The sequence below is a fragment of the Rhinoderma darwinii genome, chromosome 3, assembly GCF_050947455.1.
Source record: "Rhinoderma darwinii isolate aRhiDar2 chromosome 3, aRhiDar2.hap1, whole genome shotgun sequence".
In the NCBI taxonomy this organism is placed as follows: Eukaryota; Metazoa; Chordata; class Amphibia; order Anura; family Rhinodermatidae; genus Rhinoderma; species Rhinoderma darwinii.
The window spans coordinates 408,323,116-408,395,204 of NC_134689.1; the positions used below are offsets into that span (position 1 = coordinate 408,323,116).

Below are 72,089 nucleotides of genomic sequence, written 5' to 3' on the forward strand. Positions count from 1 at the left end.
CTGTTATGTACCTTTTGCGCGCACAAAACGACGTGTTTTTTGCGCAAGCAAAAGGCACACGCTGGTGTAATCCGGCCTCAGACAGCGTGCAGGGAGGGAGCTGTCTGCCTGTAATCTGGAATTAGAGCAGGGAAGAACCATGTGACCATAGAGGGGCGTGGCAGTATGCAAATAGCTGAGGTGCTTTGGAGGAAGGGGGAGGATGCAACTGTCTCCTCAGATTCAGCCGGGGATCATGGGTATAGTGGGTTACAAGACAGGAAACAGCCAGTAAAGGATGTAAACAAACAGCAAGGGAAGTAAACAAACAGCAAGGGATGTAAACAAACAGAAAAAGCAGCAGTGACGATGGAAATCAAACAGAAACTGGTTAGAAGTTTAATAGGGGGTATTAGGGAAGGCAAATCAAGGCTGGGGGACAATTTTTAGAAATTTTTTTTTTCCTGGACAACCCCTTTAACCTTTGCAGGACTGATGCATTTTTGCTTTTCCATTTTAGTTTTTCACTCCACGCCTTCCAAACGCCATAACTTTTTTACTTTTCCATCAATTGAGCGGTGTGAGGGCTTATTTTTGTCAGGACGACCTGTAGTTTTTATTGGTACCTTTTTTTGGTACATACAACTTTTTGATCACTTTTTATTACATTTTATTTAAAGCTTTGGTGACCAAAAAATAGTGATTTTGGTGGTTTAAATTCTTTATTTCTTATGTCGTTCATAATGCGCTATAAATGACCATTATATTTTATTCTGCGGGTCGATACGATTACGGCGATACCATATGTATATAGTTTTTTTATGTTTTGCAGCGTTTGCACAATAAAATCACTTCTTTATAAAATAATTTCTTTTCTGTGTCACCGTATTCTGAGAGCCGTAACTTTTTTATTTTTCAGTCAAAAAAGCGGTGTAAGGGCTTGTTTTTTGCGGGACGGGTTATAGTTTTTATTGGTACTATTTTGGGGTACATGCGACTTTTTGATCACTTTTTATTTTATATTTTGGGAGGGGTGGTGACCAAAAATGTTTCATTCTGGCATTGTTTTTAGTTTTTTTTTTTTTGCGGCATTCACCGTGCGGTAAAAATAACATTGTAGTTTTATATATTGGGTCGTTATGAACGCGGTGATACCAAATATGTGTACTGTTTTTTAACGTTTTCATTTTGTTCCTATAATAAGAGACTTATTATAGGAAAAAAAATTATTTTATTTTTACACTTTTGTAAAACATATTTATTTACTTTTTTTTACTTTTTTCTTTACTTTTTACGCTTTCTTTTTTTGACCTGCAGCTCTGATCGCTGCTAGAATACATTACACTACCTAGGTAGTGTAACGTATTCCAACGGTCAGTGTGACGTCACAGTCACTCTGACAGTAAGTCTACGAGGACCAGCCAGAGGCTGATCCTCATAGGCTTCCGTACATGGCAGACCCGGAGACCGTTGTCTGGCCCCCGGGTGCCATCACAAGCATCAGCAGGCCCCCACAATTGCATGGGGGCTGCTGATGTGCTACAAACCCCCTACATGCGGAGATCGCAATCGAGCTCCACATTTAACGGGTTAATTGCCTAAATCAGCGGCAATGAGACGCTGATCGGCAACAGTGGAGTGTCAGCTGTCAGGGACAGCTGACGTCCCGGTTCCCGATACACTCTGTCACAGACACTGTCACCGACAGTGTGCATCGCGAACGGCAGTGACGTACTGCAATTCTGACAGGAAGTCTATCAGGAGGCTGGCCTCCGGTCGTCATGCTAGCCATATGCAAACCTCACGATTTCATTGTGAGGTCTGCCGATGTGCTAATAACCTCTAAAATGCGGCGATTTCAATCGTTCACCGGAAATAAGCCGCTGATCGGCATACGGTGGAGTGTCAGCTGTCGGGGACAGCTGGCCTCACGGTTCCCGGCGCACACTATCGGCGACAGTGTGCACCGGGAACCGCGCAGTAACTGTACATCCCCGTGCGCTAAGACACTGGCCACCCGGACGTACAGTTGGGTTGTGGTGCGCCTAGGGGTTAATGATCCCTCATTATGATAATGAGGCACATGGTTTATATATTGCATGTACTGGTTGTGTCACTATGCTTGAAAAAGGTCCTATAGCAGGACGCAAACGTTGCAGCTGTTACATACATAGTTACATAGTACGGCTGAAAAAAGACACATGTCCATCAAGTCCAACCAAGGGACGGGAAAAGGGAAGGAAAAATTTCTACACATAGGAGCTAATATTTTTTTGTTCTAGGAAATTATCTAAGCCTTTTTTGCAGCATCTCCTGTCCCTGCTGTGACGGCTCCTGCGGTGGCTATTCCATAGATTCACAGTTCTCACTGTAAAGAAGCCTTGTCGCCTCTGCAGCTTGAACCTTTTTTTCTCCAGACGGAGGGAGTGCCCCCTTGTTTTTTGAGGGGGTTTTACAAGGAACAGGATATCACCATATTTTTTGTATGTGCCATTAATATATTTATATAAGTTAATCATGTCCCCCCTTAGTCGTCTTTTCTCAAGGCTAAATAGGTTTAATTCTTTCAATCTTTCCTCATAACTTAGATTCTCCATGCCCCTTATTAGCTTCGTTGCTCTTCTTTGTATTTTTTCCAACTCCAGGGCATCCTTTCTATGAACTGGAGCCCAGAACTGGACTGCATATTCTAGATGAGGCCTCACTAATGCTTTGTAAAGTGGTAATATTACATCCCTGTCCCGCGAGTCCAGGCCTCTATAATACACGACAATATCCTGCTGGCCTTTGAAGCAGCTGACTGACACTGCATGCTGTTATTGAGTTTATGATTTACAAGTACACCCAGATCCTTCTCAACAAGTGACTCTCCCAGTATAGCTCCCCCTAGGACATATGATGCATGCAGGTTGTTGGTACCCAGATGCATAACTTTACATTTATCTACATTAAACTTCATCTGCCAAGTGGACGCCCAAACACTTAGTTTGTTTAAATCTGCCTGTAATTCATGAACATCTTCCATAGTCTGAACTATATTACATAGCTTGGTGTCATCTGCAAAAATAGAAATAGTGCTATTAATCCCATCCTCTATATCATTAACCCCTTAAGGACGCAGCCTAGTTTTGGCCTTAAGGTTCAGAGCCCATTTTTCAAATCTGACATATTTCACTTTATGCGGTAATAACGTTGGAATGCTTAAACCTACCCAAGCGATTCTGAGATTGTTTTCTCGTGACACATTGGGCTTCATGTTCGTGGTAAAACTTGGTCGATATATTCAGTGTTTATTGGTGAAAAATTGCAAAATGTAGAGAAAATTTTGAAAAAATTGCATTTTTCAGAATTTAAATGCATCTGCTTGTAAAACAGACGGTTATACCACCCACAATAGTTACTAGTTCACATTTCCCATATGTCTACTTTAGATTGGCATCGTTTTTTGAACATTCTTTTATTTTTCTTGGACGTTACAAGGCTTAGAACATAAACAGCAATTTCTCATATTTTTAAGAAAATTTCAAATGCCTTTTTTTTAAGGTACCTCTTGAGTTCTGAAGTGGCTTTGAGGGGCCTATGTATTAGAAACCCTGATAAAACACCCCATTTTAAAAACTAGACCCCTCAAAGTATTCAAAACAGCATTTAGAACGTTTTTTAACCCTTTAGGCATTTCACAGGAATTAAAGCAAAGTGGAGGTGAACTTTGCAAATTTAATTTTTCTTGCGGAATTTAAATTTTATTCATTTTTTTTCTGTAACACAGAAGGTTTTACCAGAGAAACACAACTAAATATGTATTGTCCAGATTCTGCAGTATTTAGAAATGTCCCACATGTGGCCCTACTGCGCTCGTGGACTAAAACACAAGCCCTAGAAGCAAAGAAGCACCTAGTGCATTTTGAGTCCTCTTTTTTATTAGAATATATTTTAGGCAGCATGCCGGGTTTGAAGAGGTGTTGAGGTGCCAAAACAGTAGGAATCCCCCAATAGTGACCCCATTTTGGAAACTACACCCCTCAAGGAATTCATTTATGGTTGTTGTTACCATTTTGACCGCACAGTTTTTTCACAGCACGTATTTGAATTGGGCTGTGAAATGAAAAAAATTTCATTTTTTCCAATAAAATGTCATTTGTGATCAAAATTTCTTATTTTCACAGGGAACAAAATACCCCATTTTGTTGCCCAATTTGTCCTGAGTGTGGCAATACCCCATTTGTGGTGATAAACTGCCGTTTGGGCCCATGGGAGGGCTCAGAAGGAAAGGAGCGCTATGTGTTTGTTGGAGTCCAGATTTTGTTGGATTGGTTTTCGGGTGCCATGTCGCATTTGCAGAGCCCCAGAGGTATCAAAGCAATAGAAACCCACCACAAATGACCCCATTTTGGAAACTACACCCCTCAAGGAATTCATTTATGGGTGTTGTGACCATTTTGACACAATAGTTTTTTCACAGAACTTATTTGAATTGGGCTGGGAATGAAAACAAAATTATTTTTTTCAAATAATATGTAGTTTTGGCAGAAAATTTCTTATTTTCACAAGAAACAAAATACCCCATTCCGTTGCGCAATTTGTTCTGAGTGCCGCAATACCCCATTTGTTGTGATAAACTGCCGTTTGGGCCCATGGGAGGGCTCAGAAGGAAAGGACCACCATTTGGCCTACTGGGGATTTTCTAGTGCGAAGTCATGTATGCAGAAGCCCCTGAGGAACCAGTACAGTTGAAACCCGCAAGAAGTGACCCCGTTTTAAAAACTACACCCTTAAGGCATTCATCTAGAGGTGTAGTGAGCATTTTGACCGGAGACCTACACCCCATAAACTGTAATGTGGGTTCTCCCGGGTATGGCAATACCCTACATGTGGCTGTTATCAGCTGCCTGGACACACAGCAGGGCCCAGAGGGGAAAGACGAGGGGGGATAAGCTGTGTGGAGTTCATCAGGGTAAGTAAAATTGGGGTAAATTATAAACCAAGGGATGTATGATAAATTTTAAAACACTTTCATACAGAGCTCTGGTTATTCGGGACACGTGTCACATTGATATATTGTGTCCTTCCTTATCCCCCTCTTATAGCAGACTTTGCACCTCTTTTGACTTTTTCCCTTCTTGCCAGTTTGGGGAACTTCTCCTGGAATGTGCTGCCCTGGTACGATGCGTGTGGCCCCGCTTCCAGAAGTACTGGGTGCCCCCCCTTCTTGGTCCCTAAAGATTAGGTTCTTGATAATCACCTCTTGAAATTCCAGGAAAGTTCCCGTCTGGCCTGCACATCGACGTAGCACATGTACGCATTGTACAATGCCATCTGTATGATGTGCCCGGCCAGCTTCTTATACCACACCGCATGGCGCTGTAGGGCTTCAGGGCTTGATCTTACAAGTCCATCCCTCCCATGTACCTATTGTAGTCCAGGATGCAGTCTGGTTTGGGGGCGGCCTTTCCTTCATATATCCTAAACCTGTAGGTATACCCTGATGCACTCTCGCACAGCTTATACATCTTCACGCCATACCTTGCCCTCTTACCCGGCAGGTACTGGCGGAATTGAACCCTCACTTTAAAATGTACCAGGGACTCATCAATAGAAATACACTTCTCGGGGGTGAATGCTGGGAAAACCGGGCACTGGAACGGTTTAATAGGGGTCTCCGTTTATACAAACGGTCAAAACTGGGGTCATCTCGGGGTGGGCACGGCTCATTATCCGTATAATGTAAGAAGCGAAGTATTGCCTCATTTATTTATATTTTTAGGTTCCAGTTCAGTTCTGAAGTTGCTTTGAGGGGCCTATATATTAGACACCCCCATCAAATACCCCATTTTAGAAACTAGACCCCTCAAAGTATTCACAACAGCATTTAGAAAGTTTATGAACCCTTTAGGTGTTTCACAGGAATTTAGAGCAAAGTAGAGGTGAAATGTACATTTTTTTTTTGTCAGAAAATCCTTTTTATACCATTTTTTTTATAACACAAAAGGATTTATCAGAGAAACGCAACTCAATACTTATTGCCCAGATTCTGCAGTTTTGAGAAATATCCCACATGTGGCGCTAGTGCGGTAATGGACTGAAGCGCCGGCCTCCGAAGCAAAGGGGCACCTAGTGGATTTTGAGGCCTCTTTTTTATTAGGCACCATGTCCGGTTTGAAGAGGTCTTGTGGTGCCAAAACAGTGGAAACCCCCAAAAGTGACCCCAATTTGGAAACTAGACCCCTTGAGGAATCCATTGTAGTTTTCTTGGGGTGCATGCGGCTTTTTGATCAGATTTTATTCTATTTTTAGGTGGCGTGGTGACTAAAAAACAGCAATTCTACTATTGTTTTTTCTTTCTTTTTTTTTACAGCGTTCACCGTGCGCTATAAATGACATATTCACTTTATTCTGCGGGGCGATACGATTACGGCGATACCAGATGTTTATAGTTTTTTTTTTATGTCTTATGGCGTTTGCACAATAAAATACGTTTTGTAAACAATCATTCACTTTTTGTGTTACCTTATTCTAAGAGCCATAACTTTTATATTTTTCAATCAATAAAGCCGTGCGAGGACTTATTTTTTGCGTAACGAACTGTAGTTTCGATCAGTACCATTTTTCGGTACATGCGACTTTTTGATCTCTTTTTATTCCATTTTTTGGGAGGTGAAGTGACCAAAAAATTGTGATTGTGGTTCGGTTTATTAGTATTTTATTTTACGGCGTTCACCGTGCGGGATAAATAATGAAATAATTTTGTAGTTCAGGTCGTTACGGACGCGGCGATACCAATTATGTATAGTTTATTTGTTTGTTTATATATTTTTATTAATAATAAAGGACTGATAAGGGGAAAAGGGGGGATTTTTACTTTTAATACTTTTAAATCTTTTATTTTCTTATTTTTACACATCTTTTTTTAACTTTTTTTTAACTTTATTACTTTGTCCCACTAGGGGACATGAGGGCAGGAGGCCCTGATCGCTATTCTAATACACTGCACTACATGCGTAGTGCAGTGTATTAGAACTGTCAGCTACTCACTGACAGCAAGCATAGTGGGTCCTGACGTTGTCAGGACCCACTAGGCTTCCGTCTATGGCATAGCCAGACGCCATTGTTTGGTGTCCGGTTGCCATAGTCACCATCGCCGGCCGCTATCGCGTAGCAGGCCGGCGATGGCAGCTTAACCCCTAAAAAGCCGCAATCTCTATAGAACGCGGCTTTTAAGGGGTTAATAAGCGGGGACACAGCGATCGGTCCCCGCTGTAGGAGCTGTGACAGCTGCTGAACAAGACAGCAGCGTCACAGCTCCTGTATGTGTCGGGAGGACGGCCGAAACGGCCGTTACTCCCGAGACGTACTATTACGTCATGGAGCGCGAACGATACAGCTGCCATGACGTAATAGTACGTCAAGGAGCGGGAAGGGGTTAATAAATAAGTTGAATAATAGTGGTCCCAGCACTGAACCCTGGGGTACACCACTTATAACCGGGGACCATTCAGAGAAGGAATCATTGACCACAACCCTCTGGATACGGTCCTTGAGCCAATTCTCAATCCAATTACAAACTATATTTTCTAAACCTATAGTCCTTAATTTACCCATTAGGCGTCTATGGGGGACAGTGTCAAATGCCTTTGCAAAGTCCAAAAACACTAAATCCACAGCGGCCCCTCTGTCTAGACTTCTGCTCAACTCTTCATAAAAACAGATTAGGTTGGTTTGACAACTTCTGTCCTTAGTAAAACCGTGCTGGCTGTCACTTATAATGCTATTTATTGTCACATAATCCTGTATAAAGTCCCTCAATAGCCCCTCAAACATTTTCCCCACGATGGATGTTAAGCTTACTGGTCTATAATTACCCGGGGAAGACCTAGAGCCCTTTTTGAAAATAGGCACCACATTTGCGCTGCGCCAGTCCCTTGGCACTATACCAGTCACTAGAGATTCTCTGAATATTATGAAAAGGGGGACAGAAATAACTGAACTAAGCTCTTTAAGAATTCTAGGGTGTAACCCATCTGGTCCCGGGGCCTTGTGCACATTTATTTTATTTAATTTAGCTTTGATCATCTCTACATTCATCCAATTCAGTATATCAACTGATATATTAACAGCACCGGCACCGGCTACATCAGCTGCTCCTTCTTCAGTTGTATATACAGAGCTAAAGAACCCATTTAGTAACTCTGCCTTCTCTTGATCCCCTGTGATCAACTCCCCATTACCATTATCTAGGGGTCCTACATGTTCAGACCTTGGCTTTTTAGCATTTATATACTTGAAGAATTTTTGGGGATTTGTTTTACTATCCTTGGCCACCTGCCTTTCATTTTGTATTTTTGCTAATTTTATTACATTTTTACAGATTTTATTAAGCTCTTTATATTTTACAAAGGCTACAGCTGTACCCTCAGATTTGTATTTTTTAAATGCCCTTTTTTTGTTGTGTATTGCCCCTTTCACAGAAGGTGTAATCCATGTGGGGTTTAATTTGAGTCGTTTATACTTGTTACCTATAGGAATACATTTTGCACTATAATAACTCAAAGTAGATTTGAAAATCTCCCATTTATCATTTGTCCCATTATTTGACATTAGTTCTTCCCAGTCTATATCCTGAATTTCAGCCCTCATCCTGGGGAAATTGGCTTTCTTAAAATTAAATGTTTTTGCCCTCCCAGCCTGCGTTTGTTTTTTACAGTATAGGTAAAATGTAACTATATTATGATCACTGTTACCGAGGTTTTCACGAACATTGACATTCCCAACAAGATCTGCATTATTAGAAATGACCAGATCCAACAGAGCTTCACCTCTAGTCGGGTCTTCCACAAACTGGGCCATTAAATTTTCCTGCAACAGGTTGAGGAAATGTCTCCCCTTTGCAGTTGAAGCCGAACCATGACACCAATTAATATCCCGGAAATTAAAATCTCCCATTATCACTACAGTACCCGCCCGTGCAGCCCGCTCCATCTGTTTATATAGCTGACCTTCCATCTCCTCAGTTATATTGGGGGGTCTATAGATTACACCAAAAGTAATTTTTTCAGTGTTTACCTCCCTTTCTAGTTCCACCCACAAGGTTTCAACCTCCTCACAGTCTTCACCCACTATTGTCTCTTTCAGACTCGCCTTCATATCATTTCTCACATACAGACATACACCACCACATTTCCTATTTGTCCTGTCTTTCCGAAAAAGTGTAAAACCCTGTAGATTTACAGCCCAGTCATGTGAAGAGTCCAGCCATGTTTCAGCAACACCAACTATATCTATATTTTCTTCCAGTATCAAGGCCTCCAGCTCCCCCATTTTGCTTGCTAGACTTCTGGCATTTGTGAACATACACTTTAACTTGCCTGTCAGTTTTTCACTTTTATTATCACATTGACTGAATAACTCACATTCTATTTTGGAACCATCGGAGTACTGTGGGATTTCTTTCACTTATGCCTTACAATCCACAGATCTGGATTACCTGCTTGCACCATCTCCGTGTTGGAATTTGACGCAGATTGCTGCTTATTTATATATATATATATATATATATATAGCTTTTCTTCTGTCTGAGGCAAAAATGTAAAATGGTGCCCCCCCCCAAGCGCCAAAAAATCATAAGAAATCCAAGTAGCCAACCTCTATTGGAAGTTTATAGTACTAACTTTTCTTTTTTTGGTAGGTTCCGCTGGACCGTTTGGGCTAATTCGAAGATTTGTTGGACTTGCATAAAGGAGTTTTTAGTTCAATAAAATATGTTTTTTTTTTACAGATGTAGCCATCTTTAACTTGATTCTGATAACTTGCTGCAGGTTGATATCACACAACAAAAGCCATTGAAAAAATAATTGGAAAAAGTCAAGATAAGGGATCTAGCCACTGTTTATGTAATGCGTTAAAAGTCAAGATACAGACGGCTACATCTGTATGTCTCTGTTTTTTAATACTTTATTAGTGCCTTAGTCATGGCATTCCTTCCAACTTTCAAGTAACGCAAAGAGGGACAACCAATGCGACAAGTTTTTTTCCTTTTAAGCCATAGCTCTATTCCCGCCCAATCCCCACCCATACACACCCGGTTCAGCCCACACAGTATCATGCTGCCATAGTGCCTCCAACACAGTATAATTCCAAATAGCTGCCCCATACAGTATAATGCCCACTCAGATGCCCCCATGCAGTTTAATGCCCGCACAAATGCTCCCATGCAGTATAATACCCGAAAGTTTCCCCATACAGCATAATGCCCACACAGATGGCCCCATACAGTATAATGCCCCATAGATGCCCCATACAGAATAATGCCCCCTTAGCTGCCACCATGCATTATAATGCCCCAACAGCTTCCCATATAGTATAATGCCCCTCCAGCTTCATCCATACAGTATAATGCCCCCATACAGCTTAATGGCCTCATACCGTATAATGCCCCCTTAGCTGCCACCATACACTATAATGGCCCCTCAGCTGCAACCATATGGTATAATGTCCCTATAGCTTCCGCCATACAATATAATGCCTTCATAGCTTCCACCATACAGTATAGTAGCCCCATAGTTGCCCCCATACAGTTTAATGCCGCTTTAGTTGCCACTATACAGTATAATGCCCCCTTAGCTGCCCCTATACATTATAATGCCCCTTTAGCTGCCACCATACAGTATAATGCCCCCTTAGCTGCTCCAATACAGTATAATGCTTCATGTCTGCCCCATACAGTGTAATTTCACCTCAGCTGCCCCCATACAGTATAATGCCCCCTTAGCTGCCCCTAGTGCCACTGCCCACATATAAAGTGCCAGTGCCCACGTGGATAGTGCCACACCCCCTAAAAGATAGGGTCACCCCCATGTAGATATATCGCTACCCCCTGCTGTAGCCATTGGCCCGGGATTCCGCTATGGACAGTGACATCAGGGATTCCCTCTATGAGCTTAATCCCCGGCCACAGCATCGGCAATGCTCTGGCATGGGATTCCACTGTACCGGGGAGTCCTTTGTACTAATGCTGAAGCAGGGATCTGATGGTTCCCTGCTTCATCATTAGGTTCAATTGTATCTGCGTCCTGCGAAAACAAGATACAGTTGACACCGGGTTTCCAGGACATACCAACGGCTGCCCGGATTGGAGGGCCCCCCTCGAAATCTGGGACTGTCCCGTTGAATCCGGAACGTTTGGGAGGTATGTAACGGCCACTGTCTGATTGACAGCATTCCATTACTAGGCTGGGGCTTAGTATTAGTCAGTAAAAAGGCACTAACCCCCATTATTACCCCAGTACCCATCGCCACCAGGGGTACCGGAAAGATCCGGGTATGATCCAGTACCCGAATATCTGAAGTGATGGCCGGGCAACGGGGCGGATGCAGGCTGGTACTATTAGGCTTGGAAGGGCCAAAAACTGTGACCTTCCCACCCTAGTAATGCTAGGCTGCAGGTGCTTTATTGTATCTGGCTGGTTATGCAAAATGGGGGGGACCCCACATAGTTTTTTTTAATTATTTATGCATTTAAAAAAAATAATTTGTGGGTCCCCCCCATATTTCATAACCAGCGGCTGCGCCAGTACCCGACCATCGTTTAAGATGGTCGGGTACTGGATTGCGCCCTGATGTTCATGATACCCCTTCTAGCGGTGGGTACCGGGGTAATATTGGGGGTGTAACATCCACGGCCTGTCGCACTCACTTGCCCCCCGATGGCCACAACCGCAGACTTCCATGTCCGTGTCGGCACCTCCCTCCCAGGAGAAGCCAGCGCTCGTATCCGCCCATTTCTGCACTGGTCTCTAAAGTGCGTGCGCGTGCTTGTTCCCGGCCTTAATGGACCAGTGAGCACATATGTATTTAATTAATTATCCCCACATCACCCTGGACAATAAGTAGGGCCCTGCCCTTTCACTCCTTGCCTGAGCGTTGTTATGTTTACCCATGTTAGTCTTGCAAATGGTCCCTTAGTCATATCCTGTTCCCAGTGTTCACGTGCCCTTCTACCTGTATCCTGTATCCCGTGCTGTGTTTGTTCCTGTGCCCTTTCCAGTGTTGGAGTTGTGTTGTGCCATCTGACACACCTGCTGTCATTCACCACGTCTGGTGTTGTCTGCCACACCTGGTATCATCCGCCACGTTTTGCGTTACCTACCGTCAAGTTCCATCTGTGCTAAACCTCTACTACTGACTGGACTGTTACAGGTACTCCCATACTAGGACTTTGCGTGGACTGTATATACTATTGTTTGACCAGCTGCTACTCCGCTACGGCCTAGAGGGTCCACATACCCATCGTGGATCGTGACAGGCTGAGTGCTAGCCTTTTTACTGATTAACGCTAAGCCCTGCCTTAGTAATGGACGTCATCAAACAGACAACTGCCATTACTAAGGCGGTAATAAAGTATTCGAAAAACACAGAGGCATAAGATTTTTTTTATTGAAATAAAAACTCCCTTACACAATCCTCGCTAACCATTTTATGTTATTTTTAAAAAAAAATAAAACATAAATCATCGAAGTAGTCAAACGAATCTTCGACGTAGTCCAAACGGTCCAGTGGAACCTGCAAACCAAAAATGAGCAATATGAAAAATAAAAAAAAATTATATTCACCCTCAGCAGTCTTCTGTCTTCTTTTTTTTCTCCCCTGTGCCGCAATACCCCATTTGTGGTGATAAACTGTCGTTTGGGCCCATGGGAGGGCTCAGAAAGAAAGGACCACCATTTGGCCTACTGGAGCTTTTCTGGGGCTTAGTCATGTATGCAGAAGCCCCTGAGGTACCAGTACAGTTGAAACCCCCGAGAAGTGACCCCATTTTAAAAACTACACCCCTTAAGACATTCATCTAGAGGTGTAGTGAGCATTTTGACCCAACAGGTATTGTTGAAAAAAGGTAATGCGCAGCAGATGGTGCAGTGTGAGATTTGCAATTTTCTATATACAGTATCTATGCCAATTCAGTGTCCAATATATTGTGCCCAGCATGCGCCACCGGAGATATACACCCTATAAACTGTAATGTGGGTTCTCCCATTTACAGCAATACCTTACATGTGGCTGTTATCAGATGCCTGGGCACACAGCAGGGCTCAGAAGGGAAAGATGAGGGGGATTAGCTGTGCGGAGTGCGTCAGGGTAGATTAAAAATCTAAGGGATGTATGATAAATTTGAAAACACTTTCATACAGAGTCCTGGTTTTTCGGGGCACGTGTCACATTGAGATATTGTGTCCTCCCTTATCCCCCTCTTATAGCAGACATTGGACCTCTTTTGACTTTTTCCCTTCTTGCCAGTTTGGGGAACTTCTCCTGGAATGTGCTGCCCTGGTACGATGCGTGTGGCCTCACTTCCAGAAGTACTGGGTGCCCCCCCCCCTTCTTGGTCCCTAAAGATTAGGTTCTTGATAATGATGTGCATGGCCAGATTCTTATAACACACCACATGGTGCTGTAGGGCTTCAGGACTTGATCTGACAAGTCCACCCCACCCATGTACCTATTGTAGTCCAGGATGCAGTCTAGTTTGGGGGTCTCTGTACTGGTACCTCGTACTGGTACATGGGTGCTGGTGTGGCCATTTATTGTTATCAATACAAGGACATCTCTCTTGTCCTTGTACTTGACACACAATATGTTGCTGCTAGATTGTGCCCTCCTCTCACCTCTTCTTCTTTGCCCAAGCAGTGTCTTAGGGAGGCCTCTCAGATTTCTTCTAGCCGTGCCGCATGCCGCAGGACTTCTGGAAGCGAGGCACTTGAAGAGCGGGACACTGGTATAAGAATTATCCAGGTAGAGGTGGTAACCCTGGTCCAGCAGTGGGTGCACCAAATTCCACAGAATTTTTGCATTAACTCCCAGTAAGGAGGGGGGGGGGGTATTCTGTGGGCTGAGTACTGGTGTCCTTCACTTCATATATCCTAAATTTGTAGGTATACCCTGATGCACTCTCACACAGCTTATACATCTTCACGCCATACCTTGCCCTCTTACTCGGCAGGTACTGGCAGAATTGAAGCCTCCCTTTAAAATCTACCAAGGACTCATCAATAGAAATACACTTCTCGGGGGTGTATGCTTGGGCAAACCGGGCACTGAAACGGTCTAAAAGTGGTCTCCGTTTATACAAACGGTCAAAACTGGGGCCATCTCGGGGTGGGCACTGCTCATTATCAGTATAATGTAAGAAGCAAAGTATTGCCTCATTTATTTTTTTTAGGTTCCAGTTCAGTTCTGAAGTTGCTTTGAGGGGCCTATATATTAGACACCCCTATCAAATACCCCATTTTAGAAACTAGACCCCTCATTGAACTCGGCTTTTAAGGGGTTAATCAGCGGGGACACAGCGATCGGTCCCCGCTATAGGAGCTGCAGCAACTGCTGTACAAGACAGCAGCTGATACAGCACCTGCATGTGTCGGGAGACGGCCGAAATGGACGTTAATCCCGCGACTTAATATTCCGTCGCTGAGCTCGAACGGGGTGGTCAGCGCGACGGAATATTACACCTAATAGAGTAGGGACTCAATTAAAATAGGTCGACGTGAAGTGTTAAGTTGACTAATACATTCTGACAATTATTTTTCTAAGAACCTCCTGTTCATGTTTGTGCAGCAATAGATGAAGGTATAAAAGTGGATGTGCGCTCCATGTCTTGTTCTCCCATGTTGGTAGATAAGTCATGTAATGTGTTTATAAAGATCCATCAGTAATCCGCTTCATGTAGACGACCTTTCTTATTTTTACTTGGTATATTACTCTTACTATTATTTTATAAGAAATGACTCGATACTTTACAGCTTTATGATATTTTATTGAGCTGATAATAAGAAAATAATGTTCGACCTTTCTGTGGACACCGGTGGAAGTGTCCTCCATGATTTTATAGGATGAGCTGGACTTTTCATATGGTCAGTTGTAGGCTTGGTGTTCACTGAGGTGAAGAGTTTTAATGGATGACCCTTCCAAGAAGAGATGGACCTGGCTGTGTGCCATCAAGAGGTCACGACCCTCCGGCTGTGTGCCATCAGGAGGTCGTCACCATCAGGCATTGTGCCATATCCAGATGTAAACTTCAGACTGGGGGCCATCACCTCAGTTCTTCACCACTGACAGCAAATGGTAGAGAATAGACAAACCCAACAGTGTGGCCATAAGGTGGCAAGAAGGTGAGATGCTGATGACTTCAGGAGGCGTTACTCAACCTGTAATCTGGATGAAATAGTGATGGTTCAGGAACAGGTGAGCACTTGTGATGACTGAGGCATTTTTGCTCACCTCAGTCTCCTTCGCCTCTTAAGCATCCCCAGAAAGATCTTCTTCTTACTCTTGTGCGTCTGGGTTCGGATGTACTGGGTTCTGTTGTTCTGGGTTCCGGTGTTCTGGGTTGTTGACGTTGATAGACCAGAATCCTCTCCTCATGACTATTAGAAGAAGGAGCTTTGCGTCCTATGTTGTCAGGAGGTATTGACCGGGCCCAGACGATGTTACTGAATGCCACATTATACTTGTGTTTTGGTGACTCTTTCACATCGTGTAGAGCAGAAGCAATAGGTTCACTTGGAACATTCTGTAATACAGATTTATGATGTATTTCTGATGTTCTTGGTTCTGGTGTTCTGGGCTCTGGTGTTCTGGATGGTTGACGTTGATAAACCAGAATCCTCTCCTTATGACTATTAGTAGAAGGAGCTTTGAGTCCTGTGTTGTCTGAAGGTATTGACCGGGCCCAGACGATGTTACTGAATGCCACATTATACTTGGGTTTTGGTGTCTTTTTCACATCCTGTGGAGCAGAAGCCGTGGATGGTCCAGGACGTTCCTTGTTAGACAGGACTGGTGTTCTCCTGGATTCTTGTGCCCGAAATTCAGGGGTATAAATCGGCTCCTTACAAGCTTCTTGGTCTTTCAGAACATTTTCTTCCTCAGGAATGTGACTTTGTTTGGTTTTGTCCTTGGCTTCAGCTGTACTTGTCAGAGGTGATTCTGTGTTTGGTTCTTCATCAGAATCAGAGGGCTCCTCCTCCTCCTCCTTCTCCCTCTCACTCAGGACAGGCACTATAGCCAAGGACAGTATAAGGACGAGTGGTGACATTATGATGACACAGGCCACGCCATTGATGAGCAGAGCATGAAGTTTGATCTCACATTCAGAGGGGTCTTTTTTGGGAACCACAGGTGGTGGGTTGTCCTGCAATGGAAAGAGGAATAATAAAATCTTGTAGATATTAAGTTATCACACCATTTGTGTTCTTGCTGCGCCATTTTATCATCTCCTTTTCTTGTGTTGAATCTGCAAATTTTTACTTACCCCAAAGACCATTGCATTTATCCAGTTGTAGAACCTCTGTAATATAATCGGCGTCTCACGGGGGGCAATAGATTCATTTGGAACATTCTGTAAAACAGATTTATGATATATTCATGACATGTCACATGACTGTCGCCATCACTATCTTAACCCCTTAAAAACACCGCCTATTTCGGACCAAAGGAGGCAGCGATATTTTTGTTTTGTTTTTCCTTCTTCGTATTCTGAAAGTCATAATTTTTATTTGGTTTTCAGTCTATGGAGTCATATGAGGGCTTATTTTTTTTAGACAAGACGTACATTTTAATGGCAACATTTTGGGGTACATATAATGTATTGTATTCGTTTTATTAACTTTCTTTTGGTGGGAGAGAGGAAAAAATCAGCAATTCTACCATTGTTTTTTGGATTTTGTTTTTACAGAGTTCAACGTGCGCTATAATTGACCTAATAAATGTATTCTATGTGATACCAAATGTATATATTTTTTCATGATTTTCCACTTTTGCTCAATAAAAACCTTTTTTTTTTTTATGTGTTGCTTCATTTAAAGACCCCTATCAATTTTTATTTTTAGTCAAAGGAGCTCTATGTTGTCTTATGTTATGTAGGACGAGTTGTAGTTTTTATTGGTACCATTTTGGGGTACATACTATATTCTTTTCACTTGGATTTCAGTTTCATTCAGAGGCGGGATGATCAAAAAACAGCAATTTTGCTATTGATTTTTTTGTATATTACGAAGGCAGTGATACCAAATATGTATAGGGTTTTTTTTTTCATTTTTTGGAGTTTTTCCAAAATAAATGGCTTTGTACAGGGAAAAAACAACGACTTCCTTTGTATTTTTAAATATTTTTACAAAATGTTTTTAATTTTTATTGTTTGTCCCACATGGGACTTGAACATCTGACTTTCTGATTACTTATATAATACATTATGTAACACTTCTGTATTGCAATGCATTATATGTGTCAGTGTAAAACTGGCAGGCAGCTTATTAGGCTTCCGTTTATGCCAGACCTGCCATAGCAACCCATCGGCACACCACGATCCGTTTTCATGGAGTCCGGTGGAGTTACAGAGGGAGGCCACTAAGGGGTTAAATGTTCAGGATCAGAGTTTTCTCCATTCCCGGCGGTTAGAGTCTCTGCTATCACAGCGTTGTAATACTACAGCAGCTCGCATTAACTTACCGCAAGCCATGACGTATTATTACAGAGCATGGCGGAAGGAGTTAAAATTGCGATGGTCACCATAGTAACACAGCAGAAATACCCGTTCTACCCACAACTTATACAGGAACTTTACGCTATAGGGTCCCTGAATAATAAGCCCCAACAATAGAGAAGCCACTTACCCCAATGCACCACTCTCGTGTCCTTGTATGTCCAGGAGGAACGTACGGGTCCCCAACTGGGTCAGATAGAAATCCCTACAACACAAGTGATAGATGTAATGTAGACTCTATTCTATCCCGTGCAGGTAATGGGATTATCACATCTATATTCCTGTACAGCTGATTATTAGGATCTCCTCATCTACTTTATGTCTATTGTTTCTATGAAGAGCCGACATTTCCTGATAATAAATATTATACTGGTGATACAACCAGATACAAGCAAGTAACTCACCCCAAAGAGCTGGAATACGACCCGTATATGTGGAACCACGTCCTCAGACTGGAAATCCTGAAAGACAAGAAGTGGCTGTAATACCCCGGATAAGAAGAGTAAAGTGGGGGTTTGGTTGGACACCCCCTTATTTTAGATTGTGGGTCCCACAGAGACAGGATAATGGCGGGAGCCCCTACTACTAGTGACCTAAATAATGAACTGCCCCCGAAATCACCGGACGACCACTGTTCTCAATGCCGGCCTGTTATCCTCCAGAGCTCAGAGATATATTACATGAGACTCTCAGCAGCAGCTAGTAGAGGGGGGTCCTGAGTGGGGGTGACCCCTCTATCAGCGTAATAGAGTAATGGACACCAGACAACCCCTCTAATAGGACGTTTTGTTAGAAATCAGTAGAAAGTTGTTGCGTTACCTCAAAGTTCCATGTTTTCTGGGGTTCGGAGGGACCTTCATAGAATGGAAGATATTTAGTCCAGAAGAAAAGGTCCTGTAAGAGACAATATGATCATTATAGTCCTATATCTCCTCCATAGAAGAGCGCAGTATATTTATATATATGGTGAGGAATGTTCTAGAGGCCCAGAATGTAGCCAATCACAGTGCAGAAGCCAGTGACATCACACAACGTCTATTCCCATCCCCCCAAGTTCTACATTAGACATCCGCGTCCCCGTCATCCATGAAAATAATATTCCATATATAATATCAGAAGAAGTTGTGGATTTACCTCCAGAGTCCATGGAATCAGGTTGTTATTTGGACTTTCATATGATGGAAGGTGATGAGTCCAGTATGAAAAGTCCTGCAAGAGACAAAATTATCATTATAGTCACCTCCATCCCATACAGAGCAGCGTATATGTATATATGTGCCCCCTATAGATATATATACTGCACAGACCCCACACTTATATCACTCTGACCATTCACATCCTCTGTATATTCTCTTGTCATATCTCCCCCTTCATAGCAGATAATTCTTACACCCCCCAATCACCTGACCCTGCCGCAGCCGATTCCAAGTGACCGCCATATGTAATAATAGAGACATACTCACCGGCAGCGTACCGCAATGTACGGGGTAGATCAAGTTCAAAGACAGAAAAAATAGGATAATCCTCATTTTCTCCAAAACGTCAAAGGGTCTCTCAGCACCAAGATGCCAATGAGATAAAAGCTGCAGGTGGGCGGAGCCACCTTATATACCCCCAGCTGTGACATCACAATGCCCTCTGTGACATCACAATTCTCTTTGTGACATCATCACCGACCACACAATACCCCATGACATCATCACACACCACTAGACATCATGTGACTCTGACACTATGGGCCTCATGTATCATAATCGTGTAATAGAAAAAAATGTCCTTGTTGTCCATAGCAACCAATCACAGAGCAGCTTTCATTGTAGCACAACAGTTAGGAGATAAGAGCTGCACTGTGATTGGTTGCTATGGGTAACTAGGACAGTTTTCCTCTTATACAGTGTGGATACATGAGGCCGCCATCTTTGAATGATCTTCCTGAACCATTAAAAATGAGAATTATCATCTTCAGTATGGAGGTACACTATGGAGGGGTCACATAGAAACATCAACATGGCCCTTCTCCTTGTGTGGACCCTAAAATAATCAACAACTCATCTACTCTCCAATATATATCTATCATCCTACTACATCTCATTATCCCCTACACAACCGTACATTCATCCAGAGCCCTCGATACCTAACAAGTGTGGCCCCCCCTGTGGAGCTGCAGATGTGGGTTTGGAGGCAGGAGAGGGGCCCAGCGTCTAGACACCCCTCCCCCAGACACTGACTTTGGACTCAGGAATTGTCCCTTGGGTAATGGCGGCTCCGCTCTGGACCTTACTGCACTAACATGGCCCAATACTGAGTTACAGACTATGGACTTGTCACTATAAGAGGGGGTCACATGTACCCCATTTACTTATTGTTGGGCTTTAAAGGGACAGTAGCATGGACCCACAATGAAGTCCAGGACATTGCCATTATCGTTACCCCCTCCCCATCACCTCACCCTGCCGCAGCTGATTCTAGGCACCCGCCATATGTAATAATAGAGATGTACTCACCGACAGCGTACCGCAATGTACGGGGTAGATCAAGTTCAAAAACAGGAGTAATAGGATAATCCTCATTGTCTCCAATACGTTAAGGGGTCTCTCAGCACCAAGATGCCAAAGAGATACAAGCTGCAGGTGCACGGAACACCCTTATATACCCCCCATTGTGACATCACAATACCCTCTGTGACATCATCACCCACCACACGACACCACGTGACATCATCACCCACCACACAATACCACATGACGTCATCACCCACCACACAATACCGCATTACATCATCACCCACCACACAATACCACATGACATCATCACCCACCACACTACCCTCTGTGACATCATCACCCACCACACAATACCACATGACGTCATCACCCACCACACAATACCGCATTACATCATCACCCACCACACAATACCACATGACATCATCACCCACCACACTACCCTCTGTGACATCATCACCCACCACACTACCCTCTGTGACATCATCACCCACCACACAATACCACGTGACATCATCACCCATCACACTACCCTCTGTGACATCATCACCCACCACACAATACCACATACGACTAAATTGATGAAAGCAAGAAAAGATAGCAGGATCAAAATAGCGCACACCCAATACAAATAGTTTGAAAAAAGAAAAAAATTTTATTGATCCAAAACATATATATATATATGACACACAAATAAAAACATTTAAAAACATGTATGAACAGAAGCCCATGTGTAGATAAACAGGGCAAAACTACAGTCACTATACTTGTCTCAATAGGACAATAATATACCAATAGATGGATAGTACTGGGTAAATATAAAGCCTCTACTCAACAACATACAATAATCACAAGAACCAGAAACCTGGGATTACCTGGTGCTCAGCATGCCAAGAATTGCTTTATAATGCAGCTTCCTCAGGGGAAATAGAATGCCACACACAATACCACATGACATCATCAGCCAGCACACTACCCTCTGTGACATCACGCACCACATGTCACCACCATGTGACATCATCACTCAGCACAAGACGTCATTCATGTGACCAGCACAATTTCCAGATTTAGTTATTTCTAAAGTTAAATCTTGAGTTTCTAGAAGAGGCTGGACGCAGCTGCAGGCTTAAGGGAAGCCGACATGACCGTCCTGGTAGGGAAAGGGTTAATGTTACGAGGTCAGGGAAAGTTGAAGGAGCTGAAGGAGGGACGGGGAGGAGTTAAGGGGGGCGGGGGGGGCCGTTGCTGTGCTTCCCGCTGTTTCTCGGCATTGAGCCGGAAGCAGCGGGAGGAGTAACACACAGTAAGCAAAGCTCCCCGTTGCCTGGCTCTTTAGTAATGGCAGAGGCCCTGATTTTAGAGCGGCTGCGTGCCGCTGCTGTGCACCACGGTCCCGGATGGCTGGAGGAGACCGTGGCTGCATTAACGCGGATCCCGGACGCCGTTTCGCCACGCCGGGCACGGCGTTCGGGGTCTGTTGTAAGGGACAGGCTCCCCTCCCCCGGCCCCCTTACGAGCATGGCTATGGCGGCGGGGGGGGAGTCGGCAACAACCGCTCCTGCGCTGGGCAGGCAGAGAGCGGTGCCAGGGGTGACGGCGATGCGGGCTGTGTCGACCCGTCCCTCTCGGCGGTCCCGACCTCCAGAGCGCCTTAGTCCGGAGGTAGTCCCGCGGACACGGCGTCGCAGAGGGAGCCCGATCCCGGACGCTGCAGGCCAGGCAGCTGGGAGGACCGCCCCTTCCCAGGCCCTGCGTCCTGGCAGGAATCCCAGGCCGCGACGGGGTCCGGCGGTAAGCAGGGAGTCGCAGGCTGGGCTCCCTGTCACCCCTCCCCCATCAGATGGAAGATGTCGAGAGCAAGGTACGGCCGCCCCGCATGGTGATGTTCCGGCCAGGGGGCAGGCTTCGTCAGGATCGTCTAGACGGACGACTAGATCTGCAGCGACATCGAGGCAACAGGTCCGGTCGGAAGTCTGGGTCCCGGCGGTCGGGCGGCAGGTTGCCGGCCCATCGGTCAGCGCGTCCTCATCCCCTTTCCGAAGATGTCGTTGGGAGGGACAGTCGTCGGCGAGAGAAGAACTGGAGGAAGGTGAACTGGACGTCTATCGTCGAGGTCAGGATGGTCCGGCTGACGGGAACACAGCGCCTGTGCAGCCCGGTGAGTGTATAACTCCATTATTGTCTTATCCAGCGATTTTTATGTCGGGTGTCGGCGGGGGGGCTGCTAGCATAGCATCGGGGGCCGGTAGTGGCGCGGGCGGACGCGACGGAGCGGGTTTGGCAGATTTAGTGGGTTGCTTACGGGCTGGTGGGGCGCCTTGATAGGGCCGCGGCGCCGGTAGTAACGGAAGTGTCCCCTGCGGTAGTTTGGGAAGGCCCCAGGGACGTGGGATCGTTGCAGGCGCGTCCTGTGGTGGCGGTTAGAGAGGCGGTCGCGGTGTCGGTGCAGACTGAGGCACAGAAGGACGGCGATCGAGTGCGCATGGACGATCGTGCTCGGGGGGAGGTGTATGTTTGTTTTGAGGGTCCGTTGGGGGCGCATTTAAAGCAGGAGGTGCGTGATCGGATCTGGAAAGATGAATACGTTGAAATTTTTTTTCTCTCTTGCCGCTGGCTAAATTCAATTTGGATAAGGGCAAGCGGGATGAGAGTAAAAAGGACGAGGAGGAACGGCGGCGGTATAGGCTTATCCCGCAGACGTTCGTTAATTGGTCGCAGGCGTTCGCCATATTGGCTAGTGTGATAGGGGAAAAGGCGCCGGAAAATTGTTCGGCGTTATTTTGTTATTTTGATGCTATTGGGGAGGCTCATAGGGCGTATGGGGGTCAGGCGTGGCTGCGATATGATGAGCAATTCCGTCAGCGGAAGGCGGTTCGGCCGGCGATTCGGTGGGACCAGAAGGATATTGCTCTCTGGTTACGGGTTACGGCTCCGGTTAGGCAGCCCGTTCCCGGGAGCGGTGGCCAGGGAGGCCAGTCTAGTCAGAGTGGACCAAGCGGCGGGGGAAAGGCGGGGTTTTGCTGGCAATTCAATGAAGGCCAGTGCAAGTTTGGGGCCACGTGCAAGTTCAAGCACGTGTGCTCCGAGTGTAATGGTGCATCACACGGGGCGGCAAAATGTCTGCGAAAAAAGAGGTCCGGGAACCAGCACGGGGCTGGTCAAGGGGGTGTCGCCGGTGAGGGTGGAAAGGATGGCCCTTTATCTAAATGAGTATCCGGATAGGGCGGCAGCTAGGTTGCTTTATGAAGGGTTTAGTGTTGGTTTTGTTATTCCTCCGCCTCCTTATGAGGTTCCGGTTACGGGGAGAAATTTAAAATCGGCTTACTTGCATGTGGAAGTCGTGTCGGAAAAGTTGTTAAAAGAAGTTTCGTTGGGGCGCATGTCGGGGCCATTTGTGGAGTCGCCGGTGAAAGATTTAGTTGTGTCCCCTTTGGGTATTGTCCCTAAACGCGAGCCCGGAAAGTTTCGTTTGATTCAACATTTATCGTATCCCAAAGGTTCGTCGGTAAATGACGGGATTGATCACGAGTTGTGCTCCGTAGTTTATACCTCATTCGATAAGGCGGTGGGGTTAGTGCGGGCTGCGGGTCCTGGGGCGCTGCTAGCAAAAACTGACATCGAGGCGGCGTTCAGGTTGTTGCCGGTCCATACAGAAAGCAACGGCTGTTGGGTTGTTTTTGGAATGGGGCCTTTTACGTGGATCAGTGCCTTCCGATGGGGTGTTCCCTTTCTTGTGCATACTTCGAGGCGTTTAGTAGCTTCGTGGAGTGGGTAAAGAGGGGAGTATCCGGGGTCGACTCGTTGATCCATTACTTAGATGATTTGTTATGCGTTGGCCCGGGGGGTTCGCCGGTTTGCGGTAATTTGCTTCATGCTCTACAGAAGGTGGCGAGGGATTTTGGGATTCCTTTGGCGCCGAAAAAAAAAAAAAAAAAAAAAAAAAAAAAAAAAAAAACGGAGGGCCCGGTAGCGACGATTTGTTTTTTGGGAATCGAAATAGACTCGGTGGCAATGGAGTGTCGTCTCCCGGCGGATAAGTTGGGTGCTTTGAGGCTGGAGGTTCAACGGGCTTGTAGAATGAAGAAAGTGACGCTGAGGGAGCTTCAGTCGCTGCTGGGGAAGTTGAATTTCGCCTGCCGGATTATGCCGATGGGGAGGGTGTTTGGTAGGAGGTTGGCGGCGGCAACGGTGGGAGTGCGTGCGCCGCATCATTTTGTGCGGCTCAAGGAGGAGTACCGTGCTGATCTTCAGGTTTGGAATGACTTCTTGGGCCAGTTCAATGGTCGCTCGCTATGGATGGCCCCAGCGCAGGATACGAGTGTTTTGAATATTTTCACGGATGCGGCTGGGGCGGGTGGTTTTGGAGCTTACGGGGGAGGTCCGTGGTGCGCAGGTCAATAGCCGGCTAGCTGGGTGTCCAGTGGACTCACGCGGAATCTGGCCCTGCTCGAGCTGTTTCCCATCGGGGTGGCGGCTACCATTTGGGGGGACAGGCTCAGGGATAAGAAGGTCCGTTTTTTACTGCGACAACAGGGGGGTGGTGCTTGCCATTAATAACATCACGGCGTCCTTTCCTCCGGTAGTTCAATTGTTGCGACATTTAGTGTTGGTATGTTTGTCGTTGAACGCGTGGGTGGTGGCGGTGCATGTCCCGGGTGTACGGAATTGTATCGCTGATGCTCTTTCTCGCTCGCAGTGGGACCGGTTTCGGCAATTGGCACCGGGAGCGGAACGTCTCGGTTTGGCTTGTCCGCAGCATCTTTGGGATCTGGTCTCGGTCCTGTAGAACAATTGGTACAAAGGTCTTTGGCGCGCACGACGTGGAGTGCTTATGCTGCTTGTTGGAGGCAGTGGGAGGAGTGGGTAAGAGAGTTGGGTGACGTCAATACGGATAGAGACAGGTTGGTGGCACTTTTGTACTGGTTAGGGGACGCCTGGGAGGCGGGGTTTTCAGTGGCGAAGGTGAACCGGTTCATGTCTGCGGTGGCGTTTGGGTTTAAGTTGCGGGGCTTTCAGGATGTATCGAAGGAATTTCTGGTATCGCAGGCTTTGAAGGGGTTGCGCCCCGGGGTCGGTTATGTGCCCAGTAGAGTGCATGCGGGGTTTTACGCCAAACAGGGGGTCTCCAGATTTGCCTTTGTTACGTCAGGTGGACGGGTCGTTTTTGTCCAGGTTTCAGTTTGGAGCTGTATTTAAAAAATGTTTGACGGCGGTTGGTGTCGCGGCAGGCTCATATTCATCTCATTCCTTCAGGATTGGCGCAGCAACAGAAGCGGGGCGCTGGGGGTTGGATGATGAGGGGGTGAGGCGTATTGGTCGTTGGGAGTCCAACAGGTTTAAGTCCTATGTCCGCCCCCATATGTTATGAATTTTGCTGTTAACGCTTTACAAATGTTATATGGTGGTGCCTAATTGTTTTTTCAGTTTCAGAGTCGCCTCCGTGTTTGGTGTGGTTGATGGGTCATTCTTACGTGCACTGGGGGGCTTTGAGGGCGGACGTCCGCCCGAATGGTCGCCAGTTGCGCATTCCGCGACAGGATGCGGTTGTGCATTGGCTGGGTTTTAGAGGTATGTCGTGGAGCAGGGTGTTGGCGGAATTCCAGACATATGCTCGGCTTGATAGGGTTCCGGAGGTCTTAGTGTTGCACGTGGGTGGGAATGACTTAGGAGTCCGCCCCTTTCGTGAGTTGGTGCGGGATACCAAACATGATATGTTGTGTTTGTGGGTATCTTATCCCAAGTTGGTGATAGTGTGGTCGGACATAGTCCCAAGAAAGCATTGGCGGTTAGCTAGATCTGTGGAGAGAGTCAATAAGGCTCGCATTAAAGTTAATCGGGCGGTGTCCCGTTTTGTGGCAAAAAACGGGGGCATTTGCGTGAGGCATAGGGATTTGGAGTCAGGAGTGGGGAATTTCTGGAGGAGTGACGGGGTTCATCTGACCGAGGTTGGCATTGATCTTTGGAACTTGGCGATAGCAGAAGGAATAGAAAGGGCGGTGGTGGTGTGGAGGAACTCACAGGCTTAAGGTGGTCAAGGCCTGTTTCGCTGTGGCGGGGGGAGTCCTTGAGGCCAGTCAGTACAAAATGGTGGGGGGGTCGCATCGGGGGTATGCGTCCCCCAAAAAAGGTACATGGTTGAAGACTTCATCGGGTGGTATCCCGTTGAAGTGGTCTTCTGGTAGAAGGTATATCACTTGAAGGCTTCATCGGGTGTTATCCCTTTGAAGTGGACTTCTAGTGGTCGGTATATCACTTGAGGGCTTCATCGGGTGTTATCCCCTTGAAGTGGACTTCTAGTGGTCGGTATATCACTGGAGGGCTTCATCGGGTGTTATCCCCTTGAAGTGGACTTCTAGTGGTTGGAGCCATCTGCAGAGGTGAACGGTGCTTCCGAGCTGGTTTACGGCTGGAGGTAATTGGTGGTTTGCAGATGGCTAATTCGGTGTGTTCTTTAAAAAGGACTATCTGAGGGGGCTTCAAGGACTTCCTCTGCTCGGGTTAATGTTATGACCCATGTTGGGTCATGTGAATTATTAGGAGGAATTCTCTGGTGGATTCCTAACTAGTTATCCGAATGTTTCGGATTTAAATTGTTTTTATAAAACTGTGAAATTAATAAACGGCTGCTGTGGCCATTTCACATCCAACCTCGGTGTCATGTGTCGTTACTAAATGGGGATGGGGGATAGTATGGTTTAAGGTTAACACACGACTCTACCTAGGCAGGTCAAGAAGAGGCTGGACGCAGCTGCAGGCTTAAGGGAAGCCGACATGACCGTCCTGGTAGGGAAAGGGTTAATGTTACGAGGTCAGGGAAAGTTGAAGGAGCTGAAGGAGGGACGGGGAGGAGTTAAGGGGGGCGGGGGGGGCCGTTGCTGTGCTTCCCGCTGTTTCTCGGCATTGAGCCGGAAGCAGCGGGAGGAGTAACACACAGTAAGCAAAGCTCCCACCCTCCCACCCTTGTTTTGTTACTCTTTAGGTCTTATGTACGTCTGGCTATGAGCGTTGTGTTTTTATTTTGTGTGCTTATTTAACATGTTTTTCTTTTTTCCGGAGTAGGTTCTGTTGTCATGGCAGCTGGCGGGGGGAGTCCTTGAGGCCAGTCAGTACAAAATGGTGGGGGGGTCGCATCGGGGGTATGCGTCCCCCAAAAAAGGTACATGGTTGAAGACTTCATCGGGTGGTATCCCGTTGAAGTGGTCTTCTGGTAGAAGGTATATCACTTGAAGGCTTCATCGGGTGTTATCCCTTTGAAGTGGACTTCTAGTGGTCGGTATATCACTTGAGGGCTTCATCGGGTGTTATCCCCTTGAAGTGGACTTCTAGTGGTCGGTATATCACTGGAGGGCTTCATCGGGTGTTATCCCCTTGAAGTGGACTTCTAGTGGTTGGAGCCATCTGCAGAGGTGAACGGTGCTTCCGAGCTGGTTTACGGCTGGAGGTAATTGGTGGTTTGCAGATGGCTAATTCGGTGTGTTCTTTAAAAAGGACTATCTGAGGGGGCTTCAAGGACTTCCTCTGCTCGGGTTAATGTTATGACCCATGTTGGGTCATGTGAATTATTAGGAGGAATTCTCTGGTGGATTCCTAACTAGTTATCCGAATGTTTCGGATTTAAATTGTTTTTATAAAACTGTGAAATTAATAAACGGCTGCTGTGGCCATTTCACATCCAACCTCGGTGTCATGTGTCGTTACTAAATGGGGATGGGGGATAGTATGGTTTAAGGTTAACACACGACTCTACCTAGGCAGGTCATGTACTGTCCCTGGACATTGGGGAGTGCTGGTGACGTGTGTGACAGTGCCATAGTGAGACTTCTCTTCTCCTGTATACCAGGATATATGATAAGGCCTCATGCACACGTTACGTATTTTGCTGCGGAAGATACGCACTAAAACCGCAGCAATACTCAGGAAACTTGAGGTAAAAACTGCACCCAATCATGCGTTTTTCTATACGTTTCTTTACGTTTTGATGAGATTTTCAGCGCGTTTTCATGCTGCGGGTTTTGGTGCGATTTTCCACAGCTCTAGGCAGATATAATTTGCGAGGGGAAACACAAAATAAATTGACTTGCTGCGGATTCTAAAAAACACATTGCTGGTCTATTTTCGTCCCGAAAAATACTGCAGCGAGTACATGAGATTTCCTGGAATCTCATTGACTATGCTGGTACTGTATTACGCCATCCGCGCGGCATAGCCACACGTATACGCATCGTGTGCATTGAGCCTTACGCTGCTGTTACAGGGTGTATACATGTAGTATATGTCTCGGGACGCCATGTTGGTTGGGGGGTGCCAGTCTCTGGCTATCAGAAGTTTAGGGGTGTGGCTGGCACCATATTCCTGCTGTGTCGGGTGAGGGGCAGAATGTAGCGGGTGCTGCTCCCATGGAGGGGAGGGATTTCAGTTACTATGGTAACATCAGTAATAAATATGGAGGAGCAGCGCTGACTTTTCAGGACTAATAAATAATCTTATTAATTGTGTAACGTTCCCGCACCCCCGCTCGCCGTTCTCTATATGTGGACGTTACGTTATCAGGTGTAAACAGAGAAGAGGAATGACGCCATAATGCCGTTTTTCTATGTCATGTGACCAGTCCTTATAATATATTATCTGTACAGTTAATGTTCATTATATTTTTTTCTATCAGATCTTTATAGCTGGAGCACTGTTATTACTGATGCAGCGTGTGAGGAGATAAGATATTTTATAATAAACTATTCGTTCCTCCCGACTCGTATCTGACTCGTATGTCGGAAAAGTAGAATAGGTCTGAACACTAAATATTTCACTGTATTTACAGCGGACAACTGACATATATACATTACTAAATCTCCCCCGTACACCTCCAAACATGATAAATCACTGGCTGCCTGCACCACCACTAGGGGGAGCTGCTTTATATGGATTTATACAGGTAGCGCTGAACTCAATGGAAGCTGTAAACATCTCTATGTAGTGAGCTCCCCCAAGTGGTGGCTGCAGGAAATACAATGGCTCTATGTCAGGAAGCAGGGGGATCAGTGACTGCCCCCCCTCACATCGGGCCCCATAGCAGTGACGTGGTTTGCCTCTATGGTGTGTACAGCACTGAGCATATGCAGCTATTATGTATATGTACAGTATATACACTGTGTTCCAAATTATTATGCACATTGGATTTAAGTGTCATAAACATTTAATTATTAGTTTTTCAATGAAACTCATGGATGGTATTGTGTCTTAGGGCTCTTTGGATCATTGTAATCAATCTCAGACACCTGTGATAATTAGTTTTCCAGGTGTGCCCAATCAAAGGAAAACTACTTAAGAAGGACGTTCCACGTTATTAAGCAGGCCACAGGTTTCAAGCAATATGGGAAAGAAAAAGGATCTCTCTGCTGCCGAAAAGCGTGAAATAGTGCAATACCTTGGACAAGGTATCACATTGGATATTTCAAGAAAACTTAGGCGTGATCATCGTACTGTGAAAAGATTTGTGGCTGATTCAGAGCACAGACGGGTTCGTTCAGATAATGGCATAATGAGGATAGTTTCTGCCAGAAAAATTAATAGGATTTGGAGAGCAGCTGCTAAAATGCTATTGCAAAGCAGCAAACAGGTATTTGAAGCCGCTGGTGCCTCTGGAGTCCAGCAAACCTCAAGGTGTAGGATCCTCCAGAGGTTTGCAAGTGTGCATAAAGCTATTATTCGGCCACCCCTAAACAATGCTCACAAGCAGAAACGGTTGCAGTGGGCTCAGAAATACATGAAGACTAATTTTAAAACCGTGTTGTTTACTGATGAGTGCCGTGCAACCCTGGATGGTCCAGATGGATGGAGTAGTGGATGGTTGGTGAATGGCCACCATGTCCCAAGAAGGCTGCGACGTCAGCAAGGAGATGGCGGGGTCATGTTTTGGGCTGGAATCATGGGGAGAGAGCAATGTACGTAGAGTTTATGACTGACCACTTTCTTCCGTGGTACAAAAAGAAGAACCGTGCCTTCCGTAGCAAAATTATCTTCATGCATGACAATGCACCATCTCATGCTGCAACGAATACCTCTGTGTCATTGGCTGCTATGGGCATAAAAGGAGAGAAACTCATGGTGTGGCCCCCATGTTCCCCTGACCTCAACCCTATTGAGAACCTTTGGAGCATCCTCAAGCTAAATATCTATGAGGGTGGGAGGCAGTTCACATAAAAACAGAAGCTCTGGGAGGTAATTCTGACATCCTGCAAAGATATTCAAGCAGAAACTGTCCAAATACTCACAAATTCAATGGATGCAAGAATTGTGAAGGTGATATCAAAGAAGGGGTCCTATGTTAACATGTAACTTGGCCTGTTAAGTTTTTTTTTGATTGAAAGAGCTTTTGATTTCTGTAGATATGACCTCCTCATGCTGCAAATTCAACAAATTACCATTTTAGTTCTCTTTACAGCCTTTAAAATGTTTTGATCTCTGTTGTGCATAATAATTTGAAACAGTGCATTTTGAGTTTTTTACTTCTAAAAAAAAATCTGTTATCATTAGGAGATCTGTTCAATAAAATTTGCATTATACTCTAACGGTTGATGGCTTGAAGCTTATACTGACTGTCATTTGCATCGACTATTTAGGAAAATCAGCGAAAAATAAAATTTGCATAATAATTTGAAACGCAGTGTAGTAGTGATAGTTACATATCCTATATATATGGGTTTGCATCAACAAAATCCCAATTCCAATACAGGTGATTTTTTAGGCCATCCAACATACAGGACCCAGAAGGAGTGCTAGGAGGGCATGTCGCAGGAGGAATAGAACAAAGATAAATGAGCCAACAGAGGACTTTACGACCACAAGTAATGAGGAACACACCCAAAAAGGAGAAATATCCTCAGAAACAGTGGTAAATATATCATCCACTGTTTTGACACCCATTATACAATCATTGGTCTTGTCCAAAGGACTGTCTTTCTGCCCAAGCCAAACGATGGATTGGTTTGGTTTGGAGTTGGATTTGTATAATTTCATTAGGAGTTTAAAATTAAAAGTGTGTGTAAAGGATCTGCCAGGCACAGCTTCGGGGTTAACTCCAATAGGTAATCAGTCGGCACCTGAGTCTATGTCTCTGAGACTGACTCCAGCTTCCACCACTCAGGCTGGCAGGCTTAGGAGTGGGAGAGCCTATCGCAGCCTGGCCAGACTCAGCTAGCTCCCGCCCTCGGTCTATTTATACCTGCCTTTTCCTGTTCCTCCTTTGCTTGTGATTCTTCTCGTGTGGTTTCCTGGCCTTGCTACAGCTTCTGACTATTTGATCCTGCTCCATACTGACCCTGGCTTACTGACTACTCTCCTGCTCTGCGTTTGGTACCTCGTACACTCCTGGTTTGACTCGGCTCGTTCACCTCTCTTGTTGCTCACGGTGTTGCCGTGGGCAACTGCCCCATTTCCCTTAGCTTTGTGTAACCTTGTCTGTTTGTCTCGTGCACTTACTGAGCGTAGGGAACGCCGCCCAGTTGTACCCCGTCGCCTAGGGCGGGTGGTTGCAAGTAGGCAGGGACAGAGTGGCGGGTAGATTAGGGCTCAATTGTCCGTTTCCCTACCCCTATCATTACATAATCACAAGCCCGTTACCTAGTCTACCCTGGTCCCTGTCTCTACTATGGACCCCCTTGAGACCCTGGCCCAGCAAATGCAGGGTCTCTCCCTACAGGTCCAGGCCCTGGCTCAGAGGGTCAACCAGCCTGACGCTACCATGGTAGTGCCCCTCTCCTCACCTCTTGAACCCCACCTCAAGTTGCCTGACCGGTTCTCAGGGGACCGGAGGACTTTTCTCTCCTTTCGGGAGAGTTGTAGGCTCTACTTTCGCTTATAGCCTCACTCCTCAGGTTCTGAGAGCCAGCAGGTGAGTATAATTATGTCCCGGCTCCTGGAAGGGCCCCAAGAGTGGGCCTTCTCCTTGGCTCCTGAAGCCCCTGAACTTTCCTCCGTTGATCGTTTCTTTTCTGCTCTCGGACTCATTTATGACGAGACTGACAGGACTGCCTTTGCCGAGAGTCAGCTGGTGACCTTACGTCAGGGTAAGAGACCTGTTGAGGAGTATTGTTCTGACTTTAGGAAGTGGTGCGTAGCTTCTCGGTGGAATGACCCTGCCTTAAGGTGCCAGTTTAGGTTGGGTCTGTCGAACGCCCTGAAAGACCTGCTAGTTAGCTATCCCTCTTCTGACTCCCTAGACCAGGTTATGGCTTTAGCGGTACGACTTGACCGACGTCTCAGGGAACGACAACTTGAACGTTTTTGTGTTTTCCCCTCTGACTCCCCCATGATGCCTCCCGAGGTCCCGTTGCTTCGCTCTTCCACGGAAGACTCGGAGGTACCTATGCAACTCGGGGCCTCCGTGTCCCCCCGACAACGTAGAGAGTTCTGCAGGAAGAATGGTCTCTGCTTCTATTGTGGGGATGACAAGCATCAAGTGAACACCTGTCCTAGGCGTAAGAATAAGCAGCCGGAAAACTTCCGCGCCTAAGTGATCATCGGGGAGGTCACTTGGGCGCATAGTTATTTCCCGTAAATATGAAACGTAATAAGATCTTACTTCCCTTTCAGGTCTCTTTTGGTGGTAGGTCTGCTACCGGCAGTGCCTTCGTGGATTCAGGGTCTTCTGCTAATATCATGTCTGTGGAATTTGCTATGTCTCTAGCTATGCCTTTGATTGATTTGCCTAAACCTGTCCCGGTAGTGGGTATCGACTCCACTCCTCTTGCTAATGGTTATTTTACACAGCATACCCCTGTTTTTGAACTCTTTGTTGGCTCCATGCATTTGGAGCAGTGCTCTGTACTGTTGATGCAGGGATTATCATCCGATTTGGTTTTAGGCCTTTCCTGGTTGCAGTTGCATAATCCCACGTTTGACTGGAATACTGGGGAGCTTACCAAATGGGGTAATGAATGCTTGATGTCATGTTTTGCTGTTAATTCTATTTCTCCCCCGGAGGAGGTGAACACGCTACCTGAGTTTGTTCAGGACTTCGCTGATGTTTTCTCTAAGGAGGCCTCCGAAGTGTTACCTCCTCATAGAGAATACGACTGCGCTATCGAATTGGTACCAGGAGCTAAGCTCCCTAAGGGTAGGATATTTTATCTTTCTTGTCCCGAACGTGAAGCCATGAGAGAGTATATCCATGAATGCCTGGCCAAGGGTTACATTCGTCCCTCTACTTCTCCGGTTGGTGCTGGCTTCTTCTTCGTAGGGAAGAAGGATGGTGGTCTTAGGCCATGCATTGACTACCGTAACTTGAATAAGGTCACTGTAAGGAACCAGTATCCCCTTCCTGTGATTCCTGATCTCTTTAATCAGGTTCAGGGGGCCCAATGGTTCTCTAAGTTTGATCTACGGGGGGCGTATAACCTTATCCGCATCAAAGAAGGGGATGAGTGGAAGACTGCGTTTAACACGCCCGAAGGTCATTTCGAATACCTCGTCATGCCCTTTGGGTTGTGTAATGCTCCTGCGGTCTTCCAGAATTTCATAAATGAAATTTTAAGGGATTACCTGGGGGTATTTCTTGTAGTGTACCTTGATGACATACTGGTGTTTTCCAAGGACTTGTCCTCCCACATTGAACATGTCAGGAAGGTGCTCCAGGTCCTTCGGGAAAACAAACTGTTTGCGAAAACCGAAAAATGTGTGTTTGGGGTACAGGAGATACCATTTTTGGGTCAAATCCTCACTCCTCATGAATTCCGCATGGTCCCCGCCAAGGTCCAGGCTGTGGCGGAATGGGTCCAACCTGCCTCCCTGAAGGCGTTACAGTGTTTCTTGGGGTTTGCTAATTATTACAGGAGATTTATTGCTAACTTCTCGGTCATCGCTAAGCCTCTTACGGACCTCACTCGCAAAGGTGCTGATCTCCTCCACTGGCCTCCTGAGGCTGTCCAGGCTTTTGAGGTCCTTAAGAAGTGCTTCATCTCGGCTCCGGTGCTGGTTCAGCCCAACCAAATGGAGCCATTTATCGTGGAAGTTGACGCATCCAAGGTGGGAGTGGGGGCTGTCTTGTCCCAGGGTACCAGGTCCCTCACCCATCTCCGTCCCTGTGCCTACTTCTCCAGGAAGTTTTCGCCCACTGAGAGTAACTATGATATTGGCAACCGCGAACCCTTAGCCATTAAATGGGCATTTGAAGAGTGGCGCCACTTCCTGGAGAGGGCTAGGCACCAAGTAACTGTCCTTACCGACCACAAGAATCTGGTTTTCCTAGAATCTGCCCGGAGGCTAAACCCGAGACAAGCTCGATGGGCGCTATTTTTTACCAGATTCAACTTTTTGGTTACCTATAGGGCTGGGTCTAAAAATATTAAGGCCGATGCACTGTCGTGTAGCTTCATGGCCAGCCCCCCTTCGGAGGAAGATCCTGCTTGTATTCTGCCTCCAGGTATAATCATTTCTTCTATTGATTCTGATTTACTCTCAGAAATTGTGGCTGATCAAGGTTCAGATTCCGGGAACCTTCCTGAGGACAAGCTGTTTGTTCCCCTGCAATTCCGGCTAAGGGTACTTAGGGAAAATCATGACTCCGCACTATCTGGTCATCCAGGCGTCCTGGGTACCAAACACCTCACTGCCAGAAACTATTGGTGGCCTGGGTTGCCTAAAGACGTTAAGGCCTACGTCGCCGCTTGTGAGGTTTGTACTAGGTCCAAGACTCCCAGGTCCCGACCAGCGGGCTTACTACGTTCTTTGCCCATTCCCCAGAGACCTTAGACCCATATCTCCATGGATTTTATCACCGATTTGCCTCCATCTCAAGGCAAGTCAGTGGTGTGGGTTGTTACATAGTTACATAGTTACATAGTTAGTACGGCTGAAAAAAGACACATGTCCATCAAGTTCAACCAAGGGAAGGGAAAAGGGAAGGAAAAATGTCTACACATAGGAGCTAATATTTTTTTGTTCTAGGAAATTATCTAACCCTTTTTTAAAGCCATCTACTGTCCCTGCTGTGACCAGCTCCTGCGGTAGGCTATTCCATAGATTCACAGTTCTCACTGTAAAGAAGGCTTGTCGCCCCTGAAGCTTGAACCTTTTTTTCTCCAGACGGAGGGAGTGCCCCCTTGTTTTTTGAGGGGGTTTTACAAGGAACAGGATTTCACCATATTTTTTGTATGTGCCATTAATATATTTATATAAGTTAATCATGTCCCCCCTTAGTCGTCTTTTTTCAAGGCTAAATAGGTTTAATTCTTTCAATCTTTCCTCATAACTTAAATTCTCCATGCCCCTAATTAGCTTCGTTGCTCTTCTTTGTATTTTTTCCAACTCCAGGGCATCCTTTCTATGAACTGGAGCCCAGAGCTGGACTGCATATTCTAGATGAGGCCTCACTAATGCTTTGTAAAGTGGTAATATTACATCCCTGTCCCGCGAGTCCATGCCTCTTTTAATACACGACAATATCCTGATGGCCTTTGAAGCAGCTGATTGACACTGCATGCTGTTATTGAGTTTATGATTTACAAGTACACCCAGATCCTTCTCAACAAGTGAATCCGCCAGTGTAGCTCCCCCTAGGACATATGATGCATGCAGGTTGTTGGTACCCAGATGCATAACTTTACATTTATCTACATTAAACTTCATCTGCCAAGTGGACGCCCAAACACTTAGTTTGTTTAAATCTGCCTGCAATTCATGAACATCTTCCATAGTCTGAACTATATTGCATAGCTTGGTGTCATCTGCAAAAATAGAAATAGTGCTATTAATCCCATCCTCTATATCATTAATAAATAAGTTGAATAATAGTGGTCCCAGCACTGAACCCTGGGGTACACCACTTATAACTGGGGACCATTCAGAGAAGGAATCATTGACCACAACCCTCTGGATACGGTCCTTGAGCCAATTCTCAATCCAATTACAAACTATATTTTCTAAACCTATAGTCCTTAATTTACCCATTAGGCGTCTATGGGGGACAGTGTCAAATGCCTTTGCAAAGTCCAAAAACACTAAATCCACAGCGGCCCCTCTGTCTAGACTTCTGCTCACCTCTTCATAAAAACAGATTAGGTTAGTTTGACAACTTCTGTCCTTAGTAAAACCGTGCTGGCTGTCACTTATAATGCTATTTATTGTCACATAATCCTGTATATAGTCCCTCAATAGCCCCTCAAACATCTTCCCCACGATGGATGTTAAGCTTACTGGTCTATAATTACCCGGGGAAGACCTAGAGCCCTTTTTGAAAATAGGCACCACATTTGCGCTGCGCCAGTCCCTTGGCACTATACCAGTCACTAGAGATTCTCTGAATATTATGAAAAGGGGGACAGAAATAACTGAACTAAGCTCTTTAAGAATTCGAGGGTGTAACCCATCTGGTCCGGGGCCTTGTGCACATTTATTTTATTTAATTTAGCTTGGACCATCTCTACATTCATCCAATTCAGTATATCAACTGATATATTAACAGCACTGGCACCGGCTACATCAGCTGCTCTTTCTTCTGTTGTATATACAGAGCTAAAGAACCCATTTAGTAACTCTGCCTTCTCTTGATCCCCTGTGATCAACTCCCCATTACCATTATCTAGGGGTCCTACATGTTCAGACCTTGGCTTTTTAGCATTTATATGCTTGAAGAATTTTTGGGGATTTGTTTTACTATCCTTGGCCACCTGCCTTTCATTTTGTATTTTTGCTAATTTTATTACATTTTTACAGATTTTATTAAGCTCTTTATATTTTACAAAGGCTACAGCTGTACCCTCAGATTTGTATTTTTTAAATGCCCTTTTTTTGTCATGTATTGCCCCTTTCACAGAAGGTGTAAGCCATGTGGGGTTTAATTTGAGTCGTTTATACTTGTTACCTATAGGAATAAATTTTGCACTATAATAACTCAAAGTAGATTTGAAAATCTCCCATTAATCATTTGTTCCATTATTTGACATTAGTTCTTCCCAGTCTATATCCTAAATTGCAGCCTTCATCCTGGGGAAATTGGCTTTCTTAAAATTAAATGTTTTTGCCCTCCCAGCCTGCGTTGTAGTAGACCGCTTTAGTAAGATGTGCCACTTTATGCCCCTCAAGAAACTACCCAATGCCAAGACGTTAGCTACCTTGTTTGTCAAACACATCCTGCGTCTCCATGGGGTCCCTGTCAATATTGTTTCGGACAGAGGGGTACAATTTGTTTCATTGTTTTGGAGAGCCTTCTGTAAAAAGTTGGAGATTGATCTGTCCTTCTCCTCTGCCTTCCATCCTGAAACTAATGGCCAAACCGAGAGGACTAATCAATCTCTAGAACAATATTTAAGGTGTTTTATCTCTGACTGTCAATTTGATTGGGTCTCATTCATTCCCCTCGCCGAATTTTCCCTTAATAACCGGGTCAGTAACTCGTCAGGGGTCTCCCCATTTTTTTTTAAATTTTGGGTTTAATCCACGGTTCTCCTCCGTTTCACCTGGTACTTCCAACAATCCCGAGGTAGAGGTCCTTCATCGGGAACTGTGCACAGTCTGGGCCCAGGTTCAGAAGAACCTAGAGGCGTCCCAGAGCGTACAAAAAACTCAGGCTGATAGAAGACGTTCTGCTAACCCCTTGTTTATGGTCGGGGATCTGGTGTGGTTATCGTCTAGGAACTTGCGCCTTAAGGTCCCGTCCAAGAAATTTGCTCCCCGGTTTATTGGGCAGTATAAGGTCATTGAAGTCCTCAATCCTGTCTCCTTCCGACTGGAGTTGCCCTCATCTTTTCGAATACACGACGTGTTTCATGCCTCCCTCCTTAAACGCTGCTCCCCGTCCTTGGCTCCCTCGAGGAGACCTCCTGTTCCCGTTCTCACCCCTGAGGGGGTGGAATTCGAGGTGTCCAAGATTGTGGACAGCAAGATGGTCCAAGGCTCCCTCCAGTACCTGGTCCATTGGAGAGGATATGGGCCTGAGGAGAGGACTTGGGTAACCGCCCGGGATGTTCACGCTGGGGTATTGGTCAGGAAGTTCCACCTTCATTTCCCCAATAAACCAGGTCCACTTAGAAAGGGTCCGGTGGCCCCTCATAAAAGGGGGGGTACTGTAAAGGATCTGCCAGGCACAGCTTCGGGGTTAACTCCCATAGGTAATCAGTCGGCACCTGAGTCTATGTCTCTGAGACTGACTCCAGCTTCCACTACTCAGGCTGGCAGGCTTAAGAGTGGGAGAGCCTATCGCAGCCTGGCCAGACTCAGCTAGCTCCCGCCCTCGGTCTATTTATACCTGCCTTTCCTGTTCCTCCTTTGCTTGTGATTCTTCTCGTGTGGTTTCCTGGCCTTGCTACAGCTTCTGACTATTTAATCCTGCTCCATACTGACCCTGGCTTACTGACTACTCTCCTGCACTGCGCTTGGTACCTCGTACACTCCTGGTTTGACTCGGCTTGTTCACCTCTATGGTTGCTCACGGTGTTGCCGTGGGCAACTGCCCCATTTCCCTTAGCTTTGTGTACCCTTGTCTGTTTGTCTCGTGCACTTACTGAGCATAGGGACCGCCGCCCAGTTGTACCCCGTCGCCTAGGGCGGGTCGTTGCAAGTAGGCAGGGACAGAGTGGTGGGTAGATTAGGGCTCACTTGTCCATTTCCCTACCCCTAACATTACAGTGTGGTTTAACATACGTGGGGTAGATACTGATTACAACAATGTTGACAGTGGATTCTGTGTGAACAGTCTTGGACTACATGAGAAAAGTAAATTCAAACCACCAATTTTAGAACATCCCATAGAGACTTATATGGATTTAGTTAAAAAATATATTGATAAATTGCGTATTGAATGCCAAGATATGAATTTGAGACACCCTGATATTACATATATTGAAATGCTGGCTCTTGATGAACTGATCCATAACCACGATCTAACCATAAAACCCGCGGACAAGAGTGGGGCGATCGTGGTCATGGACACTATTATGTATATGAGGGAGGCATATAGACAGTTACAAGATGGGAATGTCTATAGATTACTTATTGGTGATCCTACGTTTGACATAGAGAGAAACATTTTGAATCTAGTCAATAAAGCTTTTGAAGATGGGTTAATTGATCGTGCCCTAAAGAAATATCTCATTATTGAGCATCCTAAGACACCTTGTCTTTATTTGTTGCCTAAAGTGCATAAATACCTTGCTAATCCCCCAGGTCGCCTGATTGTAACAGGTAGGGACTCTATATTGAACAATATTTCTATTTTTATTGATAGAACATTGAGGGATTTTGCTATAGATACTAGGTCCTATATCAGGGGTACCTCCGACTTTATCTGTAAACTACAACAGGTCGCACCACCGCAGGGGGCAATACTTGCTTCCTTCGATGTAGTGTCACTGTACACATCCATTGACCATAGTAATGGGTTGGAAGCTGTCAAACGTAGATTGCTCACATCGGTATATAGTCCATCATGCTGCGAGCTGATTATTTCCCTTCTGGAACTTATACTTTCCTCTAACTACTTTGTATTTGATGATACATTGTATCTACAACTAAGGGGCACGGCAATGGGGTCCTATATGGCCCCTACGTATGCCAACACTTTTGTGGGCATGATGGAGGAGATGTCGATCTATGTATCCCACCACTTCACATATGTTCTGAGGTGGAGGCGATACATAGACGACATCTTCCTCATCTGGATAGACACGACAGAATCCTTTTTGGAATTCCACACCTTTTTGAATCAAATTGATCCAGACATTCAATTTACTTATACTTATTCGACTGAGATTATCCAATTCTTGAATGTCTCAATAAGCATTAAAAATGATGTCTTATATACTAGTCTATATACTAAGCAAACTGACCGTAACACATTATTGAAATTTGAGAGCTGTCATCCAAAAAGATGATACGCTCTCTTCCATTTTGTCAAATGCTCAGAGCGAGACGTATTGTGGATGATGATTCAGAATTGAATCAGACTCTTGATCAGATGTTCCTTAACTTTAAACATAGAGGATATCCAAGACGACTGTTGAATACCTTTAAGGACCAGGTCAAGAACACGCCTACAAATAATCTATTGGTTAATCCTAAACAGCGTATATCTCTTTCCCGTGTTCCGTTTGTGTCCACCTATCACGATCTTAGTGGAGAAGTGGCAAAGATTTTTAATAGACATTGGGGCATTATTAAGAACAGTTATAAACACATTGAATCCTTTAATAATGCACCACTCATGTCAAATAGACGTCCACAAAATTTACGTGACAAATTAGTCAATAGTCTGACACATAGAAAAACAGGACAACAGACACTCCTTAGGCCTCATGCACACAAACTTATTTTTTCCCTACCGTAAATACTGACGTAAATACGGGTCCGGTGTCACATGTATTCGACCCGTTTTGCACCAGTATTTACGGACCCGTGCCCATAAATACGGTTCCGGTGTCACCAGTATTCCACCCATATTTACGGGCACGTTTTCGATGCAAAATTGCACTGCACTAATCGGCAGCCCCTTCTCTCTTTCAGTGCAGGATAGAGAGAAGGGGCAGCCCTTTTCGAGGTAAAAGTAAAAGAAATTCTTACTTACCCGGCCGTTGCCTTGGTGACGCGTCCCTCTCGACATCCAGCCCGACATCCCTGGATGACGCGGCAGTTCATTTGACCGCTGCAGCTTGTGATTGGCCTGTGATTGGCTTCAGCGGTCACATGGGCTGAAACTTCATCCAGGTATGTCGGGCCGGATGTCGAGAGGGACGCGTCACCAAGGCAACGGCCGGGAGGCCGGTCTGGAGGAAGAAGCAGGAAGTTCTCGGTAAGTATGAACGTCTTTTTTTTTTTTTTACAGATTGCTCTGTATTGTGATCGGAATCACTGTCCAGGGTGCTGAAAGAGTTACAGCCGATCAGTTAACTCTTTCAGCACCCTGGACAGTGACTATTTACTAACGTCGCCTAGCAACGCTGCCGTAATGACGGGTGCACACACGTAGCCACCGGTCATTACGGGAGCTCCATAGAATTCTATGGGCTGCCCGTACCGTTATTACGGCCTGAAATAGGACATGTTCTATCTTTTTCAATGGCACGGGCACCTTCTCGTAAGAAAACGGGAAGGTACCCGTGGCCAATAGAAGTCTTTGAGCCCGTTATTATGGGTCGTAATAACGACCCGTAATAACGGGAGTTTTTACGGTCGTGTGCATGAGGCCTTAGACCGAAAAAAAAATGGGTAACTTTCCCTGTCTCTATTGTATTAATTGTCGTCTTATGTATAGGGGGAATGTCTTTATTCATCCGCAAACACAAAGAGAGCACAGGATTAAACAATTTCTTACATGCGATTCGGATTGGGTTATTTACGTTCTCTGGTGCCCGTGTTCACTTCTATATGTCGGTGAAACCTCTTGTGATTTCAAGACACGTCTGAATAATCCCAGATATTCCATACGTAAGAAGAAAAGTGATTTACCGGTAGCGAAACATTTCTCGGAACTTGGACACACAGAAAAAGATCTTAGATTTATGATTTTGGAACAGGTTCCTAGCCCTTATAAGGGGGGTAATAGATCAGCATTATTACACAAGTGTGAATTGAAATGGATCTTTTTACTAGAATCATTGAAACCAAAGGGCCTCAATGTTGAGTTCAATGTTATGAGACTCATTACCTAATATGTCGCGTTCCCGTTTTTTTCCCCTCCCTGTCCTTGCGGTGTCTTTCTCGGTGAATGTATATTTATACACACATGCGATACATGATTTGTATATTTGTAGATTGTTTTTAATTTTTCCTTTTTTCTCTTTCCAGAGGATTATAGAATTTCAGGACCACTCACCATGACTGGAGCGCTGTCTTCATATATGATGTATGATATCTTACACGAGTCTGTCTGTTAACATTAATATGTACTAGTTTAGTATTATTATTATTTCTTCTTTTTTAATCCTTTGAATTCATGAGAGACATGTGTACATTTAAATTTAGGGGCTGTTGAATATTTATTAACCCCTAAAAAACTTCTTCTTGCTGTCATCACATGAGTAATAGGTTTTCTAGTGGCTGTCCCTGTTCATGAATTTGGAACGGGATTACACACGGACCATTTTTCGATCTAACGATACCCATTTCTATTGGTTCGGTTGGCTCGAGTAGTCATTTGTAAAAGAGCAGATAATATGTAACACAATTAAAAATTAACGTCAATTTCTGCATTTATTTGTATGATTACCTTCACAATAAACATATACTTTGATTTATTTTTGACACTGTCTATTGTACATATGTCTCTCATATCCATGACTGGATTGCTAGCCATTATTTCCCTGGACTATTGTCCTGTTTGATGTCGGCGTACAGACTTATCATAATCCATAAATTGCAACCTATGTTGTTGGCCCTCCTTATGCAGTTACACTGTATCTTATTCACGGAGGTTCGTATCCGGACCCCCAGCGCATGCGCAATAAATAAAGCATTGTGTGGTTGCTATGCAACCGGGCGCGTCTGTGATGACGACACGAGCATGCCCAGTTCTGTTTGGAGGACGCCAGACATCCTGACCACACGTGGAAATCAGCACGAACAAGGATTAAACTGTTTACTTCACATATCTAGTCAGCGATTGGTGAGTGGCCTGAAGACCTTGCCCCCTACACATATGATTGCATTTTTGATTAAGGGATAATCAAGCTATATTATGCGTTTTTAAATGTATGTCTATTTTTACACTGGATTTTATCACTGTGCACTGTTTTCATAATTGCAACATATGATATTTATACAAGCATTTATATCCTGTACCACATATTTTTTTGTCTGTGCACTTTATTAACAACTTTAGGACGCTACCTGTTTTAGCCTTGTGACTGTAATGATGGGGTAGGGAGACAGACAGGTGAGCCCTAATCTACCCGCCACTCAGTCCCTGCCTACTTGCAACTACCCGTCATAGGCGACGGGGTACAACTGGGCGACGGTCCCTACGCTCAGTAAGTGCACGACATACAAACAGACAAGGGTACACAGAAGCTAGGGAAACGGGGCAGCTGCCCACGGAGACACCGTGAGCAACGAGAGAAGTGAACGAGCCGAGTCAAACCAGGAGTGCACGAGGTACAAAACGCTGAGCAGGAGAGTAGTCAGTAAACCAATGTCAATAACAAGCAGAGGATCAGTAGTTCAAGCAGCAGAGCCGGGAAACAAGCAGAGCAGAATCACAGGCAAAGGAGGAACAGGAAAGGCAGGTATAAATAGACAGTGGGCGGGAGCTAGCTCCGTCTGGTCAGAATGTGATAGGCTCTCCCACTCCTAAGCCTGCCACCCTGAGTGGTGGAAGATGGAGTCAGTCTCACAGACATAGGAGCAGGTGCAGACTGATTACCCACAGGCGTTGAGACAGAAGCTGTGTCTGGCAGATCCTTTACAGTGGCACAGCCGATTTTGTCAGATCTGACATGTGTAACTTTATGTGGTAATAACTTGGGAATGCTTTTACCTATCCAAGTGATTCTGAGTTTGTTTTCTCGTGACATATTGTACTTTATGATAGTGGAAAAATTTGGTCGATAAATTCAATATTTATTCGTGAAAAACATCAAAATGTAGGGAAAATTTGCAAAAATTAGCATTTTTCTAAATTTAAATGTATCTGCTTGTAAAACAGATAGTAATACCACACAAAATAGTCACTAGTTAACATTTCCCATATGTCTACTTTATGTTTGCATCGTTTTTTGAATGTCCTTTTATTTTTCTAGGACGTTAGAAGGCTTAGAACTTTAGCAGCAATTTCTCACATTTTCAAGAATATTTCAAAAGGCCATTTTTACAGGTACCAGTTTAGTTGTGGGTTTGAGGGCCTTATATATTAGAATCCCCAAATAAATCACCCCATTTAAAAAACTGCACCCCTCAAAGTATTCAAAACAGCATTCAGAAAGTTTCTTTTTTTTTTTTTTTCATAATCTGAATTTTTATTAAGAATTTCAACAAGTACAAAGCAAACAAACTCAAGAAAAACATTTCAGTATACATACATGTTATTTTGCATTATCTATATTTCTCTCAGGTAAGATGTTAACATGTTTCCACATATTACCCACACACCTTACCCCCAAATTCACTTCTCAGAATATAAGCATTATCTCTATTTGATAAAGTTTCTTTATAAAAATATAATTAAAGCTTTGCGTAAGGTGTGTGTTATCCTTCCATTCCCACTAGAGGAGGGAGGAAGGAGAAAGGGAAGAAGAGAGATAGGGAAAACACCCGGAAATAGAAAGAAATAGAAAGAGAAAGTTCCCTTCTCCCAGACAGGAGCCCCCAATTCAGCAGACTGCATCTGACCGACCCCTCTATGGGGGGGTTCCGCCTAGCCATTTAGCAACGTGTGGACCAGATTTGAAGGACGACCATGTACTCCACAGAGAAAGAACCGCACCAATGCGATCACTGTCCTCTGCAACCAGAGATTCCATTCGACATAAAGAGTCCATCTCCACTACCCATTCCACAACCGAGGGCGGCACGGTGGACTTCCAATGTCTAGGAATGACTGTTCGTGCCGCAGTCAGGAAATGCCTCAGCAGCCCCTTTCTAATACTCGGCAGAGGGCCCGGAATTAGAGATAGCAAAGCCATTTGAGGAGTGGGTATCAGCTGTGTACCTTCTACTTCTGTATAGATTTCAAAAATCGCTTTCCAGAAGGTCTGCAAAACGTGACATGACCACCAGATGTGCAACATTGTTCCGGTCTCGGTCCCGCATCTCCAACACAAATCTGACACCTCGGGTACATTCTGTTCAGACTCTGTGGGCAACGGTACCATCTAGTCAGAATTTTGAAGTTATTTTCCTGTGCCTGACTTGCCACCGGCATTTTGTGAGTCAGAAAAAATATTCGATCCCACTCAGCCTGTGACAGGACCACTCCTAGTTCTCGCTCCCATGTGCTGATGTATGCAGGAGGCTGGTTGTCACCGGCCTCTGAAAGTAAGGTGTACAGGTTAGATATCACCCGATCCGGAGGCTCAGTTTGAAGCAACAACGACTCAAACGCAGTGCTAGTGTCGATATGTATCCCACCCGGTAGCGCCGAGCGTAAAAAGGTGGACAATTGGGCATGTTCCATCCAGGAAAGCTTCCTCCCCGGGCAAGTCCCTTGCAACTCAGACCAGGAAGGGAGCTTCCCCCCCTCCGACATTACCTGACATAATCTCGTGTTTTCAGAAGAGGACCAAATCATAAACTCTTTCTTATTGACGGCTGGTAAAAATTCTGGTTTATCAAACAGCGGGCTAAGGATTCCGGGTCTATGTGAAAGGCCCTTTCTAACCATCAGTCTGTCCCATAGAGTGAGGCAGTGCTGGGTCAGCAGGGGCAGGGTCGTAAGTGCCGGCCTATAATCAGGAAGAATCCATGGCAGTGATCTAAGTGAGAGCGCGACTATGGATTGTTCAATCCCTACCCATTGTTTCTTGGGTCCATTATGGAACCAGTCTACCACCCTTGCTAGTACTGCGGCCTGATGGTAAGTGACCAAGTCCGGGAGTCCTGCTCCCCCCTTCAGTTTTGGACGGGATAGTGACTTCATATTAAGGCGTGGACTCAATGTGCCCCACACAAATTTCCGAAAAGCTTTCTCCAATGCCTTAAAAAATGTTCCGGGGATTAATACTGGGAGAGCCTGAAACAGATATAAAAACCGAGGGAGGATGTCCATTTTGATTGCATTGATGCGGCCAAACCATGAGAGCTGCGCTCGATCATATGACAGTAAATTTTTGAGAGTGGCTTGTAGTAACGGCTGATAATTGAGAGTGAATAGATCCACCAGATCCCTGGGAATCTGAACTCCCAAATATTTGATTGACCTCGTCTGCCATTTAAAATTAAAGGATGACTTTAGTAGCTCTAGTGTCTCAGCAGATAAGGAGATGTTGAGTGCTTCAGTTTTCGTATAATTTACTTTAAAGTTGCTGACCTGGCCAAATACTTCAAATTCTCTAATAAGTACTGGTAGGGAGATCACCGGGTTTGTCACGAAGAGCAAGAGATCATCCGCATATAGGGCCAATTTATGACAATCTCTACCTATTCCTATCCCTGTTATGTCTGGGGAATTACGTATAGCCACAGCTAGGTGCTCCATCGTGATGACATAAAGTAATGGTGACAGGGGGCATCCCTGTCTAGTGCCGTTAGCAATCGAGAATGTTGTGGAAAGTATTCAGTTTGCCCTAACCCTTGCAGTAGGTGTCTGGTATAGGGACAGTATCTTATCTAGCATAATGGGGCCGATCCCAACCTGGCTCAACGCCGACTTCAGGAACCCCCAGTGTACCCGATCGAAGGCTTTTTTCCGCATCAACCGATATTAAACATGTGGGTAGCGACTTTTTCTGGACGTAGGAGATTAAAAGAGTAGTTTTATTGGTGTTATCCCTAGCCTCTCTATGTCGAACAAATCCCGCCTGATCTCCGTGAATACAACGTGGTAGAAGTGGGGCTAGTCTATTTGCAATAGCCTTAGAATAATGTTTTACATCTACGTTTATCAGGGAGATTGGACGGTAATTAGAACATGCCGAGGGATCTTTCCCTGGTTTGGGGATCACAGCGATGGTTGCCGCCAACGTTTGCGGAGTGAATGGCACGGAGGTTGTAACTGCATTATAAACCTTAGTCATATAGGGGAGAAATTTATTAACAAAGGTTTTGTAAAAGGATGCCGGGAATCCATCCGGACCCGGACTTTTACCCGCTGGAGCTGACTTTATGATTGCCTGTATTTCAGATTCCGAGAAGGCCTCCCCTAGTGCGGCCGTCTCGGTCTCCTCCAAAGTCGGCAGCGCCGTCTGTTCAATATAGGAATCAATCCTCTGTTGAAGGGTACTTGGAGACATGTCCGCCAAAGGCCCCCTGAGGTTGTATAGGGCCTGATAGTAGTCCTTAAATGTGTTAATAATGTCTTCTGGCTTATGTTTGACCTCACCCTGTGTTGTTTTAATCGCCGGTATAAAGGATTGAGGGGCCCGTGGGTGTAATGAATTAGCTAATGCCTTCCCGCATTTGTTAGAATGTTCATATGCGAAACGCCTCATCCGGTCTCGAAACGACGCATGCGCCTGATCTAATAAATTCCTCAACGAATTTTGCGCTTCTAGTAGCTCTGCCAAAGTCTGGGGGTGCTGGGACTGCTTGTGAGTGGTCTCTAATGTCTGTATCTGGGACAAGAGCTTATCAATTTTGAAAGCCCATTCCCTCTTCAATCTCGAGCCTTGCTGTATAAATATACCTCTTAATACACTTTTCAATGCCTCCCACTGAACCGGCAGAGGGGTGGAGTCTTCCTCATGATGCTCCAGAAACTCCGAGATGGATTTGTTAATTGCCGTTTGGCAAACCGCATCCCGTAAAAGATGGGGGTTCAACCGCCAGTGCCATTCCCGCTGTTTAGTATCTGGGAAGATAAGAGACAAGTAAACCGGCGCATAATCCGCCCAAATCATAGTTCCAATCTGAGACTTCGGGGACCAGGAAAGTAGATGGTGACTAATAAGAAACAAATCTATCCTGCTGTACATGTCATGTACTGGAGAATAGAAAGTGTAATCCCGTGTTTGGGGGTTGAGGTTCCGCCAAATGTCCACCATTTTCATACCAAACAGTTTAGATTTAAGGGAAGCCAACTGAGAAGCGGGAACCGAGGATCTGCCCGAGGAGGAGTCTGCAACCCTGTCCATTGTGAAATTAAAGTCTCCTGCAGTTACCAATAGGCCTTCTGCAAATTTGGAGAGTTCCGTTAAGTAACTCCTGCATACGCGCACCTGGTCATGATTAGGAAGATACAAGTTCGTCACAGTGAACAGTCGCTCACATATTCGAAGCTTCAAAAATATATAACGCCCCTGAGTATCGTATTGGGTAGCAACAACCGAGACCGGAAGAGATTTATGTATAGCTATACTCACTCCTCTGGATTTCGTGTCAGGGTTGGTACTATGGAACCACTGCGTATAGTATCGATGTTTCAGAGTGGGCAGATGGTCGGTCCTGAAATGAGTCTCCTGCAAAAGTAAAATCTGAACACGTTGTTTATGCATGTGATGTAAAATTTGCGTGCGTTTTTGCGGGGTATTGAATCCCCGAACATTTAATGAGCAACATTTTAAAGGCTCCATCTGGGAAAGAGGAGGAAGGGTAAGAGGAGACAGAAAAAGAAAGAGTAAATTAACTAATGGATTCACCACAGACAGTGATCCGGCCCCAAAACTACTCTGTTTAGGGGAAAGAAATTAACCGAACACGCCCTAAGTGTGGGTTTGACTGGACTATGGAAGAAGGAAACTCCCAACCAACTCCGAAATGCCCGACTTCATGTATGGACACACATGTATATTATCACCTTATCACACAACAATGAACCAACAACCCGTAACTGACTCTTAGGCCCTGTTCACACGGAGTTTTTTGCAGGAGGAAAATTCCTCCTGTAAAAACTGACCCTGGAGGTTTTCATGTTTGATGTGGTTTTTGACGTGGTTTTTGACGTGGTTTTTGACGTGGTTTTTGAGGCGGTTTTCCAGGCGGTTTTTGCCGAGGTTTTCACACGCATGAGGCTGGGTTCACACAACCATGTTACGTACATAATGTACGGAACGTATTTCGGCCGGAAGACCCGGACCGAAGACAGTGCAGGGAGCCGGGCTCCTAGCATCATAGTGATGTACGACGCTAGGAGTCCCTGCCTCTGCGTGGAACTACTGTCCCGTACTGTAATCATGATTACAGTACGGGACAGTCGTCCTGCAGCGAGGCAGGGACTCCTAGCGTCGTACATCACTATGATGCTAGGAGCCCGGCTCCCTGCACTGTCTTCGGTCCGGGTCTTCCGGCTGAAATACGTTCCGTACATTACGGACGTAACATGGTCGTGTGAACCCAGCCTGACATCCTTCTGTCAACGGATCTGTCACCATTGAAATGAATGGTGATGCAAACGGAACTTACTTCACACTTGCCTTTCCGTTGAGGGGTTCCCCTGACTGAAAGCACCGACGGAACCCCTCAGCAGAAACCACGCTGATGTGAACAGGCCCACATTAAAAAAAACATTGTTTTCTGTTTGCATCATCATTGACTTCAATGCTGATGGATCCGTTGCTAATGGGATTCCCTACACTGCGGTATTGGTTCAGTCGAAACGACAGAACCCTTTGCACAACGGGGACAAACAGAAACCATTAGCAACGGATCTGTCACCACTTCACACTTGCCTTTCCGTTGAGGGGTTCCCCTGACTGAAAGCACCGACGGAACCCCTCAGCGGAAACCACGCTGATGTGAACAGGCCCACATTAAAAAAAAAAAGTATACTTACTTCTTGAATCAATTTCCCAACATCAATGTCCATTCGGTGGTACACCTCTGCTGTCGTCATTTCTGTTCCTGAAATGTTAAAAAAAAATAAAAAAGAGATGACATACATGAACAACTGCATAACAAAATTAAAAAATGAAAAATAAAAAAATTGAAAAAAAAAATCTAAAAAAAAAATCTAAAAAAAAATTTTTAAAAAAAAATTCTAAAAAAAAAAATGCACAGCTCCATACATGTATAGCATGTATGGAACATAGGAGCAATTGCACTTACTTGTATTCGATTTGGATGCAGGACTTCGGTTTTCTGTATGCCTGAGTTCTGTCCACGATGTTTTTCAGCCTCCACGAGCAGACAGGAAATGACAGCCCCTTGCTGGGCTGGACTAGCAGCAGGAGACGACTCCTGCAAAACACTCGGCAATATACTCGTCAGAAAACACCTCACTAGTTCGAGGTGTTTTTTGACGTGTCCCCATTGCTTTCAATGCGGTTTTGGACGCGGAAACCGCATCAAGAAGGGTCATGTCCCTTCTTTTTACCGCGAGGCGTTTTTTTTACTCGCGGTAAAAAAACGCCTCCGTCTCCCATTGAAATCAATGGGAGTCATTTTGGGTCGTTTTTGGCGCGTTTTCCGACGCGTTTTCCGCGTCAAAAAACGTGTCAAAAAACTCCGTGTGAACAGGGCCTTATAGGCCTAGCGTCATTGATCTTCTTTAAGGGAATCTGCCCCTTAGTTACTATAACCTGTATTGTGTCTAAAAGGTTCTCCTTACCATATAGGTACATATATCCACTGCCATTCCGACTATACCGCCATTTATATAATCCTGACTAGATTCTCAGGTTCTCATCCTGGTGGGGGGGGGGGGGCTTGGTGTGTCACTCCCGACCCTATCACGCTGGATCTATTTATATGCCATTAGCTCCATCATCTCCCCTCCACCACATCTCGGGAGTCTGCGGACATGATGCGATATGATCCCTATAACCCCAATTGACCCCTTGTCAGCGAGGAGGAATGCATCCCTGATCCCTTACTTGTTGCTTGTTCTAATCTGTAATGCACACGTAAATCCCCAATGCAGTCCTCTTCCCCCACCCCTCCAATGCAGCATGTTAGAACATAAAACAGTAAAAAAGTAACCCCAACCACTCCTTGTCAGCGGAGTGTAATGTTCCAGCATCTTATTCCAGCAATCTTGACCTGGTCAGGCCCGACGTCGAGGTAGCCACCATCTGTGCTTCATCTAAACAGTTCTGCCGGGCAGGCCAGTCTTGTAATATGTCTGGCAGGGGGGGCAATTTCTCGGGACCCGTGGAACTGAGTCCAACATATACGACCATGGCTGTCTTAACCACTGTATAACTCAGTAAGACTCCATAAAAGCCACCGGCGACGCATCAACGGCGCAATCTCAAGATTCCTGAGAGTCCTGAGCGGGAACTCCTGGGCCCTGCACTCTTCTGCGTCTCGCAGGGGTCGAGGAGTGGTCCATCCGGTGATTTCGTCTTGGTGTGCGTTGTGGCATAGGAGGAAAATACGGCCACTCTGGGATGGAAATCTGTGGGAGATCTAGTGCCGCGAGGAAATCAGGAATATCTTCCGGTGAATAGACTGTGTACAAGGAAGATCCCCGGCGAACTTGCAGTTGGAAGGGGTATCCCCATGAATACTGGATATCTTTTTCCCTAAGTGCGACAAGTAGGGGTCGTAGGGCTCTCCTTTTTGCTAAAGTGGAACGAGAAAGATCCGCCAGTAATTGCACCGGAGCCCCGTCAAAGTCCAGTGTACCCCTGTTACGGGCTTGCCTCATAATAGATTCCTTAAGTTGGAAATAGTGGATTCTACACACCACATCACGCGGTCTGGCCAAATCCGTGCTTTTTGGGCCCAGGGTGCGGTGCGCTCTATCAATTTCCACCGGAGAATCCGCAGGTCTTTCCAGCAGCATGTTAAATATCCCCTGCAACGTGTGAATGAGGTCCTGGGGCCCCGTAGCTTCTGGGATACCCCTGACTCTAATATTGTTTCTCCTATTTCTGTTCTTTGCATCATCCGTCATATCAAACAGCATTTGTATATGTGCAGAGTGTTGATCCAATAAAATTTGTTGGGAGGCCTGATGCTGCTGCAGCTCCTGTGTTTGCACTTCAATAGCTTCCACTGATTCATTAATATGTGTAATGTCCTCTTTTAGGGAACGGATCTCGTTTTTGCATACCGCTTCAAGGCGGAAAATGTAGCCCTCCATATCTTTTTTAGTGGGTATGGCCGCCATTTGTGTCGTTAATGCCTGCAGCTCAGGGCTCATACTACGGTGTAATATCGGGTTAGAGGCTGACTCACCCCTCTGAGGTTCCAACGCTCTATCCTGCGGCTGGTCTGGAGGAGTTGCCGTTCCCCGAGGCGGCGTCCCTGAGGTGCCAGTGCGGTCCGCCATCTTGGAAAGCCGGGCCGGAGATACAGGAAGGCCTGAGTCCGCAAAATAATGAGGTATGCCGCTCCTCGTTCTTGTCTGATCGCTTCTTGTGGGTGTCGGGGGTTTGGTGCGTGATCCCCTTCGCATTAGTGCGATGTGTGTCGCAAATAGACGCTGTTAATCGGGTTTGGGAGCAGTCAGGGAGCAGGAGCTCTCACACCACGCGTCTCACCAGTTCCATGTCCAGGCCACGCCCCCCAGCATTCAGAAAGTTTCTTAACCCTTTAGGCGTTTCACAGTAAATAAAGCAATGTAGAGGGGAAATTTACAAATTTCTCTTTTGCCGAAATTAATTTGCAATAAAAAAAAATTCTGTACCACAGAAGGTTTTACTAGAGAAAGCAACTCAATATTTATTTCCCAGGTCCTGCAGTTTTTAGGAATATCCTACATGTGGCCCTAGTGCCCTAATGGACCGAAACACCGGCCTCAGAAGCAAAAGAGCACCTACAGGATTTTGGGGCCTCCTTATTTTTAGATTATATTTTAGGCACCATGTCAGGTTTGAAGAGGTCTTGTGGTGTCAAAACAGTGGAAACCCCCCAAAAGTGACACCATTTTGGAAACTAGACCCCTCAAGGAATTTATCTAGGGGTATAGTTAGCATTTTGACCCCACAGGTATTTTGCTATATTTATTGAAATTAGTCTGTGAAAATGAAACTCTACTTTTTTTCTGAAAAAACATAGAAATTTGTAATTTTTAAAAGTAAATGCTCTCCAACATTTGTAAAGCAATGTCTCCCGATTACGGAAATACCCCATATGTGGTAATAAACTGCTGTTTGGACCCACAGCAGTGTTCAGAAGGGAAGGAGCGCCATTTGGATTTTGGAGTGCAGATTTTGCTGGATTGGTTTTTAGTGCCATGTCACGATTGCAACGCCCTGGAGAGAACAAAATAGTGGAAACACCCCAAATGTGACCCCATTTGGTAAACTACACCCCTCAAGGAATTTTTCTAGATGTATAGTAAGCATTTATACCACACAGGTTTTTGCCGAATTTAGTAGAATTAGGCCGTGAAAATTAATATAAACATTTTTGTCCACTAAATTGTTGAATTTTTTCATTTTCACAAGAGTTAAAGGAGAAAAAGTCGCCCTAAATTTGTAACGCAATCTCTCCCGAATATGACAATACCCCACCTGTGGTAATAATTTATTTTTTTAACAGAAATTAATTAATCTTTGCAGGACTGATGCTTTTTTGCTTTTCCATTTGATTTTCACGCCACGCCTTCCAAACGCCATAACTTTTTTATTTTTCCATCAATTGAGCGGTGTGAGGGCTTAGTTTTGGCAGGACGAGCTGTAGTTTTTATTGGTACCATTTTTTGGTACATGCAACTTTTTGATCACTTTTTATTACATTTTATTTAAAGCTTTGGTGACCATAAAACAGTGATTTTGGTGTTTTAAATTCTTCATTTCTTACGGCGTTCATAATGCGCTATAAATGACCATTATATTTTATTCTGCGGGTCGGTACGATTACGGCGATACCAGATGTATATAGTTTTTTTATGTTTTGCAGCGTTTGCACAATAAAATCACTTCTTTATAAAATAATTTATTTTCTGTGTCACCGTATTCTGAGAGCCGTAACTTTTTTATTTTTCAGTCAAAAAATCGGTGTAAAGGCTCGTTTTTTGCGGGACGGGTTATAGTTTATATTGGTACTATTTTGGGGTACATGCAACTATTTGATCACTTTTTATTTTATATTTTGGGAGGGGTGGTGACCAAAAAATAGTGATTCTGGCATTGTTTTTAGTTTGTTGTTTTTTTGCGCCGTTCACCGTGCGGTAAAAATAACATTGTAGTTTTATATATTGGGTCGTTATGAACGCGGTGATACAAAATATGTGTTTTGTTTTTTTAACGTTTTCATTTTTTTCCTATAATAAGAGACTTATTATAGGAAAAAAAAATCTTTTATTTTTACACTTTTGTAAAACATATTTATTAACTTTTTTTTTTACTTTTTTCTTTACTTTTTACGCTTTATTTTTTTACCTGCAGGTCTGATCGCTGCTAGAATACATTACAATATCTAGTAGTGTAACGTATTCCAACTGTCAGTGTGACGTCACAGTCACTCTGACAGTTAGTCTACAAGGACCAGCCAGAGGCTGGTCCACATAGGCTTCCATACATTCCCCGGGTGCCATCACAAGCATCAGCAGCCCCCACAATTGTATGGGGGCTGCTGATGTGCTACAAACCCCCTACATGCGGAGATCGCAATCGAGCCCCACATTTAACAGGTTAATTGGCGAAATCAGCGGCAATGCGCCGCTGATCGCCAACAGTGGAGACGTCCCGGTTCCCGACACACACTGTCACAGACACTGTCACCGACAGTGTGCATCGCGAACGGCAATGACGTCCTGTTACTCTGACAGGAAGTCTATCAGGAGGCTGGTCCTGATAGGCTTCCGTACCTGGCAGACACGGAGGCCATTACTTGGCCTCCGGTCACCATGCTAGCCATCTGCAAACCTCACGATTTCATTGTGAGGTCTGCCGATGTGCTAGAAACGCAACTTAATACTTATTGCCCAGATTATGCAGTTTTTAGAAATATCCCACATGTGGCCCTTGTGCGGTAATGGACTGAAGCACCGGCCTCCGAAGCAAAGGAGCACCTAGAGGATTATGAGGCCTCTTTTTATTAGGCACCATGTCCGGTTTGAAGAGGTCTTGTGCTGCCAAAACAGTGAAAACCCCCCAAAAGTGACCCTATTTTGGAAATTAGGCCCCCTGAGGAATCCATTGCAGTTTTCATGTCATGCATGCGGCTTTCTGATCAGTTTTTATTCTATTTTTAAGTGGCGTGGTGACTAAAAAACAGCAATTCTACTATTGTTTTTTTAATCTATTTTTTTTACAGCGTTCACTGTGCGCTATAAATGACATATTCACTTTATTCTGCGGGGCGATACGATTACGGCGATACCAGATGTTTATAGTTTTTTTATGTCTTATGGCGTTTGCACAATAAAATACGTTTTGTAAAAAATCATTCACTTTTTGTGTTACCTTATTCTAAGAGCCAGAACGTTTTTATTTTTCCATCAATAAAGCCTTGCGAGGACTTATTTTTTGCGTAACGAACTGTAGTTTCGATCAGGACCATTTTTAGGTACATGCGACTTTTTGATCTCTTTTTATTCAATTTTTTGGGAGGTGAAGTGACCAAAGAATTGTGATTGTGGTTCGGTTTATTATTATTTTCTTTTACGGCGTTCACCGCATGGGATAAATAACAAAATTATTTTGTAGATCAGGCCGTTACGGACGCGGCGATACCAATTATGTATAGTTTATTTGTTTGTTTATATATTTTTATGAATAATAAAGGACTGATAAGGGAAAAAGGGGGATTTTTACTTGTTTACTTTTAAAACTTTTATTTTCTTATTTTTACACATCTTTTTTTAACTTTTTTTTTACTTTATTACTTTGTCCCACTAGGGGACTTGAGGGCAGGAGGTTCTGATCGCTATTTTAGTGCAGTGTATTAGATCTGTCAGCTACTCACTGACAGCAAGCATAGTGGGTCCTGACTTTGTCAGGACCCACTAGGCTTCCGTCGATGGCATAGCCGGACGCCATTGTTAGGTGTCCGGTTGCCATAGTCACCATCACCAGACAATATCATGTAGCAGGCCGGCGATTTTAGCTTAACCCCTAAAAAGCCACGGTCGGTATTGAATGCGGATTTTAAGAGGTTAATCAGCGGGGACACATCAATCGGTCCCCGCTATAGGAGCTGCGGCAACTGTTGTACAAGACATCAGCTGTTACAGCTCCTGCATGTGTCGGGAAGATGGCCGAAATGGCCGTTGATCCCGCAACGTAATATTCCGTCGCTGAGCGCGAACGGGGTGGTCAGCGCGACGGAATATTACGTCGCTGAGCGTTAAGGGGTTAAAACATGAGGTTCTTATAAACATTTTTATCACATTGTATAAGTCCAGTAGCCACTTCTCGGAGGCCTCTTTTAATTGAGTCCCTACTCTATTAGGTGCAGCACTGCATGGCGGTCGCAGTCTAGAAGGAGATTACATTAGGGGATTTCCACCTTTTTGCCCGCAGTTTGTCCACATGGAAAGGTGACATTTTTTATCTATTCACATGGATGTGGTGTTGTGTGATGGTCTATGTTGCTGTGGTATTGTGCATGTGGGGGAATGTGGCATAGAGCCAAGATGGCCTCGCCTTTCAGCAGGGGTAATGTTGAGCTTTTGGGTTGCCCCCCTGCAGGTGCCTTGTCGCGGTGAAGGCAGCCGCCATGCAGTGCTGCACCTAATAGAGTAGGGACTCAATTAAAATAGGTCGCCGTTAAGTGGACTAATAGATTCTGATAATTATTTTTCTAAGAACCTCCTGTTCATGTTTGTGCAGCAATAGATGAAGGTATAAAAGTGGATGTGCGCTCCATGTCTTGTTCTCCCATGTTGGTAGATAAGTCATGTAATGTGTTTATAAAGATCCATCAGTAATCCGCTTCATGTAGACGACCTTTCCTATTTTTACTTGGTATATTACTCTTACTATTACTTTATAAGAAATGACTCGATACTTTACAGCTTTATGATATTTTATTGAGCTGATAATAAGAAAATAATGTTCGACCTTTCTGTGGACACCGGTGGAAGTGTCCTCCATGATTTTATAGGATGAAGTGGACTTTTCATATGGTCAGTGGTAGGCTTGGTGTTCACTGAGGTGAAGAGTTTAAATGGATGACCCTTCCAAGAAGAGATGGACCTGGCTGTGTGCCATCAAGAGGTCACGACCCTCCGGCTGTGTGCCATCAGGAGGTCGTCACCATCAGGCATTGTGCCATATCCAGATGTAAACTTCAGACTGGGGGCCATCACCTCAGTTCTTCACCACTGACAGCAGATGGTACAGAATAGACAAACCCAACAGTGTGGTCATAAAGTGGCAAGAAGGTGAGATGCTGATGACTTCAGGAGGCGTTACTCAACCTGTAATCTGGATGAAATAGTGATGGTTCAGGAACAGGTGAGCACTTGTGATGACTGAGGCATTTTTGCTCACCTCAGTCTTCTTCGCCTCTTAAGCATCCCCAGAAAGATCTTCTTCTCGCTCTTGTGCGTCTGGGTTCTGATGTACTGGGTTCTGGTGTTCTGGGTTCCGGTGTTCTTGGTCGTTGACGTTGATAGACCAGAATCCTCTCCTCATGACTATTAGAAGAAGGAGCTTTGCGTCCTATGTTGTCAGGAGGTATTGACCGGGCCCAGACGATGTTACTGAATGCCACATTATACTTGCGTTTTGGTGACTCTTTCACATCGTGTAGAGCAGAAGCAATAGGTTCACTTGGAACATTCTGTAATACAGATTTATGATGTATTTCTGATGTTCTTGGTTCTGGTGTTCTGGGCTCTGGTGTTCTGGATGGTTGACGTTGATAGACCAGAATCCTCTCCTTATGACTATTAGAAGAAGGAGCTTTGCATCCTGTGTTGTCAGAAGGTATTGACCGGGCCCAGACGATGTTACTGAATGCCACATTATACTTGGGTTTTGGTGTCTTTTTCACATCCTGTGGAGCAGAAGCCATGGATGGTCCAGGAAGTTCCTTGTTAGACAGGACTGGTGTTCTCCTGGATTCTTGTACCCGAAATTCAGGGGTATAAATCGGCTCCTTACAAGCTTCTTGGTCTTTCAGAACATTTTCTTTTTCAGGAATATGACTTTGTTTGGTTGTGTCCTTGGCTTCAGCTGTGCTTGTCAGAGGTGATTCTGTGTTTGGTTCTTCATCAGAATCAGAGGGCTCTTCCTCTTCCTCCTCCCTCTCACTCAGGACAGGCACTATAGCCAAGGACAGTATAAGGACGAGTGGTGACATCATGATGACACAGGCCACGCCATTGATGAGCCGAGCATGAAGTTTGATCTCACATTCAGAGGGGTCTTTTTTGGGAACCACAGGTGGTGGGTTGTCCTGCAATAGAAAGAGGAATAATAAAATCTTGTAGATATTAGGTTACCGCGCCATTTGTGTTCTTGCTGCGCCATTTTATCATCTCCTTTTCTTGTGTTGAATCTGCACATTTTTACTTACCCCAAAGACCATTGCATTTTTCCAGTTGTAGAACCTCTGTAATATAATCGGCTTCTCACGGGGGGCAATAGATTCATTTGGAACATTCTGTAAGACAGATTTATGATATATTCATGACATGTCACATGACTGTCGCCATCACTATCTTAACCCCTTAAAAACACAGCCTATTTCGGACCAAAGGAGGCAGCGATATTTTTGTTTTGTTTTTCCTTCTTCGTATTCTGAAAGTCATAATTTTTATTTGGTTTTCAGTCTATGGAGTCATATGAGGGCTTATTTTTTTTTAGACAAGACGTACATTTTAATGGCAACATTTTGGGGTACATATAATGTATTGTATTAGTTTTATTAACTTTCTTTTGGTGGGAGAGAGGAAAAAATCTGCAATTCTACCATTGTTTTTTGGATTTTGTTTTTACAGAGTTCAACGTGTGCTATAATTGACATAATACATTTATTCTAAGCGATACCAAATGTATATTTTTATTCATGATTTTCCACTTTTGCTCAATAAAAATCCTTTTTTTTTTAGAAAATATTTTATTGTGTTGCTACATTTAAAGACCCCTATCATTTTTTATTTTTTTTTCCAAATTAGCTCTATGTTGTCTAATGTTTTGCAGGACGAGTTGTAGTTTTTATTGGTACCATTTTGGGGTACATACTATATTCTTTTCACTTGGATTTCAGTTTCATTCAGAGGCGGGATGATCAAAAAACAGAAATTTTGCTGTTGATTTTTAGTAAATTACGAAGGCAGTGATACCAAATATGTATAGGTTTTTTTACATTTTTTTGCAGTTTTTCCAAAATAAATGGCTTTGTTCAGGGAAAAAACAGCGACTTTCAGGTATTTTTAAATATTTTTACAAAATGTTTTTTAACTTTTATTGTTCGTCCCACATGGGACTTGAACATCTGACTTTCTGATTACTTATATAATACATTATTTAACACTTCTGTATTGCAATGCATTATATGTGTCAGTGTAAAACTAGCAGGCAGCTTATTAGGCTTCCGTTTATGCCAGACCTGCCATAGCAACCCACCGACACACCGCGATCAGTTTTCATGGAGTCCGGTGGAGTGACAGAGGGAGGCCACTAAGGGGTTAAATGTTCAGGATCAGAGTTTTCTCCATTCCCGGCGGTTAGAGTCTTTGCTATCACAGCGTTGTAATACTAAAGCAGCTCGCGTTAACTTACCGCAAGCCATGACGTATTATTACAGAGTAGGGTGGAAGGGGTTTAAATCGGGATTTTTTTTAACTTATACAGGAACTTTACCCTATAGGGTCCCTGAATAATAAGCCCCAACAATAGAGAAGCTACTTACCCCAATGCACCACTCTCGTGTCCTTGTATGTCCAGGAGGAACGTACGGGTCCCCAACTGGGTCAGATAGAAATCCCTACAACACAAGTGATAGATGTAATGTAGACTCTATTCTATCCCGTGCAGGTAATGGGATTATTACATCTATATTCCTGTACAGCTGATCTCCTCATCTACTTTATGTCTATTGTTTCTATGAAGAGCCGACATTTCCTGATAATGAATATTATACTGGTGATACAACCAGATACAAGCAAGTAACTCACCCCAAAGAGCTGGAATACGACCCGTATATGTGGAACCACGTCCTCAGACTGGAAATCCTGAAAGACAAGAAGTGGCTGTAATACCCCGGATAAGAAGAGTAAAGTGGGGGTTTGGTTGGACACCCCCTTTTTTCAGATTGTTGGTCCCACAAAGACAAGGTTTTGGCAGGAGCCCCCACTACTAGTGACCTAAATAATGAACTGCCCCCGAAATCACCGGACGACGACTGTTCTCAATGCCGGCCTGTTGTCCTCCAGAGCTGAGAGACATATTACATGAGACTCTCAGCAGCAGCTAGTAGAGGGGGGTCCTGAGTGGGGGTGACCCCTCTATCAGGGTAATAGAGTAATGGACACCAGACAACCCCTCTAATAGGACGTTTTGTCAGAAATCAGTAGAAAGTTGTTGCGTTACCTCAAAGTTCCATGTTTTCTGGGGTTCGGAGGGACCATCATAGAATGGAAGATATTTAATCCAGAATAAAAGGTCCTGTAAGAGACAATATGATCATTATAGTCCTATATCTCCTGCATAGAAGAGCGCAGTATATTTATATATATGGTGAGGAATGTTCTAGAGGCCCAGAATGTAGCCAATCACAGTGCAGAAGCCAGTGACATCACACAACGTCTATTCTCATCCCCCCAAGTTCTACATTAGACATCCGCGTCCCCGTCATCCATGAATATTCCATATATAATATCAGAAGAAGTTGTGGATTTACCTCCAGCGTCCATGGAATCAGGTTGTTGGTTGGACTTTCAAATGATGGAAGGTGATGAGTCCAGTATGAAAAGTCCTGCGAGAGACAAAATCATCATTATAGTCACCTCCGTCCCATACAGAGCAGTGTATATGTATATATGTGCCCCCTATAGATATATATACTGCACAGACCCCACACTTATATCCGCTCTGACCATTCACATCCTCTGTATATTCTCCTGTCATATCTCCCCCTTTATAGCAGATAATTTCTCTCCCCCCCAATCATCTGACCCTGCCGCAGCCGATTCCAAGTGACAGCCATATTGAATAAGGGAAACATACTCACCGGCAGCGTACCGCAATGTACAGGGTAGATCAAGTTCAAAGACAGAAAAAATAGGATAATCCTCATTTTCTCCAATACTTCAAAGGGTCTCTCAGCACCAAGATGCCAATGAGATAGAAGCTGCAGGTGGGCGGAGCCACCTTATATACCCCCAGCTGTGACATCACAATGTCTTCTGTGACATCACAATTCTCTTTTTGGCATCACAATTCTCTTTGTGACATCATCACCGACCACACAATACCACATGACATCATCACACACCACTAGACATCATGTGACTCTGAGACTATGGGCCTCATGTATCATAACCGTCTAATAGAAAAAATGTCCTTGTTGTCCATAGCAACCAGTCACAGAGCAGCTATCATTGTAGCACAACAGTTAGGAGATAAGAGCTGCACTGTGATTGGTTGCTATGGGTAACTAGGACAGTTTTCCTCTTATACAGTGTGGATACATGAGGCCGCCATCTTTGAATGATCTTCCTGAACCATTAAAAATTAGAATTATCGTCTTCAGTATGGAGGTACACTATGGAGGGGTCACATAGAAACATGAACATGGCCCTTCTCCTTGTGTGGACCCTAAAAAATCAACAACTCATCTACTCTCCAATATATATATATATATATATCATCCTACTACATCTCATTATCCCCTACACATCCGTACATTCATCCAGAGACCTCGATACCTAACAAGTGTGGCCCCCCCTGTGAAGCTGCAGATGTGGGGACGGAGGCAGGAGAGGGGCCCAGCGTCTAGACACCCCTCCCCCAGACACTGACTTTGGACTCAGGAATTGTCCCTTGGGTAATGGCGGCTCCGCTCTGGATATTACTGCACTGACATGGCCCAATACTGAGTTACAGACTATGGACATTGTCATTATAAGAGGGGGTCACATTTACCCCATTTACTTATTGTTGGGCTTTAAAGGGACAGTAGCAAGGACCCACAATGAAGTCCAGGACATTATCATTATCGTTACCCCCTCCCCCATCACCTCACCCTGCCGCAGCTGATTCTAGGCACCCGCCATATGTAATAATAGAGATGTACTCACCGGCAGCGTACCGCAATGTACGGGGTAGATCAAGTTCAAAAACAGGAGTAATAGGATAATCCTCATTGTCTCCAATACGTCAAGGGGTCTCTCAGCACCAAGATGCCAATGAGATACAAGCTGCAGGTGCTCAGAGCCCCCTTATATACCCCCATTGTGACATCACAATACCCTCTGTGACATCATCACCCACCACACGACACCACGTGACATCATTACCCACCACAAAATACCACATGACATCATCACCCACCACACAATACCACATACGACTAAATTGATGAAAGCAAGAAAAGATAGCACGATGAAAAAGCGCACAGCCAATACAAATAGTTTGAAAAAAGAAAAAACTTTTATTGATCCAAAACATATATATATGACACACAAATAAAAACATTTAAAAACATGTATGAACAGAAGCCCATGTGTAGATAAACAGGGCAAAACTACAGTCACTATACTTGTCTCAATAGGATAATAATATACCAATAGATGGATAGTACTGGGTAAATATAAAGCCTCTACTCAACAACATACAATAATCACAAGAACCAGAAACCTGGGATTACCTGGTGCTCAGCATGCCAAGAATTGCTTTATAATGCAGCTTCCTCAGGGGAAATAGAATGCCACACACAATACCACATGACATCATCAGCCACCACACTACCCTCTGTGACATCACGCACCACATGTCACCACCATGTGACATCATCACTCAGCACAAGACATCATGTGACCAGCACAATTTCCAGATTTAGTTATTTGCTGCGTTTTCATGCTGCGGGTTTTGGTGTGATTTTCCGCAGCACTAGGCAGATATAATTTGCAAGGGGAATCGCAAAATAAATTGACATGCTGCGGATTCTAAAAAACACATTGCTGGTCAATTTCCGTCCCGAAAAATACTGCAGCGAGTACATGAGATTTCCTGGAATCTCATTGACTATGCTGGTACTGTATTACGCCATCCGCGCGGCATAGCCACACGTATACGCATCGTGTGCATTGAGCCTTATGCTGCCGTTACTGGGTGTATACATGTAGTATATGTCTCTGGACGCCATGTTGGTTGGGGGGTGCCAGTCTCTGGCTATCAGTCAGAAGTTTAGCAGTGTGGCTGGCGCCATATTCCTTCAGTGTCGGGTGAGGGACAGAATGTAGCGGCTGCTGCTCCCATGGAGGGGAGGGATTTCAGTTACTATGGTAACATCAGTAATAAATATGGAGGAGCAGCGCTGACTTTTCAGGACTAATAAATAATCTTATTAATTGTGTAACGTTCCCGCACCGCCACTCGCCATTCTCTATATGTGGACGTTACGTTATCAGGTGTAAACAGAGAAGAGGAATGACGCCATAATGCCGTTTTTCTATGTCATGTGACCAGTCCTTATAATATAATATCTGTACAGTTAATGTTCATTATATTATTTTCTATCAGATCTTTATAGCTGGAGCTCTGTTATTACTGATGCAGCGTGTGAGGAGATAAGATATTTTATAATAAACTATTCGCTCCTCACGACTCGTATCTGACTCGTATGTCAGAAAAGTAGAATAGGTCTGAATACCAAATATGTCACTGTATATACAGCGGACAACTGACATATATACATTACTAAATTTCCCCCGTACACCTCCAAACATGATAAATCACTGGCTGCCTGCACCACCACTAGGGGGAGCTGCTTCATATGGATTTATACAGATAGCGCTGAACTCAATGGAAGCTGTAAACATCTCTATGTAGTGAGCTCCCCCTAGTGGTGGCTGCAGGAAATACAATGGCTCTATGTCAGGAAACAGGGGGATCAGTGCCGGCCCCCGCTCACCTCGGGCCTCATAGCAGTGACGTGGTCTGCCTCTATGGTGTGTACAGCACTGAGTATATGTAGCTATTATGTAGTAATAGTTACATATCCTATATATATGGGTTTGCATCAACAAAATCCCAATTCCAATACAGGTTTTTTTTTTTTAGGCCATCCAACATACAGGACCCAGAAGGAGTACTAGGAGGGCAGGTCGCAGGAGGAATAGAACAAAGAAAAATGCGACCACCACTTTACGACCACAAGGAATGAGGAACAAACCCAACAAGGGGAAATATCCTCAGAAACAGTGGTAAAGATCTCATCCACTGTTTTGACACCCATTATACAATCATTGGTCTTGTCCAAAGGACTGTCTTTCTGCCCAAGCCAAACGATGGATTGGTTTGGTTTGGAGCTGGATTTGTATAATTTCATTAGGAGTTTAAAATTAAAAGTGTGGTTTAACATATGTGGGGTAGATACTGATTACAACAATGTTGACAGTGGATTCTGTCTGAACAGTCTTGGACAACAACATAACAAAAGTAAATTCCAACCATGTTTAGAACATCCCATAGAGACTTATATGGATTTAGTTAAAAAAGATATTGATAACTTGTGTATTGAATGCCAAGATATGAATTTGAGACACCCTGATATTACATCTATTGAAATGCTGGCTCTTGATGAACTGAACCATAACCACAATCTAACCATAAAACCCGCGGACAAGGGTGGGGCGATCGTGGTCATGGACACTATTATGTATATGAGGGAGGCATATAGACAGTTACAAGATGGGAATGTCCATAGATTACTTATTGGTGATCCTAGGTTTGACATAGAGAGAAAGATTTTGAATCTAGTCAATCAAGCTTTTGAAGATGGGTTAAGTGATCGTGCCCTAAAGAAATATCTTATTATTGAGCATCCTTAGACACCTTGTCTTTATTTGTTGCCTAAAGTGCATAAATGCCTTGCTAATCCCCCTGGTTGCCCGATTGTAACAGGTAGGGAATCTATATTGAACAATATTTCTATTTTTATTGATAGAACATTGAGAGATTTTGGTATAGATACTAGGTCCTATATCAGGGGTACCTCTGACTTTATCTGTAAACTACAACAGGTCGCACCACCGCAGGGGGCAATACTTGCTTCCTTCGATGTAGTGTCACTGTACACATCCATTGACCATAGTAATGGGTTGGAAGCTGTCAAACATAGATTGCTCACATCGGTATATAGTCCATCATGCTGCGAGCTGATTATTTCCCTTCTGGAACTTATACTTTCCTCTAACTACTTTGTATTTGATGATACATTTTATCTACAACTAAGGGGCACGGCAATGGGGTCCTATATGGCCCCTACGTATGCCAACACTTTTGTGGGCATGATGGAGGAGATGTCGATCTATGTATCCCACCACTTCACATATGTTCTGAGGTGGTGGCGATACATAGACGACATCTTCCTCATCTGGACAGACACGACAGAATACTTTTTGGAATTCCACACCTTTTTTAATCAAATTGATCCAGACATTCAATTTACTTATACTTACTCGACTGAGATGATCCAATTCTTGGATGTCTCAATAAGCATTAAAAATGATGTCTTATACACTAGTCTATATACTAAGCAAACTGACAGTAACACCATTATTGAAATTTGAGAGCTGTCATCCGAAAAAGATGATACGCTCTCTTCCATACAGTCAAATGCTCAGGGCGAGACGTATTGTGTATGATGATTCATAATTGAATCAGACTCTTGATCAGATGATCCTAAACTTTAAACATAGAGGATATCCAAGACGACTGTTGAATACCTTTAAGGACCAGGTCAAGAACACTCCTAGAAATAATCTATTGGTTAATCCTAAACAGCGTATATCTCCTTCCCGTGTTCCGTTTGTGTCCACCTATCACGATCTTAGTGGAGAAGTGGCAAAGATTTTTAATAGACATTGGGGCATTATTAAGAACAGTTATAAACACATTGAATCGTTTAATAACGCACCCCTCATGTCATATAGACGTCCACAAAACTTACGTGACAAATTAGTCAATAGTCTGACACATAGAAAAACAGGACAACAGACACTCCTTAGACCGAAAAAAAATGGGTAACTTTCCCTGTCTCTATTGCATTAATTGTCGTCTTATGCATAGGGGGAATGTCTTTATTCATCCGCAAACACAAAGAGAGCACAGGATTAAACAATTTCTTACATGCGCTTCGGATTGGGTTATTTACGTTCTCTGGTGCCCGTGTTCACTTCTATATGTCGGTGAAACCTCTTGTGATTTCAAGACACGTCTGAATAATCCCAGATATTCCATACGTAAGAAGAAAAGTGATTTACCGGTAGCGAAACATTTCTCGGAACTTGGACACACAGAAAAAGATCTTAGATTTATGATTTTGGAACAGGTTCCTGGCCCTTATAAGGGGGGTAATAGATCAGCATTATTACACAAGTGTGAATTGAAATGGATCTTTTTACTAGAATCATTGAAACCAAAGGGCCTCAATGTTGAGTTCAATGTTATGAGACTCATTACCTAATATGTCGCGTTCCCGTTTTTTTCCCCTCCCTGTCCTTGCGGTGTCTTTCTCGGTGAATGTATATTTATACACACATGCGATACATGATTTGTATATTTGTAGATTGTTTTTAATTTTTCCTTTTTTCTCTTTCCAGAGGATTATAGAATTTCAGGACCACTCACCATGACTGGAGCGCTGTCTTCATATATGATGTATGATATCTTACACAAGTCTGTCTGTTAACATTAACCCCTTCCCTCTTTGGCCACTTTTGACCTTCCTGACAGAGCCTCATTTTTCAAATCTGACATGTTTCACGTTATGTGGTAATAACTTCGGAATGCTTTCACCTATCCAAGCGATTCTGAGACTGTTTTCTCGTGACACATTGGAATTTAAGTTACTGGCAAAATTGGCTCGATATGTTCAGTATTTAATTGTGAAAAACACCAAAATTTTGCGAAAAATTGCAAAGATTAGCATTTTTCTCAATTTAAATGTATCTGCTTGTAAGACAGGCAGTTATAACACACAAATTGTTCCTAATTAACATCCCCCATATGTATACTTTATATTGGCATTATTTTTGTACATCCTTTTATTTTTCTAGGACGTTACGAGGCTTTGAACTTTAGCAGCAATTTCTCACATTTTCAAGAAAATTTCAAAAGGCTATTTTTACAGGGGCCAGTTCAGTTGTGAAGTGGGTTTGAGGGCCTTATATATTAGAATCCCCCAATAAATCTCCCCAAAAAAACTGCACCCCTCAAAGTATTCAAAACAGCATTCAGAAAGTTTCTTAGGGGTATAGTTGGCATTTTGACCCCACATATTTTGCTATATTTATTGGAATGAGCCAGTGAAAATTAAAATCTACTTTTTTTCTGAAAAAACATAGAAATTTGTAATATTTACAAGAAATAAAGAAGAAAATGCACCCCAACATTTGTAAAGCAATTTCTCCCGATTTTGAAAATACCCCATATGTGGTAATAAACTGCTGTTTGGACCCACAGCAGTGCTCAGAAGGGAAGGAGCGCCATTTGGATTTTGGAGCGCAGATTTTGCTGGATTGGTTTTAGTGCCATGTCGCGATTGCAACGCCCTGGAGGGAACAAAACAGTGGAAACACCCCAAATGTGACCCCATTTGGGAAACTACACCCCTCAAGGAATTTTTCTAGAGGTATAGTAAGCATTTATACCACACAGGTTTTTGCTGAATTTAGTAGAATTAGGCCGTGAAAATGAATAGAAACATTTTTGTCCTCTAAAATGTTGAATTTTTTCATTTTCACAAGAGTTAAAGGAGAAAAAGTCACCCTAAATTTGTAACGCAATCTTTCCCGAATATGACAATACCCCACCTGTGGGAATAATTGTTTTTTTTAATAGAAATTAATTAACCTTTGCAGGACCGATCCTTTTTTTTTGCTTTTCCATTTTAGTTTTTCACTCCACGCCTTCCAAACGCCATAACTTTTATATTTTTCCATCAATTGAGCGGTGTGAGGGCTTAGTTTTGGCAGGACGAGCTGTAGTTTTTATTGGTACCATTTTTTGGTACATGCAACTTTTTTATCACTTTTTATTACATTTTATTTAAAGCTTTGGTGACCAAAAAACAGTGATTTTTGGCGGTTTAAATTCCTTATTTCTTACGGCTTTCATAATGCGCTATAAATGACCATTATATTTTATTCTGCGGGTCGGCATGATTACGGCGATACCATATGTATATAGTTTTTTTATGTTTTGCAGCGTTTGCACAATAAAATCACTTCTCTATAAAATCATTTATTTTCTGTGTCACCATATTCTGAGAGCCGTAACTTTTTTATTTTTCAGTCAAAAAAGCGGTGTAAGGGCTTGTTTTTTGCGGGACGGGTTATAGTTTATATTGGTACTATTTTGGGGTACATGCGACTTTTTGATCACTTTTTATTTTATATTTTGATAGGGGTGGTGACCAAAAAATTGTTATTCTGGCATTGTTTTTAGTTTGTTTTTTTTCCGGCGTTCACCGTGCGGTAAAAATAACATTGTAGTTTTATAGATTGGGTCGTTACGAACGCGGTGATACCAAATATGTGTACTGTTTTTTTAACGTTTTCATTTTTTTCCTATAATAAGAGACTTATTATAGGAAAAAAAAATCTTTTATTTTTACACTTTTGTAAAACATATTTATTAACTTTTTTAAACTTTTTTCTTTACTTTTTACGCTTTCTTTTTTTACCTGCAGGTCTGATCGCTGCTAGAATACATTACAATATCTAGTAGTGTAACGTATTCCAACTGTCAGTGTGACGTCACTCTGACAGTTAGTCTACAAGGACCAGCCAGAGGCTGGTCCTCATAGGCTTCCATACATTCCCCGGGTGCCATCACAAGCATCAGCAGCCCCCACAATTGTATGGGGGCTGCTGATGTGCTACAAACCCCCTACATGCGGAGATCGCAATCGAGCTCCACATTTAACAGGTTAATTGCCGAAATCAGCGGCAATGCGCCGCTGATCGGCAACAGTGGAGACGTCCCGGTTCCCGACACACACTGTCACAGACACTGTCACCGACAGTGTGCATCGCGAATGATGTCCTGTAACTCTGACAGGAAGTCTATCAGGAGGCTGGTCCTTATAGGCTTCCGTACATGGCAGACACGGAGGCCATTACTTGGCCTCCGGTCACCATGCTAGCCATCTGCAAACCTCACGATTTCATTGTGAGGTCTGCCGATGTGCTAGAAACGCAACTTAATACGTATTGCCCAGATTCTGCAGTTTTGAGAAATATCCCACATGTGGCCCTCGGGCGGTAATGGACTGAAACACCGGCCTCCGAAGCAAAGGCGCACCTAGTGGATTATGAGTCCTCTTTTTATTGCGCACCATGTCCGGTTTGAAGAGGTCTTGTGGTGCCAAAACATTGGAAACCCCCAAAAGTGACCCTATTTTGGAAATTAGGCCCCCTGAGGAATTCATTGTAGTTTTCTTGGGGTGCATGCGGCTTTTTGATCAGTTTTTATTCTATTTTTAGGTGGCGCGGTGACTCTAAAAAAAAAATTCTACTATTGTTTTTTTATTCTATTTTTTTTACAGCGTTCACCGTGCGCTATAAATGACACATTCACTTTATTCTGCGTGGCGATACGATTACGGCGATACCAGATGTTTATAGTGTTTTTATGTCTTATGGCGTTTGCACAATAAAATACTTTTTGTAAAAAATCATTTACTTTTTGTGTTACCTTATTCTAAGAGCCAGAACGTTTTTATTTTTCAATCAAGAAAGCCGTGCGAGGACTTATTTTTTGCGTAACGAACTGTAGTTTCGATCAGGACCATTTTTAGGTACATGCAACTTTTTGATCTCTTTTTATTCCATTTTTGGGAGTTGAAGTGACCAAACAATTGTGATTGTGGTACGGTTTATTATTATTTTATTTTACGGCGTTCACCGCACGGGATAAATAATGAAATAATTTTGTATTTCAGGTCGTTACGGACGTGTCGATACCAATTATGTATAGTTTATTTGTTTGTTTATAGATTTTTATGAATAATAAAGGACTGATAAGGGAAAAAGGGGGATTTTTACTTTTTTACTTTTAAAACTTTTATTTTCTTATTTTTACACATCTTTTTTTAACTTTTTTTTTACTTTATTACTTTGTCCCACTAGGGGACATGAGGGCAGGAGGCCCTGATCGCCAGTGGCGGATTAAGTAGACCATAGGCCCTGTGCTGTTACCTATAGTTGGGCCCCCCTTCTCCACCGCCGCCCTGTAACTATTGTTAACACTTCCTTTTTGTCCAGACATTAACAAATGGGTGTTACTACTCCCCTTGTCAAAAGGCTGTGTCCCCACATACTGACAGTCTCCAACCATCGCTGACAGTATCGCGCCGTGTAGGGACACATTCTCCTGTCAAGGGGAATAGTAACACTTATTTGTCTATCAGTCCTGGACTGCACAAAGACTTTGTGAAATACAAGGATTTCCTATAATAAACATGTCAGTAGAGATGACAGATTGTCTATAAATCTAGTGACTCACAGGTGACGAGGTAGTTTTTTTCCTCTTCTCCATCCAGTCCAGACTTCATGACGACTTTTCCCGGCCATGACCCATTTCTGCAGAATTTGACACTCAGATAGCTTTGGCTCCTCACTTTTCCAACATTTCCACACCTATAAACAAAGATAATATTATCATGGTGCCACACACTGTGCCCCTAAATATAATAGCACCAAACACTGCGCCCCTGAATAAAATAGTACAAACACTGTGCCCCTAAATATTATAGCACCATAGACTGCGCCCCTGAATATAATTGTGTCAAACACTGTAGATAGCACCACACACAGCCCCCTGTAAATAGCGCTACACAGTCCTCCCCCTCTGTAAATAGCGTGACATAGCCCTCCCCCTCTTGTATATAGTGCTACACAGCAATCCCCCTTAGATATAGTGATACACAGCGCTCCCTTCTATATAGTGCTATACAACAATCCCCCCTTGTATATTGTTCTACACAGCATCTCCCCCCTTGGACCTGCAGCTCTTGTAATTGCTCAGTATAATGTCCCACGTAGCTGCCCCCATAGTATATTGCCACCCATAGCTGCCCCCACAGTATAATGCCCTTCATAGCTGCGACACAGTATAATGCCTCCATAGCTGCGACACAGTATAATATCCCCATAGCTGCGACACAGTATAATGCCCCATAGCCGACACAGTATAATGCCCCATAGCCGACACAGCATAATGCCCCATAGCCGACACAGCATAATGCCCCATAGCCGACACAGTATAATGCCCCATAGCCGACACAGTGTAATGCCCCATAGCCGACACAGTATAATGCCCCATAGCTGACACAGTATAATGCCCCATAGCCGACACAGTATAATGCCCCATAGCTGACACAGTATAATGCCCCATAGCCGACACAGTATAATGCCCCATAGCCGACACAGTATAATGCCCCCATAGCCGACACAGTATAATGCCCCATAGCCGACACAGTATAATGCCCCATAGCCGACACAGTATAATGCCCCATAGCCGACACAGTATAATGCCCCATAGCCGACACAGTATAATGACCCATAGCCGACACAGTATAATGCCCCATAGCCGACACAGTATAATGCCCCATAGCCGACACAGTATAATGCCCCATAGCCGACACAGTATAATGCCCCATAGCTGACACAGTATAACGCACTATAGCCGACACAGTATAATGCCCCATAGCCGACACAGTATAATGCCCCATATGTACGTACCTAATAAAAAAGAAAACATAATTACTTACCTATCCCGGTTCCCACGACGGTGGGGGATGCTTCTCCTCCTCTGCACTGTGCTGTGAGTGACTCCGTGCAGACAGGCGCGATGACGTCACTACATCGCGCCTGCCTGCACCGAGCCGCTCACGGCAGAGTGAATGCTGGGGCGAGGCTCCAGCATTCAACCCAACTGAATCTGCGTCATGCGGACGTAGATTCAGTCGGAAGCGGGCAGCGCGGTAGCGCTGCATAGTTTTTTACGTTTGTGTGCGGTTCGGGCCGCGATGGGCCCCCTGGCAGCCTCGGGCCCCGATGGGCCCCCTGGCAGCCTCAGGCCCCGGGCGACCACACGAATCGCCCATATTATAATCCGCCATTGCTGATCGCTATTCTAGTGCAGTGTATTAGATCTGTCAGCTACTCACTGACAGCAAGCATAGTGGGTCCTGACTTTGTCAGGACCCACTAGGCTTCCGTCTATGGCATAGCCGGACGCCATTGTTAAGTGTCCGGTTGCCATAGTCACCATCGCCGGACAATATCGTGTAGCAGGCCGGCGATTTTAGCTTAACCCCTAAAAAGCTGCGGTCGGTATTGAACGCGGCTTTTAAGGGGTTAATCAGCGGGGACACATCAATCGGTCCCCGCTATAGGAGCTGCGGCAACTGTTGTACAAGACAGCAGCTGTCACAGCTCCTGCATGTGTCGGGAAGACGGCCGAAAAGGCCGTTGATCCCGCGACGTA

The 72,089-nt window shown here is 44.4% G+C and overlaps 1 protein-coding gene across 1 annotated transcript; it reads left to right on the forward strand.

Annotated features, from left to right (window-relative positions):
- The first annotated feature begins 21,248 nt into the window (after positions 1–21,248).
- Positions 21,249–41,817, forward strand: LOC142750560 (uncharacterized). Its single transcript, XM_075859558.1, has 3 exons — positions 21,249–22,171; positions 25,438–25,958; positions 41,785–41,817. Exons 1-3 carry the CDS (start codon positions 21,352–21,354, stop codon positions 41,815–41,817), a joined length of 1,374 nt encoding a protein of 457 aa, XP_075715673.1. The 5' UTR covers positions 21,249–21,351.
- The last annotated feature ends 30,272 nt before the right edge of the window (positions 41,818–72,089 follow it).

Coding starts and splice junctions, on each gene's coding strand:
- LOC142750560 (XM_075859558.1), top strand. CDS start 21,352: ATGGCAGAGGCCCTGATTTTAGAGCGGCTGCGTGCCGCTGCTGTGCAC. Junction 22,172..25,437: donor CACAGCGCCTGTGCAGCCCG/GTGAGTGTATAA, acceptor TTGTTTTTTCAG/TTTCAGAGTCGCCTCCGTGT. Junction 25,959..41,784: donor ACGGGGTTCATCTGACCGAG/GTTGGCATTGAT, acceptor TTCTCTTTCCAG/AGGATTATAGAATTTCAGGA.